The sequence below is a fragment of the Ruditapes philippinarum genome, unplaced genomic scaffold (assembly GCF_026571515.1).
Source record: "Ruditapes philippinarum isolate M1 unplaced genomic scaffold, ASM2657151v2 ctg968_1_1_1_1, whole genome shotgun sequence".
In the NCBI taxonomy this organism is placed as follows: Eukaryota; Metazoa; Mollusca; class Bivalvia; order Venerida; family Veneridae; genus Ruditapes; species Ruditapes philippinarum.
In genome coordinates, this window is record NW_026857555.1 from 2493 (window position 1) to 74581 (window position 72089).

General features: G+C 34.3%; 3 protein-coding genes across 4 annotated transcripts; 2 read left to right on the top strand and 1 right to left on the bottom strand.

Moving 5' to 3' along the window:
- Nucleotides 1–16223: 16223 nt before the first annotated feature.
- LOC132750144 (uncharacterized) lies at nucleotides 16224–25944 on the bottom strand. Of its 2 annotated transcripts, none has more exons than XM_060740085.1 (2): nucleotides 25799–25944; nucleotides 16224–18067 (listed from the first exon to the last, which is right to left on the bottom strand). In XM_060740085.1, exons 1-2 carry the CDS (start codon nucleotides 25853–25855, stop codon nucleotides 17201–17203), a joined length of 924 nt encoding a protein of 307 aa, XP_060596068.1. In that variant the 5' UTR covers nucleotides 25856–25944; the 3' UTR covers nucleotides 16224–17200. The 2 variants fall into 2 exon arrangements, with proteins under 2 accessions (XP_060596068.1, XP_060596067.1); XM_060740084.1 differs by having other exon boundaries at nucleotides 16224–18070.
- LOC132750147 (histone-lysine N-methyltransferase SETMAR-like) lies at nucleotides 21857–23581 on the top strand. Its single transcript, XM_060740094.1, has 2 exons — nucleotides 21857–23205; nucleotides 23439–23581. The coding sequence occupies exons 1-2, from the start codon at nucleotides 22485–22487 to the stop codon at nucleotides 23579–23581; spliced, it is 864 nt and encodes a 287-aa protein (XP_060596077.1). The 5' UTR covers nucleotides 21857–22484.
- Nucleotides 25945–27571: 1627 nt separating the features above from the next.
- On the top strand, nucleotides 27572–28354 carry LOC132750148 (uncharacterized). The gene has a single exon (XM_060740095.1). The coding sequence runs from the start codon at nucleotides 27572–27574 to the stop codon at nucleotides 28352–28354; it is 783 nt and encodes a 260-aa protein (XP_060596078.1).
- Nucleotides 28355–72089: the final 43735 nt, after the last annotated feature.

Sequence of the window (72089 nt, forward strand, 5' to 3'; positions counted from 1 at the left end):
CTTATATTTGCCTACAATGTAATTTACTAACTTACATATTCAAAGCAGCATGCCTCCAGATTCATGCTAATTTTCATGAAAATTTTGAAAATGTAGTTAAAATTAAAATATTGTGAAGTGAACAAAGAAAGTAATTTACACATTGCAAACTGCACTTACAATCCACGAAAATTACCAAAAAGAGGTCAAAATACACATAAATACCTCTTACTGCGTTAGTAACGCAGTAGAATTATAGTGATTGATACTGCAAAATCATTCATTAATCCCACATAACATGTAAATAATTAATTAAATATTGAATCTTTTTACTTTTCTTAAGTTCTTAATAACTTTTTTTATAAAGATTGAATTTTTGAAATATTTTGGCTCATCTGGAGGCATGCAGATTTCAAAATGTTTATTGTTTGTGTTGATATTATTTTAATTTCCTTATTTTTGTGCTGTAAATGAAACATTCTTTTTTCTGCTGTTGCTTTAGTCTTTTTTCCCTGTGATATATTGCTGCACATTTTGGATTTTGGTATTAGCAAATTTGTTTCTTATTCATATAATTATATACTTTCTTTTCAGTTGGATGTAAAGTTTTGGATGAATTTTTTTTAGCAAAAGCTTGACAAAAGTCTCTCTGCAGCTAATTTCCACAGTGAAAATCTTCATATAGTGTCCTTTTGTTCAATGTATAAAACATTCCTTTACCACTGAATCCAATAGTAATCAGGCATTTCTTACAGCAGGATGTTAGATTGGATTACATTTACATGTATATTTGTCTAGATATTGTTTTAGTCTGGACATTGTTTTTACAGCTATCTTATAGATATATATCAATATCATTAACTCATTTAAACTTTACCATTCCCTAAAAAAGAGTTTTCTTTGTTATAATTGAAGTTAGTAAACAAGTGTGTAAATGATTGTCAAGTTGGTTATGTGACATTTTTATCATTGAATTTCCTATCTTCAACAATCTCAGTCTGTTTGAAAATCTTCTAAGACATCTTTGTTTGGAAACATCTTTAATTGTTGTATTTTGTTGAAGATTCCCTACAGCTATAGCTTAATTGTATGCTTCTATAGATACCTGACTTTACCTGCATGTCATTCATGCTGGTTCAAGTCCCTCTGGGGTTAGCAAGTTCTATCACACTGAGCTTAAGGTTGGTGATTAGTGGTATCTTCACTTGTCGGGATAAATCATATACTAGTAGCTGCAGAGCTTAAAACCAGAATATTGTCTTCACAAAGTTTAACCTTTACTCTGTTATTCTCACCTTTATGACCTTGTAAAGACATTCATAGACATGTTTTATGTATATAGATTATTCATATGATTATATTTTCTTTTATACACACATATAAATATAACTTGCACACCATGGGTTATTCACATTTGAACTGTTGTCATTCATGTATTTTGTGTATTTAGTTCTATGCAACAAAAAAAATGTTATTTTTTGTGTAAAATCTTCTAACTCTAAGCCAGCTGCACTTTACCCATGTAACCACTGGAAACCAAGATCAGTAGATCTGCACTTAAACTATTCAGACTGTACATATTTTGAAATTTTCCTTAAAAAATGATTAATTCAAGAAGATATTTAGCATTAAAAACTAAATAGACAAACTGAGTTTTATATTTGGATTAGAAATAATAAAGAAGATACAAGCTTTTTTATTTGATCAATTGTTGTTATATATCTTTTTGAAGTGAGAGAAAATAATCTTTTGCTTGGTCAACACAAGTAAACAGACTTAAAATATATAATGATGTGAATAAACAAACATTTGTTTGTATTGAAATTTCAAGTCTTTTAAAGATGTATGTCTAATTTTGAAAACAAAAACAAAAAACAACAAAAGCTGTATTTTGTTTCATTGAGATATTTATGTACATTGTGTTTATTCAATACACTAATTTTAATAATATTTCAGTAATAAGGAAAATCTAAAAAAAATTGTAGTCTTTTGAAATGATAATGATGAAATGAAGTACAACATTTTAATATACACATTACTTACAGTTTATATACTATACTATACAGTCTTACTTTAAATTATGCTGCTAAAAGATCTTTGAAATTGAAATATTTATATTTTATGTATCAGTTGCTTTGAAGTTTTACATATCTAAATTACTTTGATCGCAAGGAATATTTTCTTTTCTTTTTCATCTAAAAAGCAATACCAGTCAGTTTATTTGTGTTTTTTTTTTCTAGTTGAGGGTGAATTTATTTGCTATAAATGTATAAAAGTGGGGTTTATGTTTTATCAAGTTTCTTGAACGTTTAAGTTATTTTTCTGACATGTAGGATTAATCAGGGTGATGGTCCATGTAACAATTTTAGGTTTTTGGAGAGATTTTCCATGTGTTTATGATACAGTACTAAAATATCAGTGTAGTTGCCCACCCTGTTTTATATGTACATGTATATTATTATTTGTTACCTGTAAACAAAGGGTTTAATGCTCATTAAGTGATGACTTATTTTATTTGGTTTTCTTGTTTGTTTTTAGCTCACCTGTCACAAAGTGACAGGGTGAGCTTTTGTGATCGCTTTTCGTCCGGCGTCCGTCCGTCCGTCGTCCGTCCGTCGTCCGTCCGTCCGTCCGTCCGTAAACTTTTGCTTTGAATGACATCTCCTCATAAACCACTGAGCCAATTTCATCCAAACTTCACAGGAATGTTCCTTTGGTGGTCACCTTTAAAAATTGTTCAAAGAATTTAATTCCATGCAGAACTCTGGTTACCATGGCAACCAAAAGAAAAAACTTTAAATATCTTCTTTTAAAAAACCATAAGAGCTAGAGCTTAGATATTTGGCATGAAACATCTTCTAGTGAGTGTCTACCAAGTTTGTTCAAATAAAAGCCCTGGGGTCAAAATTGGCCCCGCCCCTGGGGGTCATTGATTTTCCCTATATGCATATAGTAAAAACTTAAAAAATCTTCTTTTAAAGAACCGTAAGAGCTAGAGCTTAGATATTTGGCATGAAACATCTTCTAGTGAATGTCTACCAAGTTTGTTCAAATAAAAGCCCTGGGGTCAAAATTGGCCCCGACCCAGGGGGTCATTGATTTTCCCTATATGCATATAGTAAAAACTTAAAAAATCTTCTTTTAAAGAACCCAAAAAGCTAGAGCTAAGATATTAAGCATGAAACATCTTCTAGTGAGTGTCTACCAAGTTTGTTCAAATTAAAGCCCTGGGGTCAAAATTGGCCCCGCCCCGGGGGTCATTGATTTTCCCTATGTGCATATAGTAAAAACTTAAAAAATCTTCTTTTAAAGAACTATAAGAGCTAGAGCTTAGATATTTGGCATGAAACATCTTCTAGTGAATGTCTACCAAGTTTGTTCAAATAAAAGCCCTGGGGTCAAAATTGACCCAGCCCCAGGGGGTCATAGATTTTCCCTATATGCATATAGTAAAAACTTAAAAAAATTTCTTTTAAAGAACCCAAAGAGCTAGAGCTAAGATATTAAGCATGAAACATCTTCTAGTGAGTGTCTACCAAGTTTGTTCAAATTAAAGCCCTGGGGTCAAAATTGGCCCCGCCCCGGGGGTCATTGATTTTCCCTATATGCATATGGTAAAAACTTAAAAAATCTTCTTTTAAAGAACCCAAAGAGCTAGAGCTAAGATATTTAGCATGAAACATCTTCTAATGAGTGTCTACCAAGTTTGTTCAAATAAAAGCTCTGGGGTCAAAATTGGCCCCGCCCCAGGGGGTCATTGATTTTCCCTATATGCATATAGTAAAAACTTAAAAAATCTTCTTTTAAAGAACTCAAAGAGCTAGAGCTAAGATATTTAGCATGAAACATGTTCTAATGGGTGTCTACCAAGTATGTTCAAATAAAGGCCCTGGGGTCAAAACTGGCCCCGCCCGGGGGGGGGGGGGGTCTTTGATTTTCCTTATATGTGTATAGCAAAAACTTAAAAATCTTCTTTGGAAAAACCCAAATAGCTAGAGTTTAGATATTAAGCATGAAACATCTTTAAGTAAATATCTACAAAGTTTGTTAAAATAAACGCCCGGGGGTCAAAACTGGCCCTGCCCCAGGGGTGACATTGTTTTTAACTATATGTGTATAGTAAAAACTTTAAAAATCTTCTTTTAAAAATGCCAATGAGCTAGAACTTAGATGTTTAGCATGAAACATCTTCTTATGGGTGTCTACCAAGTCTGTTCAAATAAACAAATAAAAGCCCTTGGGTAAAAATTGGCCCGGGGGTGGGGGGCCTATATACAGGTGAGCGACCTCAGGGCCATCATGGCCCTCTTGTTTTGTTACTATGATTTGTTTTTATTTTTTTTTGCCAATTTTGTTTTGGTATTGCTCTTTCTTGTAGAAGTGTGGCAAAACATAACATAATATATTTAAAGTCAAATATTTCTGTTAACATCTCATCTGGTAAAAGTGAAAAACAAGTGAGGGAAGAAATTATAAATTAAGTAAATTTCCATCGATGATCTTGAGAAATGGCTATGTCCTCTCAATAAAAGATTGAAAGTGATAATTCAGAAATTTGATCTGAATAAAATTCTTGGAAAAGGTTTTGGTAGTGAATGATGTCACTTACAAACAACTTACAAAGATGAGCTATTTAAGTATAGGTTAATGTTTATTAGTAAGCATTTACAAAATTAATTTGGTGAAAATTCGACTGATTTAATTTTGTAAATGCTTACCAGTGAACATTCGCCAATTTAGTGATTGAAATTATTTTTGTAAACAGTTGATTTATTAAACAGATTAATAGTTTACAGTTTAACATACCAAACACAGCTTTTGCTATTTTCTAAAATATTTTCTGCTAATTGAACAAGAATTTTATGCAACATTGGTTTTTGTAGCTAAATTTAATTTCTTCTGAAGTTTTTGAAACAGATCAATGTGGTTTATCATCTTCTGAAGTTTTTGAAACAGATCAATGTGGTTTATCATCTACTGAAGTTTTTGAAACAGATCAATGTGGTTTATCATCTTCTGAAGTTTTTGAAACAGATCAATGTGGTTTATCAGTATACTGTTAAGTGTGTTATATCTTGTTGGATTAGTTATACCAGTAAAATACTTCAACTTTATATTTTTATCTACATAAGTATGATTGATTCATGTATTTCACTGTTGGCAAACTTGAATCCTTATCAGAGCATAGTCTTTTGTACTGTTGAAGGCCTATATTTAGAAATGATATAAAATAAAGTTACTGTTTTACTTTTGTAACTAAGTATATGAATCAAACAAAAAGTTTCTTTGTTATTTGTAATCTTTGAGCAGCCATTAATAAAAACTGTAAAACTAAATCTTTTGTTTATTCTTAGCTCACCTGTCACAAAGTGACAGGGTGAGCTTTTGTGATCGCTTTTCGTCCGTCTTCCGTCCGTCCGTCCGTAAACTTTTACTTTAAATGACATCTCCTCATAAACCACTAAGCCAATTTCATCCAAACTTCACAGGAATGTTCCTTTGGTGGTCACCTTTAAAAATTGTTCAAAGAATTTAATTCCATGCAAAACTCTGGTTGCCATGGCAACCGAAAGAAAAAATTTAAAATATCTTCTTTTTAAAAACCATAAGAGCTAGAGCTTAGATATTTGGCATGAAACATCTTCTAGTGAGTGTTTTACCAAGTTTGTTCAAATAAAAGCCCTGGGGGTCAAAATTGGCCCCGCCCCGGGGGTCATTGATTTTCCCTATATGCATATAGTAAAAACTTAAAAAATCTTCTTTTAAAGAACCCAAAGAGCTAGAGCTAAGATATTTAGCATGAAACATGTTCTAATGGGTGTCTACCAAGTTTGTTCAAATAAAATCCCTGGGGTGAAAATTGGCCCCGCCCGGGGGTCATTGATTTTTCCTATATGCATATAGTAAAAACTTAAAAATCTTCTTTTAAAGAACTCAAAGAGCTAGAGCTTAGATATTTGGCATGAAACATCTTCTAGTGTGTGTCTACCAAGTTTGTTCAAATAAAAGCCCTGGGGTGAAAATTGGCCCCGCCCCGGGGGGGTCATTGATTTTCCCTATATGCATATAGTATAAACTTAAAAAATCTTCTTTTAAAGAACCCAAAGAGCTAGAGCTAAGATATTTAGCATGAAACATGTTCTAATGGGTGTCTACCACGTTTGTTCAAATAAAAGCCCTGGGGTGAAAATTGGCCCCGCCCCTGGGGGTCATTGATTTTCCCTATATGCATATAGTAAAAACTTAAAAAATCTTCTTTTAAAGAACTCAAAGAGCTATGGCTAAGATATTGAGCATCAAACATGTTCTAATAGGTGTCTACCAAGTTTGTTCAAATACAAGCCCAGGGGTCAAAAATGGCCCCGCCCCGGGGGTCATTGATTTTCTTCATATGTGTTTAGCAAAAACTTTAAATCTTCTTTGAAAAAACCCAAATAGCTAGAGTTTAGATATTAAGCATGAAACATCTTCTAGTAAGTGTCTACAAAGTTTGTTCAAATAAAAGCCCTGGGGTCAAAACTGGCCCGGCCCCAGGGGTGTCATTGTTTTTAACTATATCAGGCTGTCCAGCACCTTCTGACAAAAAATTAGGGCAAATTGTAGGGCAATTTTTAAGAAATTTTAGGGCCAAAATTAGGAATTTTAGGGTAAGTTAAAGAAATTTTAGGGCTAAAATTTGGAATTTTGTAACTAAATTATGGCCCTAAAAGATCATGATATGGGCTAAACTTTGCATATTTGATACAAAAGTAAGTAACTCACAAAATAATGCTCTAGTTCAGTTATAACAAAGGTGTCTACCAGTGTTCCATAGTCACCCGTGAATAAATGGATTCACTGGTCAACTGCCTTTAACTGCCTTCTATGAATAAGAGCTGAAAAACTTAACTACATTAAAACATAACTAGAATGAAAACATTTTTAAAGTTATGAGTATCCCGGAACAACCAATATTCAATTAGTTAAACTGTTATTTGCTAATAGTAAATGGAAGGATAAATTATGCTTTAAATTTATTCTAGCTATAAATGCATAAAAAATTATCAACATTTATTCATTTAAAGGTTGGTACATTTTAAACAAGTCTTGATCTTTCTTAAAAAACAATAAAATCGATATGACCCACTCAGGTCATTCCCAGGAATATTTTAACCTAAATTCAAACAGCAATTCACCACTGAAGAATTTGTTAAAGATAAATCAGGGCTACTAAAATTGTAGAAAATTTCACAACAGAATCAATCTATGCAATGATTATATTTTTTTCCAGATTAAAAAAAAAAACATACACTAAATGTTATAACATACATTTGTATTTACAGTACATTGCATTGGTATGACTAAGGTCAATGTGTACAAAAAAGGCAGCCGAAGGTGTCACTTCTTAGTACGCTAATTGGGGTGCAAAATGGTAAATTTAGAATCCAAACATTACAGCCAGTTTACCTTACCCACTTTATAATATCACAGAATATGAAAATTTGACTAGATCTGCCAGCTGGTATCACTTACAAAAGATCTATTCTACAGTCATTACTTAAAAATAACTTGATTACAAATTATGATTTTATCAAAAAGGTCCCCTACATAAAGTCTGATGAAATTTAATGGTACCTTTAAATACACCTAAGACTGAGGTAAATGGTAACTCTGTATACAATAAAAATATAACTTGCTAGGAAAAATTTTTTATCTCTATTTTAAACAAGTGACTAATTTGATATAGTCAAAGTTGGACAATTTTCATTGTTCCATTTAAAACAAACAGTTTCGTATTGTTTTTCTGATAACATCTGACAATTAATCAAGTATGGCATTTCTGCAGGAGTTGAAGTAAATACAACTTATGCAATTATGGAATTTAGTCACACATGACATCAGCGCCACTGTGTAAAAATTCAGGTTTTGATTAAAAAAGGTTGTTTAGGGATATGTTATAACATAAGAAAAAAATTAGGTATTTCAGTGAAAAAATAGGGCATTTTTAGGAATTCCCTTTGAATTTTTCATTTTTTTAGGAATTTTAGCCAAACTGAAAAAAAATAGGATTTTTTAGGAATTTTAGGGATGCTGGACAGCCTGCTATGTGTATAGTAAAAACTTAAAAAAATCTTCTTTTAAAAAGCCCAATGAGCTAGAGCTTAAATGTTTAGCATGAAACATCTTCTTATGGGTGTCTACCAAGTTTGTGCAAAATAAAAGCCCTTGGGTTAAATTGGCTCTGCAACGTTGGGGGGGTGGGGGGGGGGGGGCTATATACAGGTGAGCGACCTCAGGGCCATCATGGCCCTCTTGTTAACATTATGTAGACATTTGTTACCACACAATTACTTTTGAAAAAGTACATCCATTAGAATCATATTTGACCTGTAAGTATATAATTATGATTTAAAATATAGGTAAAAGTTTTAATTTTGGTTACAATCCACCAATATACAATGGTATATTGCCCCTTGCATGGTTGCCTCAACATATGGTTAATTAACGAGACATTGTTCTCAATATTAACTGTTTTGTTTTGTTGGGTTTCAAGTTGCACCAACATACTTTCCAGCTTTACTGGTGGTGGACGACCTAGGGTGCCCCCTCCATGCGTTATTTTAGGCACAAGCATCTGATGTCTGAATAAAACCACCACATTCTGTTTTAACCAGTGGTCAGCAAGTAAGATATCTTGAACTAATCTATTAAGTACACAGACATGAGCTTATACAATCAGTTACTTGTTCTAATTTAGTCATTGTAAATATTTCTGGAATATGGCTGTATTTTCTTTACTGTTAATAACAAGATTTTGCAGGCATGAGTATCCCTGTTTCAGTTACATGCAGACAGTTGGATAAAACCTGTAACATTTACAGAGTGACAGTGTCATAACAAGCAAGAGTTCAGCACCACTGCTGAAATTAACCAGCAATGGCAAAGGACAATGTATCAGGAATCCATTACTGTAACAACTCTAAACATGGGAAGTTTGTCTTAAATTGGACTTTGTGAGAGAAAAGAACAACAAACAAGTTTAAACAGAACACAAAAATCTATAATTGACTAAAACATCAACAAAATAGTTCCCAATCATTTGACATATCAAAATTTTCAGAGTTGTAATGAACAGTGGAAGTACAATAAGTATATTACCATTTTACATTATTCTTCATACAATTAGTGACTTACACATCTTGACTACCATACAAAGATATTAAACTTCATGTGTTTTTAAGGTATATGCACCTACAATTTTTCCATACTACAATGATAATCTGCTGACACCTTCATAGTATAGTTTTATCATTAAACATGATTTATGAAGATGGCCACGAAACAGTACATAAATCCTATTCTAAGGTAAAAATTTGAGGCTCTCAAATTAAATTAATTGTAATATCAAAATTAATGTGCATATACCTTAGTTTATAGCTTCACAGTTGTTGTCACTGTTCTTAGGTTAAAAAATAATAAAACAAAATTAAATGCATGATTGAAAGCAAAAACAATGAAATAAAATAAGCAAAAAATACTTTTAAAAAATAGCTAAATCTAGAAAGTGAATTATGACAAAATGACTTCAAAATTTCTGTCTGCAAACACATTTTTTAGTAATTAAATATTGAGATCCCCAGGAATGTTGTAACACAGGGAAAAAATCTTGCTTTTGCTAAAAATAAAATCAGTATTTACTTAAATATATTTAACCAAGTGCTGTTGCACCAAGCCCAACTATTTTCGGTGCTTAATCTTTAAAACAAGAATCAATCGCTAAGTCTAGAAAGGGTAAAAAACTGTACTGAAGTTATGGTTAAATTTTGAATTTTGATATTTCAAGGAAACAGAGTGCTGGAAAGTTTATGTGATTTAAAGGGATATTTTTGTAAAAATCTTATTTCTATTTAACATTGTGTTATTCTCTAGGAATTGTATCCGTCCCCAATAATCACATAGGGAAAAATTTTTGAGAGAAAAAAAAAAACAAAACAAAAAAATCAAGCAAAATGTTCCCCAGCTTTAAAAAAATGGATTACTCATTATTCAATCATCGTTATCTCCCCTTTACAGACATATCTTTACATACAACAAACACTTTTAAATCTAAATTGAATAAAACATGTGCTCTCTTGTAAAAACTTCAACGAAAAGAAAAACAACAACAACCAAAACAAGCAAGATATTCTAATTTCTTCAAACAGTTTAAAATCAAAACATGGTAGTTTTTGTCTAATATTGTAAAGGTTGTAAGGGAAAAAGGTAATAATAGCTATGGCTGGAAATTGCTATCACAATAATGGCCCCTCGATGATTACAGCTTATGGACCAAAAAAACATTGATGATTAATGCTATGAATTGTGCAAAAAAATGAATAATAAAGTATGAAGTAAATGAGTAATGAGTTGCATTAATGCCAAGGATGAAAAAAAAGGCATGAACAATAGTTAAGCAGGAGTATTTGCCCATGGATCATTTATGACAAATATAGTAAATTTGCCCCCATGACTGTAAGCAGGATCAATAGCTTATGAAAATGCATTACTGTGCAATCGTATAGGTTTATGTTTTGCCCATGACTGTAAGCCATGGATAATGGCTATGAAATCATTACTGTACATGTAAAGTACTGTTTGGGTATGATTGTAAGCAGAAAACAATGGAGATAAATGATTAAAAAGGTAACGAGTAAGAAAACTTAAAGCATAAATAAATGGATATAAACATAGTTAATCAACATAACAAAACCTGGCTATATGACTGAAGAGAACATGATAGCAATGAAAGAATATTATCATATGATTTTATGACAGTAAAATGGTAGTCATGCTTTTGATTCTGGTCTATGTGTAAACATATTAACATGGGTACAAGATAAACATTACACTAACAGTGGCCAGATTTTGTAAACATTACAACCACTTCAATTAGAGATATCTATCATTACAACTAATGAGACAGTTGTAAACACCTTTACACATGTATTTCAACCAATCATTCCAAGTTATTTACAACCTAAAGAAGTAGAATATTTAACCAATTCATACAAGTGCATTATCCTTTCACTTAAAACAGACACATGTGTTCATTTTAATACAGAGTAAAATGCTGTTGTCAGTTATTGCAAAGCCTGATAACATCTCATTATGTGTCAGTTCATAATAATGTACCAATGTTGAACCATGTTCCCCAATTCCATTATTTTAAATATTGATGTTTTGCTATGATGTGCTTATTCAATTAGAACCTGCACAAATGATTTTAAGATGGTTACCAACTTTTATATACAGTACCACCATAATGTGCCATCATCAAATACTGACTGAAGTTTATTTGTTTCAACCTTTTTCTATAATAACTGACTTACGTAAGCATTTCATACATATATATGTTCGTGTAATTAAATTATCTCTCACTATGTGAATCGATATGCAATGATGTGATGTAGCTGAAACAAAATAAAAACATTTAATGATATGACTAGAGACCTTGACCTACCTGCACCAACTATTGTAGAAAATAGAAAAATGTAATGACAATGATACATGAAACCAATCTCTTAACCATCTTGCTAAATCATATTCAATCAGTTGAACTATAACCACCCTGCTCAGTCTCTGGAACTTTAACCACCTTAAAATCAATTTTCACATATAACCACCTTGCCTCAAACAGTTAAAATAAACCACTTTTTTCAAATGACTTCAACTATAACCACCCGTGTACAATCACGTTAAAAGTATAAACCACTTTGCTCAAAACAATTGAACTATAACCCACCTTTTCCATATCACTTTAAATATTCCACCCTGTGCAAATCAGTTAAAGTATTAACTCCCCTTTTTCAAAACTAGTTGAACTATTACCCACCTTTCCAAATCAAAAATTTTTAAACCTATATCCACCCTGTACAATCAGTTAAAGTATAACAACCTTGCCAAAAACCAGTTTAAAACTATTTAACCAACTTTTTCCCCAAAACACTTTTTACTATAGCCAATGTGTACATTCAGTTGAACAAAAACTAGCTTTGCCCTATCAGTTGAACCTATAACCACCTTTCCCAAAATGACTTCAACTATAGCCCCCCTGACAATCGTTAAATATAACCAACCCTTTCTCTATCAGTTTTAAATTAAACAGTTAAACCCATTAAAACCCCCTTGCCAAAAAAAAATTTTTCATAAACCCCCCTGTACAATCAAATTTGGGCTAAAAAACCGCTTTAAAAATATTTTCAAAACCTTTTCCAAAAAACAAATTTCATATATAAAACCCCTGTACAAAATTTGTTGGGCTATAAAAACCAAACTTTTTCCCCCAAAACAGTGCTTTTGGAAAAAAAGGAAAATGCAAAAGTTCATGCCTGCAAGGGAAAAGTCACAAATTTAATAAGATAGCCCAAAATAATTTTTCACACTTCACAATAAAGTTCCTTGATCAATTTTTGCATCCCTTAAAAATGAAAAATTCCTCACAATAACACAAGTCAGTTCCATATGAAAAGCAGTAACGGCTAGTTGAAGGTTCAACAAAATAGTGGTAGAAAATTTTGTGCTTGGAGATACCCTGAAACCAAAAGGCTTTACATATTTTGAATACATTTGATGAAAATGAAAGACTTTTTTCTCTATTTAAACAAGCTCAAAATTAATAACAGTTTACATTTTGCAAGAAGTAGAATAAAGGCAAGTTGCAACATGATAAAAAAATTTCAAGTAATGGAAATAATGAGGGTATGGAAAATTAAACTTTTAAGACGTTAAACATTTCATTTTTTCATTTTAGAATCATATTATAGAACATTTTAGTTATACAAACTTGCTAAATATAAACAATACAAAGAAAGCTTATCTTAGCTGTTAAATTAACAAATGAGAATGATACATAAGTAATTATAAGCATCCAATATAATGTATGTTAGATGGGTTACTAACTGAATACTCAACTATGAAATAAAATACAATTAAGTGTAGAAAATATTCTTTAACTATGGTAAAATTTGCTTTACAAAAAGGTAAAAATTTTTTATTTTACAACTTCCAATTTTTTTATGGGCCAATTTAAAGTTTTATCAAAAGCATTTTCAAACTGGGGAAAAAAAATGTTTTTTTAAAAAAATTGGCAAATTTTTGGGCCCAAAAAAAAGCAAATGAAAATGTTTTAAACAGGAAAATTTCCCCCAAAAGCAATCAAAATAAATTTAAACCCCAATTTACAAAGGGAAGCAATTTTTTTCTGTATAAAAAATTGGTTTTACATTTACAGAAGCAGTAATAAAAAACAGCATAAATGCAAAATCAAATCCGTATTCTAATTTCATTCACCTTACTAAACAGGGACTTCATTATTATGGAAAATGGTAATCTACAGAAGATATGAAGTTAAACTTTTTAAGATTCTTAGAAAATCATTAGACCAAGTGTTTCTCTGAAACACAAGCGTATAGATTGTGAATTGAATTTAATTTGAAAATCTGTGTAACAATGGACTACTGTTGCAACAGAAAAACATATGCTGCATCCACAACCCAAACTTGTAAATTTAGGATCTAAATGTTTGCCCTCCGGACATAACACAGTAGTAAAAAAAATCAGAGCTAAACAATCAGTAGGAAGTGGGTATGTAAAGGAATTTGTTAAGTATTCCTAGAAACTTTAAGACTTCAATGCCCAGTGTAGATAACTGAATGAAAATAGAATATGGAAATGCGGAATGTATTTGTATGTTTGAATGAACTGGTGACAAATATACCAAGTAAATGCATAAAATAAACCATCTGACAGCCTGTAACAATTAACATCAACAGAAAAATGCAAAAAATTGTTATCTACAATAAGGTATGCAATCTTATAACAAGTATTCATGCCCTATACACCTTAACATAACATTCTTCAACTATCTTATTCATCTGTAATTTATACATCCAAGTTGAAATATGATAATATAAATTGATCATTTTATATCTTGACCAAATGCTTTAATACTTCCTTTCATATAAAATTCTGAGGTGTAGTAAAAATATTTTTTTCCTCATAACCTGCCACAAAATAGCAAAGGAGATAACGACATTCTGTGATCACAACCATTTGGTGATGCTTTGGTGTGACTATTCTAAAATAACTCCTAAATAATCTGATTGTTAATACAGAAGATGTTAGTCATAAAAAATGCATTGTTATAAGTGATCTTCCATGTCTGGCACTGGAGTTTTTAAAAATTCTTTTACTACAAAAATGCAAGTTATAAGTAAGGCAGGCTTTATTTTTCTTTTACTAATTTTAGTTTCAATTACATACAGAAAAATATAGGAAAAAAGTTTAAAAAATTTACTATAAAAAGAAACAAGTTTTAACAACACAGATGAATATAACCAATTAAACTATAAGATAAAAGTGATTTATATTGATCAATTCTTATGTAAAGCCAGTAAGTATACTATAGTAAATGAAACAAATGTGAGCAATGGCAAGCTATGGTTGCCAGGTGACAGCAACAGAAATGAGCCACGTCGCGACAAAACCAACATAATGGGTTTGCGACCAGCATGGATCCAGACCAGCCTGGGCATCCGCGCAGTCTGATCAGGATCCATGCTGTTCGCTATCAATTTCTCTACTTGTAATAGGGTTGGTAAGCGAACAGCATGGATCCTGATCAGACTGCGCGGATGCGCAGGCTGGTCTGGATCCATGCTGGTCGCAAACCCATTATGTTGGTTTTGTCATGGCACGGCTCAAATGAGTTTTACACAATGCCATTGTACATAAATGTGATAGTATCAAAGTCTCTGAACTTGCCTAATATACAACTAACTTAAAAGAGTAAAAAAAACAAAACAATCTAATTACAAAGTCATGAAAATTTAAATCTGAATCAATGTCAATTTATATTTTTTATGAACTATTGTCAAAATAATTCAAATACAAATGCTACTAAATTCTTCAAAATAATGAACCATGTTCAACATAAAATCAGTCAGATATTTCTGTATCAATTACACAATTGCATCTATAGTAAAACTGAGTTATATATATATTCATATAAAAAGAACAATTTAAACGTGAATTGAAACAGTTATAAAACATAACAAAAATCATCAACTGCCACTCTGCTGATTATACTAGTTGTTTACCATCACTTGTCTTACTTCAAATTTAAAATTCTAAATCCTAATTATCATTATCTATGGCCACTCCAATAAAGATCTGTTTTGAGTGTCCTATTTTAACAAGAGCGATCAGTAATCACATGTGTTGCCTCATGATGGCCAATTTTATGTTTAGACAAATTTTGTGACAGACGGACAGACAGACGGACAGTGCACAACTAGACTTGGTACTAAGGCCCCCACGATTACACGTTTAAACAGATTCGTTTCGATTTTCATTCATAAACGTTTACGATATTGTTTACCGTTTAATCGAAATGACCATATTGTCTTACAAAATTTCTTAATCATTGCCTGTAACCATGGATTTTATCAATTCTAGTGGTTTATTCCAAAGTAAACAAACGGAAAATGGGTGTTTACAACCCTCCACACAGCATTACCGTGCAAAATTGCTCGTGACATAATACATTTTTGGTAAAAAATGGGGTTACAATGCAAAAAATGTGTGCTGACTCAATTGTGATGAGCCTTGCACATTCTTTATTTGTACATGTATTAAAAATAGAAAGAAATACATCATTTGGCGACTCAAATACATGGTGTGTATAGTACATAGAGGTACCACCGTTTAAACGGTATCGTTTCGGTTCTTAGCAGTCGTGTAAACGTTTACAAAAAATTGTAAACGTGGGAGCCTTACTTGGTACTGATCACTCCTATAAAGTTTGGATAAAATTGCACCAGTAGTTTATGAGGAGTAGTCCTGACAAGCTTTTGCGTATCTGGCAACACACAGAAAAAACCACTTTTTTATCAAAGGGCCATAACTCGGCCAAAAATCATTCAACCAGAAAACCCGTGCAATATGCGCAAGGACTTGAGCTACAGATCAATCCTGTAAAGTTTCATTGAAATTGCATTAGTGGTATAAGAGAAGTAGTCTGAACAAACTTTAAAATTAAATGACAATATGCACAACTAGACTTGGTACTGATCATTCCTGTAAAGTTTGGATGAAATTGCACCAGTAGTTTATGAGGAGTAGTCCGGACAAGTTTTGTGACGGACGGAAGGACAGACGGACGGACGGACAGACAGACGACGGAGAAGTGATCCCTATATGTCGCCACTACTCCGTAGAGGCGACACAAAAATATAAAATGATCTTTCGGTGGAACTTTTCTTTTGTTGCAGCAAAGAAATAAGAGCACCGAATAAGGTGTTAACGCTCGTCTGTTATGGTGAATGCGTATGGATAACCAATTTTTACAAATATTCTAAGTTAAAAGGGAACATAAGGGACATAACTCATAACATATTGCTTGTCATGATAAGTAAGTATTCTATGTCACCAACATTAAAGTTTTTTGCATGACGATGACAATCATGACATGGTGATCATACATGTAATCACTGGACTTTTTCTTTGAAACAGATGAACTAATAAACAGTACCATCTGTTTTTCATTGTAAGTGGTATTTTGTAAAAGATCGCAAAACAAAATAAGGGTGATGGTGGATCAGAATTGTAAAAATAAACATGTCTTTTTTAGAAAGGAAATTCTTGGTACAATTTATATTTTCACAAAAGACATGCTTTGTTAGCAAGTATTCAGGGCGCTTCTTATTATCATATGCCACAACAAAAAACAATGCTGTTTAATAAAACAAACATAGTAACAATGAAATGTTGTAAAAAAAAAGTTCAATTTCTGTCTGAAAATTTACTACCATTTTCAACAATTGGCCTTTGTTATGCATTTTTCATCCACTTGTGTCAAACCTCTAAAGAGGTTGAAGAGAAAAATTATAAACTTTGCTAAGGTACAATCTGTAAAAATAATTGATTTTTGGTCCATCATATTTAAAATTTAGTTCAGGTTCAAGCTACACCATATATACACTAAATTAAAACATCTACACTTGTTTTGACAATAATCATCATCATTGAGGTACATCATCTTTTACTGTAATTTGTACTGTTGGCTAATGAAAGAACATCTCCATCCTTAAAAATAATCAAATATTTGCTGCCTTCACTTTCTATAACGAAAAGTTTACAAGCTTAAAACATCTCAATAGAAACATCTCAATAGCAAAGTTTTTCATGACTATATATTCTGAAATCACTTTTGCTTGTCTTTATTTGTGCGAATTTTAGCCATTTTGATCAGCTTTTGCTGAATTTCTTTACAAGGTGTTGGCAATGTGGTACCATCTTTAAGCCCTACCATAACCTTCTGGATAAAGTTGTATGTAAACACCAGAGTATCTGGGTATTCCATGTTAAATATCCAGTATGTTGCAAACAGACTTGCAAATGCAATCGTGAACTCCTCAAATTCCTGAACAACTTCTTCTTCTACAACGAGAATAAATTCATCGCTCTTAAAAACGTTACCTTTAGAGATAAGCACAGGAACTATTTTTCCTTTAGGATCAACCTGCTCATCTTCGCCTATTTCTATCACCATATCACACAGGTTCTCCTTCATCATGTAAGGGACGAGACATAACGACGCAACCATATCCCAGTACTGCTCCAAAGACGGACTGTCCTTCTTAACACATTCCGCTTGTTTCAATAAATCTTTTGCACTGGGAATCTTATGACACATATCGGTAATGTCCCGCCAGTGTGAAACACAATATTCTTGTAGGGCGTGATCTAAATCTATATCAGTTATTCTCTCAAACTCGAGCATTATCTGCCTGTCTACAAATAGTTCCGGGTAAGTTTCCTTCACTTCATTAATAGTAGGTAATTCAACAGTGATGTAACTTCGTCTCACATCGTAAGTCCTTTTCATATAAGCATTAACATCTTCAGGTGTATCAGAATTGGGCTGATCTTTCTCGACCTTTGCCTTCTTGGCAGGAATAGCAACATTTGCCTCTTCATCAGCAATAGCTTTCTCTACTTCAGACGATGAGCCTGGCATAACTTCAGCTGACATCATAGCACTCTTATGCTTTCCACTTGATGACATTGGCTGCTGAAATTATATAAGAAAGTTATTCTGAAATCTTGGAAAATGCTTACAACACCTGCAAAAATCAAAAGAATAAATAAATAATTAAAAAGTTTAGTTAGATATTCAAGTCAACCGAAAAGTATTTATTTTAGTGAAATCTATATAACCAATACTTAAAAATTTGCTTTAATTTAAATAATGATAATCATGGCACTATATCTGAACTTGAATGCTATGTGACCTATCTGTTCAACTATATGTTCATAATTCAGTATTCACGGTACTTCAACATAAATATGTATTCACAATTCATAATAAGTCATAAGTGATTTAATCTACTATGAACAGACAGACAACAATTTTTCATTTTAATTCATTAAGTCTTCAATTATATGGAGATATACTTTAAAAAAAATGTGATCTGCCTTTAGTATACAAACTGGTTAATATTATACCGCAAATTACAAAAAAATGCCATCTTGCAATATGTTTAAGTGAACATTAACAATCTGTTCAAGTCTATATATAAACACTAACAGATGACAAAACACTTATAACAAATGACAAAACATATAAATAGAAAAATATGCTGTATCAAAATTTCCAGCAAGGTGTACAAATGTAGGCTAAACAACATCTTTACATCTGTCATGTTTTTTTTTTGTTTTTTTTTACGTTTTGGCTCCTATATAATTTTTGTCCACATTATTTGGAAATGTTTGAAACATGATAATAGATAGCTTAAAAAGCAAAAACATTTAGATTAAATTTTAAATTATTTGGGGGAAAAAAGACAAGAGGGCCATCATGGCCCTGAAGTCGCTCACCTGTATATAGGCCCCTGGAGCGGGGCCAGTTTGAACCCCAGGGCTTTTATTTGAACAAACTTGGAAGACACCAAAGAAGATGTTTCATGATGTTAAGTTTTTACTACACACAAATAATAAAAACAATGATCTCCTGCCCCTTCACCCGCCCCCGGCAGGACCAATTTTAACCCAAGTGCTTTTATTTGAACAAACTGGGTGGACACCCATAAGAAGATGTTTCATGCTAAACATCTAAGCTCTAGCTCAATGGATTTTTTAAAAGAAGATTTTTTAAGATTTTACTATACACATATAGTTAAAAACAATGACACCCCTGGGACGGGGCCAGTTTTGACCCCAGGGCTTTTATTTGAACAAACTTGGAAGACATCCAAAGAAGATGTTTCATGATGTTAAGTTTTTACTACACACATATAATAAAAACAATGATCTCCTGCCCCTGCGCCCCCCCCCCCCCCTCGGCAGGGCCAATTGTAACCCAAGTGCTTTTATTTGAACAAACTGGGTGGACACCCATAAGAAGATGTTTCATGCTAAACATCTAAGCTCTAGCTCATTGGGTTTTTTAAAAGAAGATTTTTTAAGTTTTTACTATACATATAGTTAAAAACAATGACACCCCTGGGACGGGGCCAGTTTTGACCCCAGGGCTTTTATTTGAACAAACTTTGTAGACACTTACTAGAAGATGTTTCATGCTTAATATCTAAACTCTAGCTATTTGGGTTTTTTCAAATAAGATTTTTAAGTTTTTGCTATACACATATAAGGAAAATCAATGACCCCTGGGGCAGGGCCAATTTTGACCCCAGGGCTTTTATTTGAACAAACTTGGTAGACACCCATTAGAACATGTTTCATGCTTAATATCTTAGCTCTAGCTCTTTGAGTTCTTTAAAAGAAATTTTTTTAAGTTTTTGCTATTTGCATATAGGGAAAATCAATGACCCCCTAGGGCGGGGCTAATTTTGACCCCAGGGCTTTTATTTGAACAAACTTGGTCGACACTCATTAGAAGATGTTTCATGCTAAATATCTTAGCTCTAGCTCTTTGGGTTCTTTAAAAGAAGATTTTTTAAGTTTTTACTATATGCATATTGGGAAAATCAATGACCGCCTGGGGCGGGGCCAATTTTGACCCCAGGGCTTTTTTTTTAACAAACTTGGTAGACTCTTACTAGAAAATGTTTCATGCCAAATATCTAAGCTCTAGCTCTTAGGGTTTTTTAAAAGAAGAAATTTAAAGTTTTTTCTTTCGGTTGCCATGGCAACCAGAGTTCTGCATGGAATTAAATTCTTTGAACAATTTTTAAAGGTTACCACCAAAGGAACATTCCTGTGAAGTTTGGATGAAATTGGCTTAGTGGTTTAGGAGATGTCATTTAAAGTAAAAGTTTACGGACGGACAGATGCGGGCCGGACAAAAAGTGATCACAAAAGCTCACCCTAAAGTGACAGGTGAGCTAAAAATTTTACTGATTGATATTATGTCCATTTACCAGACCTTACAAAAAAAGAAAACTCTGCTTTTTCTCTCCTTTTTTTTAATATCTAAGCAATGATTACAGAAAACTCTCCTTAATGAGGAACAAAAGTGTGGTAAGTCTGATGTATATAATTTGCAAAATGAACATTTAAATTGCAACTTGTTATTACGAGACAAAACACAATTAGTAAAAGTTCTCAACTCAGTCAGAAATATTAAAATGTTAAAAGGAAGAAAGTACTGTCAAGGATAAACTCTTCACTTCAATGAACTTTAACATAAGTTGGATTAAAGTGCAAATAAAGACTAAAGATAAATCAACTTGATTAAATGAACATTATTTAGAGATCTACAAAATTTGCCTATAAGAATTTTCAGTTCTTTCTTTTAAATCTACATGACTTTTGTATGTTAAACTTGATTACAAATTCTGACAGAGATACATATTATATTAGTTTCAGATTTCATGAAAAAAAGATTCTTTTCCTTCCCCTTAAAGTACATGTACATAATGTTGAATTATTTTTTTTAATTTGGTTCATGGTTTTGTCAGTAATTTATTCTCTCAACATACTGTTTCCCCATACGATAGTAGAAACAAATGAGCCACGTCACGACAAAACCAACATAGTGCCAATGCGACCAGCATGGATCCAGACCAGCCTGCTCTACCGCACAGTCTGATCAGAATCCATGCTGTTAGCTATTAGTTTCTCCACTTGTAATTAGAGTTGGTAAGCGAACAGCATGGTTCCTGATCAGACTGCGCCTCCTGCACGGATGCGCAGGCTGGTCTGGATCCATGCTGGTCGCAAACCCACTATGTTGGTTTTGTCGTGACGCGGCTCAAATACTGTTTAGTTCAAGTCAGCAGATTTATAGGTATTAAATAAACTTTATGTTCAAGCTTTCATCACAATCAAGCTTAATTTAAACTTGCAGTGATGTTATACTTTTTAAATTAAGATTTGAAATCCCATTATGCTTGTAGAAGATTATAGATGAAACACAAACTCTACCAGTCTTAAAAAAAACAAAACACAGCTCAATACCCTGCTTTGACCTTGACCTTTAAGCATAGAATGTGGGTCTTCTGTGCGACACTTTTAATTAACTACGATTTTTGGGCAATCATCTGGATTTAGACCCCTATGTATTATGTCAGATAATACTAATATATGAGGGTTAATCAATATATTCATGGACACTATTAATAACTTAATAATTAATCAAGATATTATAAAGAGTTTTTGCTATAAATTTAGGAGAAGAATTTAATACAATTACGAATATAATTATTGTGATTTTTAATTTTTTTTCTCATTTTGTATATATTTATCGCCATAGCAACCGGTATCAACGCCGCAGTTTAAAAAAAGTTATAACTTACCATTTTAAAATACTAAAAAATTGTCCTTATTTTGGAGGGCTTCTTTATAATACGAAAATGACGCCAACGTTGTTTCATAACGTTTATAGAACATTTAAAACAAGAGCGATCAGTAATCACATGTGTCGCCTCATAATGGCCAATTTCATGTTGGGACAAATTTGTGACAGACGGACAGACAGACGGACAGTGCACAACTAGACTTGGTACTGATCATTCATGTAAAGTTTGGATAAAATTGCATCAGTAGTTTATGAGGAGTAGTCCGGACAAGCTTTTGCATATCTGGCAACACACAGAAAAAAACACTTTTTTATCAAAGGGCCATAACTCGGCCAAAAATCATTCAACCGGAAAACCCGTGCAATATGCGCAAGGACTTGAGCTACAGATCAATCCTGTAAAGTTTCATTGAAATTGCATAAGTGGTATAAGAGAACTAGTCCGGACAAACTTTAAAAATAAAAATTATTAAAGGGCCATAACTCTGACAAAAATCATTGAACCTGAAAATACTGACAATATGCACAACTAGACTTGGTACTGATCATTCCTGTAAAGTTTGGATGAAATTGCACCAGTAGTTTATGAGGAGTAGTCCGGACAAGTTTTGTGACGGACGAACAGACAGACAGACGGACGACGGAGAAGTGATCCCTATATGTCGCCACTACTCCGTAGAGGCGACACAAAAACAAGCATCGCTTCAATTTATATGGTTTATTAGAGATGTCAATGGAGACAGGGGTGTGTACGCCAGAGAGGAGCGCGACGTTGTTGGAGCAGAGGGCAGTAATTAAGTTCTATGTAAATCTTGGTATGATGCCACAGCAGACTAAAGAAAACATGGAAATTGCATCTGGAACAAAAAATATGTCTCGTTTGTTAGTTTATAAGTGGCACAAACGATTTCGTGAGGGTAGAGAAGAACTTCAGGATGATAAGAGATGTGGCAGACCAACCGAAACTTGTTGCCATACAAACGTTTTGAGAGTGAAATCGGCAGTCAAGGAGGATAGAAGGAGAACAATTCGAGAAATGAGCGATATGCTGTGTTTAAGTTATGGATCTGTTCAGAAGATATTGACTGTAGACCTAGCTATGCTACGACTGAGTGCGAGATGGGTATTGCGTTTAATAACGGAGGACGAGATGGCAACAAGAGTTGCTCACAGTGAGCGGTTCCTGAAATGGTACAGATGGCAAGGACAGCAATTCCGTGATAGAATAATAACGACTGACGAAACTTGGCTATATTATTACGATCCAGAAACGAAACAACAGAGTAGCCAGTGGAAGAACACAGATTCCCCACTGCCAAAGAAAGCTTGTGCCAGTATATCGATGGGCAAACACAATCATGTTTATTGTGTTTTTCAACAGCCAAGGTCTTCTGCTGTGTCATGCTGTACCTTTAGGAGTGACGGTCAATGCAAATTATTATTCGAAGGTAAGAAGAAAAAATAAAAATATATATTTAATATAACATAATCATAATAATATGAATATTATATATGTATAACAAAATAAATAATTATTAAACTAGTAATACAAATCACGCAACATCTGTGCAAACAATTGGTGTTTTTGCTATTTAAGGTTGTCCGCGGGAACCTGCTTACGGGATATGGAAAAAACACCCAAATGTGTATGCAGACTTGGAAAATACAATTCTTCACTAAGATAATGCTCCAAGCAATCTATCAGTGGAGACCCAGACCACCATCACCATTCAGCTAGGTGCTGAGGTCTTGGAACATCCGCCTTACTCTCCGGTTCTTGCCCCTTGCGACTTTGTGTTGTTTCCCAAATTGAAGGCAGAGTAAAAGGGACACAAGTTTACCGGGTTCCATGATTTACAGTCCAGGGCATTGTCTGTGTTGCATTCATTTGATAATTCATTTTATAAGAATATTTTCAGTCAGTGGGTGCGACATTAAAAGTGTGTAGAAGTTGGTGGTGCGTATTTTTAGAAGATGTAACGCCGACGTCAAGACGTAACGTAAGTTGCGTATGAGCTGCAGCGATCAGTTATACATGTATTTTTAAAAACTGTTATTTCTGACAAAATATACTGATTATTTATCTGAAACTTACACATCAAATTGATAAATCATTGAATAAATGTCAAATATTATCATATTTATTTTTCTTCCCCGAAAATATAATTTACGGAGAGTGTCCACGAATATATTGATCAACCCTCGTATAATACTAAAGTAAACGGAAAGAACCTTAGTCCTTATAATTATATATATATACTCCTGGTTTAGACCCTGGGGTCTTGCAGATTTCTGGACAGGAAGTACTCGCATGCTGGTAGAGTCTGGAAACTTTATCCTGCAGTTTTGAATTCTAATACAACTTCTATAAAAATATGGAATGGTCCAAAAATATATAGACTACTCAGGTCAGGGACCATCAACAGGATACTTTTTGCACATTTTTCAATTTAAATTTCATAATTTTAAAGCTAGAGATCTGAAAATTTGACACAATACAGCTAGGTTCTTCTCCTAACTAAAAAAATAGTTTATTTCTGAAAATGTTGATACACCTGAGGTCTGTCAAGGATGGTATCACAAATACCTAAATTGTCCACACTACAGTTGACCATATGTCTGAACAGATACGAACATGACCCTGATTTAATCCAGATATAAGCTTGGGTGAAATCAAAATTTTCAACGTCAACATTTTTTAAATAGACATTAAAATATTACTGCTGTTTATGAAAGTTTAAATAAATTAAATGCTTTATTTTAAAAGAAACATACATTTAATGTTGATAAAAGGCAACTGATTGATCAAAAAAAGGAGTGTGGATCGTCGGATAAATGACGATCCAATCCGGTCCACGATTCATCACTTATGATACACAAATCGAACCACGAAAAATATTAACATTAGTTTTGAAAGCATGTTTAGTTTTCATTAAACAATACTGAACATTAAATATACATAATATATTAACTAAGTTTAAAGGTTGAAAAGGAGTCACGCCGATATAAAATTCCACCAGCAAAATTTACTTCCAATGTTTGGAAATAGTTTGCTATTACAAATGAAAATGAAAAGAAAAGCAGTTTGTTAAACATGCCACGGCGAACAGACTTATAGCAGTGGAACAACAAACTTGTCTAATCACATGAAAAGACAAGTATTTCTAAACACTGGAAGTAAAATTTGCTTCTGCACCACTTTTTTTCAGCCATTGTTGCAGACAGGATGTCACATTAACGTAAATATTAACTTGAGTTTAGCATATTTTTGATTATGAAAAATAAAACCATCTTTGATACATGTCATGTTATTATAAATCTTTATATATATAGCGATTAAAAATATTTATCTATTTTCATGTAAAATCATAGTGCTCAATAAAGATAAAGCAATTCCTTTTTTCGAAACCAATGACTTCCTAGCTCAGCATCATGGTACTTCTTTAATTCCTGTCTTTAATCCTCACATTGTATTTAAGTAAACATCGCATAATTCACACTCAATTTGTTGGTTTTTTTCCCCGACTTTTAGAGTGTGAGAAATAGCGAATGTATAATAAACAAATGAAATTGCGCTCCATTATCTCAGGACTGACGAATATTTGTGCTTGATTTTTTATTTTGATTTGTGATTATCCGAGTACTTAGATACTCCCCCAGCTTAATAAAGAAAAAGGCATTTTCGGGGCTGTCCGGGTTTGATGGTTGTCTGGTTTCGGTGGTCCCCGACCAGCATACATAATCACGAAATCCGGGATAAGCCATTGGCGTTGCTTCAAATAATTTAGCAAGTCAGTTAGTTGCTGGCCACACATCTTGCAACGTCATAGCCAAAACTCAGATAAAATTGTGAAAGGATATGTAAAACGAAAGTAACATTTAAGATGAGCAACTTTATGTCTCTTGCAATATTTGTAAATAACACACATTGCAAAAAATTTTGCGGGAAATCGACTGTCATATTTTTGATAATTGACCACGTTTCCATATGTTTAATTTGGCATTAGAATATGAATTTAAGAAATAAAACGATTCAAATACCGTTATTCCGTTTTGAACGTGTCTTACTACCAAATATTTGCCCTTGTCAAAACGCATGCAAGGAATATTCTATGAAAAACTGTCGATTTTCATGATTTTAGTTCGTAGAAGCATAATGAAGGTGAAGGCCTGTAAAACGGTGATCTGAAAAATCTACTTTATCGTGAGAATTACTCAAGTACAGGGTTGTTCAAAAATTTGCAAAACGCTACAAAAGGACTTTTAACAATGATAATCATCATATTGGTCTTTGATACAATTAATGGGTAATTCTATATTTTTTTTGTCTTTTATCATTTTTTTATAAAAAAAATCGTAAAATGATCATTTGTTTTTTAATAATGAATAGATATATCGAAATCTATTTTTTTTTTCATAAATAAATACACGATGGTCAGAAGATAAAACTATTAGAGCAACGTCGGGTATTACCGACTATCGGTAGTTATGGACAGTAATAATTATAATGTATTATCATGTCCATTATTTAGTACAAAATAGTCATTTAACGTCACTTATGATGTCATCAAGTATCCTGGAAGTCTGCGATGCCATTTTTTTCTGCAGAACCTAAATCACTTTCCAACGAAAGCGATCGAGCCAAAAAAAGGTACCGTATACGTTATTTATTTAAATACATGCCTTACCCGTGCAGTTAAAACGAGTATAATCTATTTATTTCTTGCACGTTACTTTAAAGTGTTAAAATCACAATAAATGCCATTTTATGTGATTGCATGAACGTTTATCTTTGACAAGTAGTGAAAAGATACTGTTTTGATTATGTGTGTCATTATAAGCGGGGTTGTCGATGAATACCGACAAAAATTGACCTTTAAGGCAAATATCGACAGGTTGTGTATGCATCTAAATCATAAAATATGCCTATATAATGGAAATGTCCTTATAATTAGTGTTAATTAAAGCTGTAACTTTGTTTTCCATTGTTATTTAGACAAATAGATAATAAAATAAAAATCAATAAGGGAAATAATCAGATAATACCTTTTTACTTTGATTTGATATCTTTTTTTTTGTATTCAATACATATGTTTTTTACTTATTTCAGAATGTCTGGACAACTGTTTACTAAGAAGCGGCGTCAATATACTCCTACAAAATTGGCAACAACTCTTACCATGGTTAAGACAGGTGCAATGTCTAAAAATAAAGCTTCTAAAAGGTACGGCATACCAAGAACAACGTTGATTGACAAGTTGTCAGGACGAACGGCGGAGGGGGTGGTACGTTCGGGCCCATCGACTGTCCTCACTTCAGCGGAGGAAGACGGCCTTGTACAATACTCAATACTCATGGCATCAATTGGTTACCCTCTGACCCGGAATGAACTTTTGAATGAGGTCAAGCTAGGTCATTATGGATATTGACGGCCGCCAGAATCCTTTTAAGAATAACAAAATATGACAAACTAGATCAACAAGGAAAGGCGGCGTACAATGAACGCAACCCCCATATGACCCAGCAACAAGAACCAGTGGCAAGGAGCCCGGGCGGACCCCAAACAAAAACAGGACAGGGCACGGACACGTTAATCACTAAATGATAAATAATTATTAATTGATTAGGAATTAAAAGAAAACAAATAAATGATTGAATAATAGGCCCACAAAGTCAAAGGGCACAGGGAAGGGGACAGGAGACCGGGGAAAGTGGGGGGGGGGGGGGTAATCAAAGAAATAAAAACTAGAACCAGGAAAAGACTGGCTCTATGCATGCAAGAGGCGATACCCAGAGTTACGTGAACGCCAGGCAATGACTCTTTTTTCTGTTTTCCTCTATGTTCTTGGTCATCAGAGAGCAATCGTTAACAAGGCCATGATTGATAGGTGGTTCGCAGGATTATTCGATTATCTGGCAAAAGAAGTACCCGATCATGAGGTTCTTAAAAATGACCCGCGTCGCATATTCAATGCGGACGAGAGTGGTTTCCCTCTCTGTTTCAAAACGGGAAAGGTTCTTGCCGAAAAAGGTGCTCGTAACGTATATAATGTAACAACCAGCAACAAAACACAACTCACGGTCATGGTTTGTTTTAACGCTTTTGGCGACTATGTTCCGCCATTGATTGTATTTCCAGGCGAACGGCTGCGAGACACTGGTATTTATCAGTTTCCAGATGCTATTTATGGCAACAGCGCGAATGGCTGGATGGACACAGACTTATTTGTTGCATTCCTGCAACACTTCTCTGCTTTTATTGATGCTAAGTGTATCAATAAACCAGTTCTCTTGTTTGTGAACGGACACTCCACGCACATATCTCGTGCTGCAGCAACATTCTGCGCTAACAGCGGGATAATATTATATTGTCTTCTGCCAAACGCGACGCATATTTTGCAACCATGCGATGTCGGTTTCTTCTCACCTATGAAATCGTCGTGGAAAAGGCAGGTTAAACTTTGGCAACTTAACCACATCGGAGAAGCGCTAACGAAAAAGAGAATTTCCCGGGAGTGTTCAAATCCGCGTGGGACTCTGTCACCACTTTTGACAATGCTGCCCATGGTTTTCGACGTTCCGGATTATTTCCGTTGAATCCAAACGGCAAAGATATTTCTAAATTGGAGCCGTCAAAGGTAGCTAATCCTCCCTGCACCGCTGGCGGAGATGCTGCAACCACTGTAACATGTACCACAAGTGAAACTTGCACACCTGCCTCTTCTGCAAATGGCTCAACTACGAATAATTGCAAAACTGCGTTCATTAATAGTTTATCTTCTGTTCACTTACCAAATACGGTTTCTTGTAGGCAAACTTTTGTTTCGCCAGCCTTTCAGTGTCTGACTGTTCCAGAGCCAAAGCAACGGAAAGTAGTAAATCGATTATCAGAAAAAATACCTAAGGCTATTTCTGGATCTGCTGCATTGAAAATGTTCGAGGAAAGAAGCTAAAAAGGCTGCCGAATTGGTTGAAAGTTAAAAAGAAAAGAAGAAAAAGAAAAGAAAAAGCTAGAAAAGGAGAAAATGAAAGAAGAAAAAAAGATTACAAAGAGAAGAAGCCAAACAAAAAAGGAAGGTGGAAAAAAATCTAAACAAAAAACAGAAACGTTCAAGAAGAGACAGTAGTTGTTCATCAGAGAGTGATACAGTACGAGTGCAGTTCATGGATTCTGATGACGCCTTCAAATGACGAATCTAAACTCTGCCCGGATGTAAAACACCAGAAAGCGTTGTTGATGATGATGCTGAATGGATCAAGTGCCTAAAATGCCCACGACAGTGGCACGTGCTTTGTACCGGGGATGCCGTGCTTATTGAAATTCCAGCAAATCAGCTTGCAAACTATCCTTTCTATTGCGAGTTCTGTATTTAAAGGAAAAATTATGACGAAATAAAGTAATGTCACTTACTCGTTCCCACAGATCGTTATTTGTAATGAAATAAACTAATGTTATGCTCATTTTTCAGGTTTAACATATTTTTTTAAAATTTACTTCACCTGTCGATAAATGCCTCCAGTAGTCGGTAACTGCCTCACATAGTCTTTTTACTGATAGAACGTTATTGCATTTAATAAACAAAGTTAGTATACACACATGAATTTGTTTTACATTAAAGGCAAACTGAATCATCTAAAATAAACTTGGGGTCTAAACGGGAAATTCAGTTTATTTATTATCAAATGATGATAAACCTGTCGATGGTACCCGACATTGCTCTAGTTAACTCAGTATTCAATCTGAAACATCTATCAAATTGTACAAAATCATTGAGATTAAAGTGTCCCAAAGTATCTCATTTATCATGGTAATTTTTAGTTTTCATTTAAATTTGCGTATAAAAATGATCGTTTTATTCAATGAACATATATTTGACATTAAAACTAAAGCAGTTTGTCATTCTTTGTTAGCCGATTTAACATTTAATTTCTAAAAAATCATTGTCACAATAATAATGTCATTACCATAACGGATTGTAATTTTATCTGCCGAGTAAAAATTCATTATATCACCGTTTAATTTTTGACGTCATCAGAAAAGTTTAATGGCGCGAAATTTTCAAACGAGGTGGAATGGACGAAGGAGTGGTCCTTTTAACAGGTATTTGATTTAATATAACTATACATCTTCTTTCTGTCATTACCGAGCTATTCACTTTAATCATGAAAAGTAGATGTACTAAATTCTTCTATTTCATTCTGATTAATTTGGTGTTTATACTCTCATCTGTAAATTATTTCAATTGTAAATATAGAAACCAGTATGGCTACCAGTGCTAATCTTTAAAAATGTTACCGAAACTGACTTTTTGTGCTGGTAATACGTCGGACATTTCGGTAATGACAACTGTTTCTGATATTGTTTATTCAACATCATTTAGTTGTGATTGAAATTTTTTAATGATATTGTTGTGAAGATATTTATCTAATAATATTTATAAAATTGGTGAAGATTTTGATTAATATGTAATAAAATGATATACACATTTAATGATAACATAGATGGCTCTATTAACATAATTGTAAATATAATGTACTGCATATTGTAATCATAAAATCTGTTTTTATTGCAGATATAAAAATAAAGCTGAATACCTTAGATAGACAAATTGAAAAACAGGAAGAGCTTTTTATACAATACTGGAGACGAGCAAAACATAAGGATAAATGCCTAAGAAATTTGTGATCTGCATGGCAGTATAAAATATGATAAACAAGATCAACAAGGAAAGGCGGCGTACAATGAACGCAACCCCCATATGACCCAGCAACAAGAACCAGTGGCAAGATGCCCAGGCGGACCCCAAACAAAAACAGGACAGGGCAGAGCACGGACAGGTTAATCACTAAAAGATAAATAATTTGTAACTGATTAGGAATTCAAAGAAAACAAATAAATGATTGAATAATAGGCCCACAAAGTCAAAGGGGAAGGGGACATGAGACCGGGGGAAGGGGGGGGGGTTAATCAAAGAAATAAAAACTAGGGGTAATGGGGTAGATACTTACCGTAGACGAGAAAACAACAAGGGACACAAGCAAGAGTGTCACCAAAACAGTATGATTGAAACAACATAGACATACATCTGAGGAACACAAAGGAGTTTAAACCGGTTAATGGTGCACCAAACCTCGCTCTTAACCCCACCATGTTCCTATAAACGAGACCGTGTAAAGCATAATAATGACTGCTGGGGAGTTTAAACCGGTTAATGGTGCACCAAACCTCGCTCTTAGCCCCACCATGTTCCTATAAACGAGACAGTGTAAATAAAATGAATTCCATATCAAATAAGTGCAGACTTAATTCACTTCCACTTAAAGAGCGTGCAGCACTTTGGAGGAAACGTCAGAAACCAGATCCGGAAAAAGAAAAAAAAACACATCAAAAGTGTCTTCAAAAAGAAAGAGAGCGTTACAAAATGAGGAAAGAGAAAGGTCAATTAAAGGCAATCAATGATATGACAACAAGAGAAAGGAGAAAGACAAAAATCTGGAGACAAAGTGATCCCTCAGAAGCATTTATCACAACAAAATTACAAGAGAATTGCAGACTCGGTTTGATTGAGTCTGTACATGAGGGATAATGAATACGTGCAACATCCCTCACGCCCCCTAGCACCGGCTTGAGCGGTACTCAATTCTCATGAAAAAGACAGAGAAACATGTTTAACTTTTTACAGCTGCCACACAGCACTTGACACCTGCTGTTGTGAAGTAGATTCTATAAAAATCTGGAGACAAAGTGATCCCTCGGAAGCATTAATCACAACAAAATTACAAGAGAATTGCAGACTCGGTTTGATTGAGTCTGTACATGAGGGATAATGAATACGTGCAACCTCCCTCACGCCCCCTAGCACCGGCTTGAGTGGTACTCAATTCTCAACACTTAATAGTACTGGCATCAATGATCCCGAAGGACCAGAAAAAATGTTACAACACTGAAGTGAAGTAAGGGGCAACTTTTTACAGCTGCCACACAGCACTTGACACCTGCTGTTGTGAAGTATAAAAATCTGGTGACAAAGTGATCCCTCGGAAGCATTAATCACAACAAAATTACAAGAGAATTGCAGACTCTGTTTGATTGAGTCTGTACATGAGGGATAATGAATACGTGCAACATCCCTCACGCCCCCTAGCACCGGCTTGAGCGGTACTCAATTCTCATGAAAAAGACAGAGACACATGTTTATATAAGATCAACGAAAATGTCCAATACAAACTAAATCGCATGTTTCATGAAAAGGCCATACCAAATAACAACCTTGATGAACATTTGAAACAAATCGTTTGTGATCCAAATACCAAATCTTGCATGTATAGAGAATGTGAATCTTCTCGCAAATGTAAAGAAATATCGGCATCAAATGCAGATGGCCCACACATGTGGTGGTTTACATGGAAAAATATCCGTATAGAAAGAACACGAAAGATGAAAATGGTGAAATTAAAGTAAAAAACGTATCAACAACAGTTAAAGAAAGGGAACATGGAACCCTAGAAGCACTTCAAAGGGAGCTCATTAATGATTTACAAAGAGCAGTAAGACATGTGTTTAACATTAAACATCAGTTAATTACACTTAAGAAGCTAAGAGTATCACTTGATACAGAGTAACGGACAGCATAATTGTTCATATGGACTTTTCCGAAAATAATGGATGTAAATATGATAAAGAGATCCAAAGTATGCACTTCGGTGTTTCACAGCGACAAATTTCTCTTCACACAGGTGTTGCCTACATAAAAAGAAAACAGTTACAAAAAGAAAAATATCTTGTTGTACTTTTTTGTGGCATACACTACAAGCGATTTGAGCACATTTTGCCTCCAGTAATTCAGTGTATAAAAGATCAAACAAATGCAATTCAATTCTTCTGGTGGCGAGGGTAAACAAACGCAAACACACACACACAATTCAATACATTTTGTTTGTGATGGCCCTACTACACAGTACCAGTCTAAAACAAATTTGTATTTGTTTTCCAAAGAAATATATAAGTATGGGTTCAGTTATACCACATGGAACTTTTAAGAGGCCTGTCACGGAAAAGGGTCACCCGACGGTATCGGTGGCGTAATAAAAAGACAAGCTGACAATTTAGTAATTGTAATCGAAAGAGATATTATGAATGCACATGACCTTATGGATGGATTGAAATCTGTTGGAACAAAAGTGAAGATGTTTGAAGTGGAGGCCAGTGACATAACTTCATACGATAAAGAGATTGACATTACCTTACCAATTGTACCCGAAACAATGAAGATTCATCAGGTAAGACGAAAAACACTTAATAGATATATAACTAGAAATGCGAAATCAAAACATCATGACTATTTTGGTGTCACATCAAATTGTAATTGTAAGTAAGATAATAGTACCACTTTACTTAATTTACTTTACATACTTGACCGGTTATTTTATGTTTGTAGATCTGAATTGTTTATTAACAATAATAGAGCCTTTTCACCCATTTTAGAATATTTTACTAGTTTTAATTATAGTTTGTTGATTAAGTATGGGTAAGAGTTTGTATTAAGACGACCATCAAACTCTTACCCATATAACTGCAAATCGGCTCTTACAACTCGATATCAGATAAAAATGTAGAGTGTCACCTCTTTAATTAAGCATAACATTGTTTTTCCCCAGCAATCACGTACAGACAAAGATGGGGTCCAATTACTTAATCCGGCATGTAAAACAATGAGTTTTCAACAATACCTAGGATTGTTAATGCAATTCATTCCTGTCATATGAAACAAAATAATGTTTTGCTTACTTTTTCTATAAAATATAAACAGTCAGCAATTAATTATTGACATTTTTCTTAGAGTTAAAAGAATATCAAAAAGTTACTGTGTACTCATTTGTCTCTGCGAGCTGAGCTCCACGTGTATTATCTATGTAATAAATTTGAATGTATCCTCACATTGCTACAGTGCTATCAGCCTTTTTAGAAACACCTGACCTGGCTAATAAAAATATGCCAATCACAATTTTCACTATCAGCACTGGTTTCTTCATGAAAAAAGCTGCAACATTAATTACTGTCGAGTAAGAGCCGATTTGCAGTTATGTATTAATGTATATCTTTATAAATCTACATGAATCAAATTATTTTAGACTTTTGCTTGCATTGTTTTTACAGGTGCTGTTAATCCACAAATATCAAATTCTTTCGAGAGTCCTTAGTTGTTTCTGCATGGAAAATTGTAATTGCTATGATCCTGTTACGACATGTTTCAAAGTAGATGAGGTAATGTTTATTAAAAAATATTTAATTATGTATTTACTCGTTTTCTCAAATGAAAGTTCTTTTTTTTTCAAAATATGTATCATATTGAGATGTTTAATCTAGTGTTTTATTCAACAAAATTTAGTAATGAACCTACACGACTATAGTATTCTTTTTATCACATACCAATATGAAGAACGGCTTACAATAAAAAAGTACCGTTCATTGACGCGCCTAAATTGTACCATGTTAACATAAGTGCGCATGGCGTTATGTAACCAGTAACGTGTCAATGTTGATTACGCAAATGATGTCACATAACAATGTTATAACACTAGCGTCATATCGGTTTTATTACATGGCCATATAACACAGTTTATGTGACAAAAAGAAATATATAAAGGTTCTATATATATATAACTTTGAAAACAAGCAACGAATTGTGATAATGATAACCATAAGAGGTTTATTAACATTAGATATATGTATATAACTGTTTTAGTCAACAACGACTATACTTTTATATCATACTTTGTATTAGTTAGAGTTCGATTAATAAATTAAAGGGAAAGACAAGGTTAGAATAAAAACTTGATTTCAGAAAAAGAATACTATAAATAATAAATCTGCAAATTTTCTGCTGCCAAATAATAATATTAAACGAATGATAACAAAATTTAAATCGCTAAATCACCGATTTCTACAAATCAGTAAGCGCGGCCATGTTTGTGTATTGGCCGTATAAAAACAGGTGCGCGTGATGTCATTTCCCCACATCTTTAGATTTATGATAAATCTAGTTGAATCGTAGGGAAATATTAATATAATAAAGTATTGACCAGACAATTTAATTTTCACAGGTGTAGAGGAGATTTTTTTATGGTTCAAAATACGTTACAATTTCCCCCCCCCCCCCCAAAAAAAAATAATAAAAAATAAAGAAACAAAAAAATCAACGTCTCCCGGTCGCACCACCTCAGGCCAGTGATGCCCGTTACTCCAAACAATGCTATGTTCATTAAAGTCTCATCTTAATGTAATTAAACAATATTTCACAGATTTCATAAATAAACATGTTATTATTTAACAAAGTTTCACAATCAAATAATGCAATTAAATAAGCAAACGCACCAACGAATAATTGGCTGTTAATTATTGAACGGCGATAATAATCATTATTATAAAAATCCTACTAAACGTGTTCTAAATAGTAGATGTAATTAAATTTTTGCAGTTTGATGCTGACTTTCAAATTAAAAGGTGTGAACATATGGTATATAATTGAAGTACACATTTCAAAAATATAAGCAACTCTTTTGAAAAGTAAATTGTAAACATGTCTGTCAACGTATGATGCTGCGCATCGTAATCGTAGCCTAATATTAATTTTTTTTTTTTTAATTGCGTTTATTTAAGGTCGCCGCCGGAAAGCCCATATGGGCGACCGTACACTCAAGTCGGGTCATCCTAGAGCATCCCGCCGAGATTTTTCGTCGTTTTTTTTCCAGCTTTATTGGTGGAGGAAGACCCCAGGTGCCCCTCCGGGCATTATTTCAGGCACGAGCGGGCACCTGGGTAGAACCACCGACCTTCCGTAAGCCAGCTGGATGGCTTCCTCACATGAAAGATTTTGACCCGAGTAAGGATCGAACCTACAGTGGTGAGGGACCTGTGATCTCAAGTCAGCGACTTTAACCACTCGGCCACGGAGGCCCCCCCCCCCTAATATTAACTGCAGGCAAAACACTTTTATTGGCTGCTCAAAAATCTAATTTGCATAATTTATTCACACAATTGCTGGTTCTTACTACTTATGTCTAATACTGTGCATTGTCCATTTTAATTGTTCCTAATTTGCACCAAATGTTCCTGTCACACTGTGTACTGACGATTTTTATTGCCCCTTGTATGCCTCTGTGCCGACAGACCTTTTGATCATGCACAATGTTGCCCTGATTGGTTAATCACCCTTGTCAAATATTCTGATGACGAAATAGACATTTATTTTTTTTACGCTTCATCAGTGAACTGAATGACCTTAGGGGAAATTTAGTTCCACACCTGTCAATATACTGTAAATTACAGCATGTCATAAAATAGCAACACATTTTTTTTTCAGTTACCAATAATCATTTTAAATATTAAGTAGATTTATGATTTTTTGTTGTACTGGATTAAATTTACGGTAGTAAAAATGCGTATCTGTGTTGGAAAGGGATTGGGTAAGTAGATAACGTGGAAAAAAGCTATAGGGAACTGGATAAACCCGAGAATATGCTTAATTACAGGGGAATGGGCAACCTGTTGCTGTTGGTACCAGTTTGGACTGGGTGCCTAAATAACCTAACGGACAGTTTTGTTTTCATACGATATTAGTCTGGCTGCCGATTTTCCTGCGCCATTCTCATTTTTAGCGTCAATGGCGGAAAATCGCGTCCTCAGCAGATCTCTGCATATTTGATTTAGTTGATATTTTACGCTGAAAAAAAATTCATGACCGGCGATGTACCCTATTCGAACAGCTTGTCTAGCGAAAATTAAGTACAAAATAAAAGGATATATCGTCAATTTGAAGAAGTTTCTCATAGTACCCAAATTAAATTGATGGTTTATCTTTGAAAATTAAGCAATCATTGCTTAGATCATCAGCAAGCTTGAAAATCGGACAAATGATAATTAATGTCGCGGCGTCTTCAATTAATTAATTAAAACAATTCAGTTCCATATGATGTTTTCATAAATAATTTATAATGTACGCAATAAGATTAATAAGTTCTTCATCAAGATATATTTCAGTTGTACCAGCGTGTACACCTATACCGGAAGTTGGTGTAACACGTCACAATCTCGGTCTCGTCTGTCTCGCGAGAATGACAGAACGCCAATATGGCGGCGCCCATGAACTTATTTCTCAAGTAAAAAATAGTGTCTTAAAACACGAATTTCTCACTTATAGGGTTGATGTCATCAGAAAAACTGTCATGGTACCTCTTTTTAAATGATGAATATTTATATTAGACAGACATCAATCCATCCATTCCTATTCCTTTAACAATAGTGTAAAAATCTGAGGAGAGCCAAGACAATCTGGACATTTACAGGTCATGATCAGTAACATTTTTTGATTGCAATAATAGGTGTGGGACATATGATTGCTATCTTTTGTTTTACAGTCTGTCCGTCACTCTTATATATTTTAAACGACGATGAGTTGATACTGTCGATTTTATATTGTAGAAAAAACATAATATTTTATACACAGTCCATTCGTTATTAATTTCCTCGTTGAAACCTTTGTTGTTCTTTAACATTTCAGACGGATGGAGTTTTGCAAAAGATCGATGTGGTTGATGACTCGCTATTGGGTCGTTTCTGTGTGATAAAATACGATGGTCTCCCTTATCCCGGCACAATCCTTGATGTGGATGATGATGCAGTAGTCAAGGTGATGTGCCGGATCGTTTCTTTTGGCCTCTACTTGAAGATCGGTTGTGGTATGATAAAGCTGATGTGGTGACACTACTTAACCAAGAGCCAGAGTTGGTAACAAAACGTCATCGACAGATTGATGAAGTTATATGGAGAGCAATTTCAAATGAATTGCAACTTGATGATCAAGGCAAAATCATGTCTTGAAAGAAACAGTTAAATGATTTATAGAGTTATTCAGTAATAGTTCTAACATTGCGACAATATAGACCAATTGAATATTATATTTAGATCAGTTTAAAGTAAATATTACTTATAACTCATTGTTATAGTTAAGACTGTTACAAAATAATATTTAGTTCTCTTGTTCGTCGTTTTCATTGTTCAGTATTTAAGATTTTGCGAAGGCACCCGTCAGTATATTAACCTATTTGTTAACTTTATATGTATTGTCATTACCGTCACATGACATGTCATTACCACATCTTCATGTAATATAACAAAAACATTCACAATTTTGATTTCAGTTATAATATGTATAGGCATTTAAGCAATCATAATGATTTAAGTGAGTTTGTCTCCACTCCATCAAGTTATAGATAAAAATAAGTGTCACAAGTTATTTTATTTTGAAAATAAAAATTTGTTTCAGTAATGACAAAACAGAGAGCATTTGCTGTCAAAACATGGTTTTATAACTTATACAACAGATAATAAAGCACTGCTGTGTAGCAAAATGCATAACTGAAGTTTCGTTGCTTTTATTGAACATATGGTAGAACGTCTTAATCTTATTCAAACCGAAAATGAATTGTATTTCAAAAAGGTAAAACATATAAAATTACCCCAATACACCATGAGGTAAAATGTTTTTTATTCAGATAATTATTAAAATGAAATTCATCAGCAAATATATTTTCATCAATCAGGGTCTTTCACACAGTTTAAGACCCTATTTATGTATGTAATCTAGGCTTAATGAGGGTCCATCTCCCCTTTCAGGCACTGAGAGTACTGTCACGGGACTTGTCACCATTCGTGTCCTTAAATGTTATTATCAACCAAAAGGTGACACATAAATTTTGAATTCAGTGATACTTAATATGTATGCAAGTCGATTTTTGTGATGATACAATTTTGATGCACGGGAGGCCAATAAGACCATTATATGCATCATGGAGATAAATAAATGATGAGCTTAAAAAAAAGGTGACACATAAATTTTGAATTCAGTAATTCAATGAATGATACTTAATATGTATGCAAGTCGATTTTTGTGATGATACAATTTTGATGCACGGGAGGCCAATAAGACCATTATATGCATCATGGAGATAAATAAATGATGAGCTTGACTGACCAATAAGATTATGCAACTCGGACTGATACCTGACACATATTTTCCGTATGCACGACCGACATGCAGGAGCATTCTTTCTAGGTTTTTAAAGGCGAATTTGAAAATGAAATTTTAGCCAAACATTGGTTTCTTTTTCAATTTTGTATAATAATAATAATAATAATAATAATAATAATGAGAATATCCCAAACTGGTGTTATATTAAATACATTGTACATTAAAACATGATATAGAACATATCATTTTTATACTTTTTTGCCTTTTTATTGTCTCATATGGGGTTGCCATGTGAAAGGACGGTATTCTTTTTTTTCATGGCATTGGCTTGTCCAACTTTTTGTTAAGTTGGCTCATATGGGACCTGTAGGGTTTTATATGAATTTGTCTGTAGGCATACTTAAGGGCCTTAAAGTGTCCAACCTCAAGACCCTGTGTTAATTTATCATTTATTTAACATCGGACTTTGTAACATAATACGAAAAAAGCCCAAGTTGTACCCATTCATAAGAAAGATGGTATTCTTAACAAAGAAACTACAAATCAGTCAGTATTTACCTGGCTTTTGACAGAGCCATCTATGAACATTTTAATAATATTTGTAATCCACATTGGATAGCAATTTTCACGGATTTCTCAAATAATTAAAATGCCTTCGACTGCTTGCCACATGCTTTATTGTTACTATGGTATATCTGAATGGTCTTTAAATCATATCGAACGTTTTTATATCTAATATGCAGCAATATCCTATTAAAATATTTTTGCTGAATTCACTTGAAAATGCATGTTTTGGATAGCTGTTGTTTGTTTGTTTTTCTTTAAAAATATATACTGTAACTACAATATGAAAAACAAGATCAGCCAGGAAGGACGGCGTTCAATGAAATCAACTACACGGTTTTTTGTTTAGTGTAATTTTTGGTGCAGTTACTACATTCTTTTTATACTGTTGACGCAAAAGGTTCTGTAACTGACCCTACTATACGTAAACTAACCTTTTTAACTTTTATTTTTCTTACTCAAATAGGGTCTTAGAATTTTGAAAGACCCTGCTTCACATATTTATGAAAATGTAAACATTTACAAAAATTAAAACTGTAAGTTATAATAAATTAAATTCAAATTGGATTATCAACGATGGTGCCCATGATGATGTCACAAAGAAGCAATGATTATGACATAATGTAAAGTTTCAATGAAACTGCTTACATTCAATTTTCAAGACCTTGGCTGCTGAAATGTAAAGGTTAACATTTGTTTTTATCTTTATATGATGTTTAATAATAATTGTAATGCTTCGTGGTTATCTGGGCGATTGTTTATCAGAACTCAATAAATCATAACTCTTCAGTGTAAATGAAATGTATTATTCAAACAAAAATCAAGTATTCCATATATTAACCAAAAGAACAACTAAACTCACAGTATATAAACGATTTGTAATACCCCAACCGAATCTTGTGAGAAGATCTCAACATAAGTTCCGTACTAACAGGCGGGATGACCCATAAAACTTTTAAAGACGGCTTGCATTTAATCTGTGACGGTATGTTAACATTTGAATAATATTAAGAAATAATTCTTTGCTTATATAGATAGCTTCTTCAAATTAATGCGCATGTGCTTTTTGCTTCATGTTTTGTTTATGTCAACACACACCGATTGCACAGGCAAATTTATGCCTAAAATTGTTTTACTTCACTATGACTCATATCTGAATCTTAACTTTATTGCCTTACCTGATATTACCGGACCGACACTTGCGTAGATATCTTTGAATATTGATAAAACATAGTATTTATAATAGAGCCGAACATTCTCATTACTGTACCGTCTTGCTAGATCTGTACCCTAATTGTGTTTTCACTGAACCATAACTTACGAGTGACTTTTGATGATTTTTATTGTTTTATCCTATGTTACAAATGTTATCGTGCAGAATATGAAGTTATTCTGTCACAAGAGCATAAAACATCTTTTAGTTCTATATAAGTAACTAATACTGCACATGGATGGAACATCATCATGTTTTCACTTTCCATGGAAATACCAGCATGAAGTAGATGGTAATACGAATTAGAAAGAAAATTATTTCTTGACAGGAATTATCAACGAACAAATCTTATCTTCATTTTCCATTCATTTTTCTTTGGAAAAAGCTAAGCTATAACATAAGTACTATAAACGTTTCAACTATGTAGTTCAACTAAACTAAATCAATGAACATTGATTTTAGTTTTGACGTGAACGTCACGTATCAATCATCCTCGAAAGATCATCACAGATTTTTTTAGCAGATTACTTACTTTAACATGTTGAAAGTTTTACACCTACCGTTGATTTCATTATGCTTTCAAAACACGGTTTATATTCTCATAAATGCCCTGACTTTCTATTTCTGACATGTACGACTAGGAAAAGTTTATCATTGGCAATAGTTATCTTAAGTAAATATACAAATAGATCAAGTTCCTTTCTATAAATTGCCATATACATGTATTTCAGATAGATTTGCATGAATCATTTTGTAGTTGAGGGTCTTGACAGTAATTGAGGGTCTTGACAGTAGCTTTTGTGTAACAAACACTCCCCTGAAAACACATATAAATGTTTAATCTGTGGAATAAGTGTTGACACCAAGATTAATCTTAAACTCTTCGTCATCTGAACTAAAAAACGAATCTTCTGTCGATGTGTAAACATCTTTACCAGGTTTTTTTATTTTTTGACATTTCTTGATTGGAGATTATTCTTCTTGTCTTGAAACGTTTACTGTTTTTGTAATATCGTCCTTTAAATTTTTTTCAATTTCTTCTGGAATAATCAAATGCCTTGGAGTATGATTTGATGTGATGTTATTGTTGTCAAACTGAGAAATTCTTATCTAAAACTGTTCTTATGTCAAATTTTGAATAATAGAATTTCCGATTTTTTTAAGAGAAAGGGCAATGTAGACAAATGAATTCTTTCATTTTGCCTGCCAGTAAACAAATAAATACGTTAATAAGAAACATTTTTTTATTCCATTTAATCTTTAAAAGTACTCACAAGTCAGGGTACAGATAAAATTAGTAAACTCACAAGTAGGGTTCACAATCACCAGCAAAACGGTTCAGTTTACGTAATTGACCTCCTTGGTTAAACTCTTAATTTAATGTTCAAAATACAACAATATGTTTTGCAGATGACTAAATTATAGTTTGTTATTGATTACTTTAGTAGTTTGATATCACAATTCAATGTTTAACTAAATGAACCTTGAAATAAAACGGATTTTTGTTCGTGTTCAGTGTTGATCACCTTAAAGCAGTTTGTGAATTTCGATTATTGCTAACATTTATATTTTGCATTAAGTTTAATGAATTTTCTCTTCTACGATAAAAATATAGATTTACTAACCATAAGTATCGTCCATAAGTATCAATATAAATACCAATATATTAAACAAGTTCAGTGGCAGAAAATGGCTGACACTGACATCTTCTCCTAAGATCCGGTTGGGGTTCAAGTGAAACTGAATGACTTCAAACACACTACTGCATACCACTGATCATAACATCCCTATATATAGATAAAAACTACTCCTATTGGTCCAGATAAACCTTTACATCCTGTAAATCTATACAGTCTTAAAAAGTCAATGTATCCAATCAGAATTCGTCACACTGCGTCGTCTCTATAATTACACTAACACATATTAATTATTTTTAATTAAATGAAAAAATTAAATATTAACATGATTTTTTAAACACAAACAAAAGAAGCTCATTCCTAATGAGAAAAGAGTTGTTTACTAAAATGTATCGTCAGACTTGTTTATTTTCACATTGAATGTTTACATCTGCCAGTTAATTTTTATCATAATACTGTGAAGCATATTCTTTGAATTATTCTAGAAAAAGTTCAAACAATCGCCATAGTGTCACTTCCTCTAAATCACTGTGTTCACTATATCCAATTGAAGCTGTGACCTCCTTAGGTGTTCCATTTACAAATTTTATTGTGCAGTACAATGTCGTCAAGTTGATAGTCCTCTTGAGTATTAACATTATCTGAATTCGATAGTTCAGCCTCGTTTTGAGCATCAGCATATGTATTATTATTGTTTACGTCACAGAGTTCATCTTCAATCATCTTCTTTGTTTACGTCATTGTTCCTATCTTCTGTAATAACGTCACATTTCTCGTCCTGCAAACTGATGTCATAGTTTTCATCTTGTACTAATGTTCCATCATTTTTTACATTATGCGTCTCATCAACACACTTTGCAATTTGCTCGAAATAATTTTGCACTGTTACATCGGGTTCTGGAATGCTAACTTCAGGCTCAATCAAACAGAGCCTGCAACATTTTCAATTCTGCCGTGTTGGGCTTTCTTTGGGGATTCTTATTTTCTCTATTTCAGTGCGTTCATCAAGATCTTCTAGAGCTTTGAAGTTAACACTAAAATCTGGAATTGATTCCATACACAACACACTAAATTAAATTCTGCTGAGATGTAGCAGTGTCCCCTTCAAGTTGAGCTTTCAAAGAAACTCTTGTCAGAGCCTATGTCGCTATAATATGATTCATTCCATTCTTTTATGTCGTATTTTCTGTACAAGCACTCCTACGCTCATCTCTCGAAGCACTTAATTCATGCTTTCGTTCCAGAGAAGACATCCGGATAAATAATCCGTCGCCCTTCTTTTCCTTAAACACATAGTATTTCTGTTCAGGTATGCATTTCTTTTTGATGTGTCTTTTTAGATTACTCTTACTGCTACAATCCTTTCCACAAGTGTCGCAACAATATTTCTTATTAATAAATTCAACAAAATCTTTTAGATAAGCCTGTTTGTTATTACACGTCTACTAATGAAATGATCAGAGCTACTAACACATGGGCTTGTTATATTGTTTTTGCGCTTTTTCCTGATCGCTCCACCTCAAGTAATTGGTCTGATTGATCCGTTACGTTCATTTGCACCTAATGATCCAACGGAACCGATTGAATAGACTGGTCCGTTTGATCCGTTAACCTCTGTCCGTAAATATTTTCCATTGGTCCGTCCGTACGACGTGCGTTTATGTTTAATTTATTTCTATTCATTCTGTACTCTTTATTTGAAGTTTTGCACTTTACAGTACCGTCCATGAACAGGCTCAATCAAACCGAGCCTGCAACATTTTCAATTATGTTGTGTTGGACTTTCTTTAGGGATTCTTACCTTCTCTATTTTATTACTAATTGAACTTATTGTGGCGGCGCCCCACTGTGTTCCTCAGATGTATGTCTTATGTTGTTTCATACTGTTTTGGTGACACTTTTGCTTGTGTCCCTTGTTGTTTTCTCGTCTACGGTAAGTATCTTCCCCATTGCCTCTAGTTTTTATTTCTTTGATTACTCCCACCCCCTCCCCCGGTCTCCTGTCCCCTTTCCCCTTAGTGGGCCTATTTTTTATTTTCTTTGAATCCTAATCAGTTACAAAATTAATTTATCATTTAATGATTTAACCTGTCCGTGCTCTGTCTTTGCCCTGTCCTGTTTTTGTTTGGGGTCCCCCTGGGCTCCTTGCCATTGGTTCTTGTTGCTGGGTCATGTGGGGGTTGCGTTCATTGAACGCCGCCTTTCCTTGTTGATCTTGTTTATCATATTTTATTCTTATTCGATAAGAGTTTGCAAGTTACTTAGTTTATCTTTAATAATTTTAATAATCCATGACCCTGCCAATGGCGTATACTTTTTGTTTCAACACCTGGCACGGTATTTTCCTGATTTCTCATAACAAAATAGATAAATATAGAATCCCTAAAGAAAGCCCAAAGTGCAAGTGCAAGATCACTTTGTTTCCAGATTTTTATACTTCACAACAGCAGGTGTCAAGTGCTGTGTGAAAGCTGTAAAAAGTTCCCCCGAACTTCACTTCAGTGTTGATATATTTTTTAGGGCATTCGGGATCATTGATGCCAGCAGTAGTAAGTGTTGAGAATTGAGTACCGCAAAGGCCGGTGTTAGGGGGCGTGATGTATGTTGCACGTATTCATTATCCCTCATGTACAGGCTCAATCAAATAGAGAAAATAAGAATCCCTAAAGAAAGCCCAACACGCAAAATTGAAAATGTTGCAGACTCGGTTTGATTGAGCCTGTTGATGGACGGTACTGTCAAGTGCAAACTACCGTCCACGCCCGCTTGCACCGGCTTAAGCAGACTTCAACTATTAACATGAACTGGTACAATTTTGAAACATCCGCAGATGTCTTCATATGGCGGTTATCATGGAACCTTCAATGTGACAATAAATGCCATTCAATGAAAAGCGGCATATGGTCCCCCAAGTGTGCCCTAAACGAGAAAATAATGGAGAAAATATGAAAAACAAGATCAACAAGGAAAGGCGGCGTTCAATGAACGCAACCCCCATATGACCCAGCAACAAGAACCAATGGCAAGGAGCCCAGGCGGACCCCAAACATAAAAAGGACAGGGCAACGACACGTTAATCATTAAATGATAAATAATTTGTAACTGATTAGGAATTCAAAGAAAATAATAATAGGCCCACAAAGGGGAAGGGACAATGGGCGGAACTAAACAAAATGGCATTTTGAAAGGGGATCAGGGGTTATGAAATAGAGAAAAACAGAATCCCTAAAGAAAGTCCAACACGGCATAATTGAAAATGTTGCAGTCTCGGTTTGATTGAGCCTGTTCATGGACGGTACTGTTAAGTGCAAATTACCGTCCACGCCCCATAGCACCGGCTTAAGCAGAATTCAACATTAAACACGAAAATGGTGAAATTTTGAATTTAGAAACATCCGTAGATGTTTTCATACGGCGGTTATCATGGAACCTTCAATGTGACACTTCCGTGCCATTCCATGAAAAGCGGCGTATGGTCCCCAAGTAAAAGAATGTTTTGAAGCCTGCATATCACAGATAAGACGTCAAAAGACAAATTTAAAAAGCAGGCCACATATCCTAAGGGTGATTCAATAGTGTTGTTTTCTCGTCTACGGTAAGTATCTTCCCCTTTGCATCTAGTTTTTATTTCTTTGATTACCCCCCCCCCCCCCCCCCCCGGGGTCTCCTCCCCCCTTCCCCTTTTTGGGCCTTTTATTATTTTTTTTGAATCCTAATCAGTTAAAAAATTATTTCCCATTTAATGATTAACCCCTTTCCTTGTTTCTGTCTTTGCCCTGTCCTGTTTTTTTTGGGGTCCGCCTGGGCTCCTTGCCATTGGTTCTTGTTGCTGGGTCATATGGGGGTAGCGTTCATTGAACGCCGCCTTTCCTTGTTGATCTTGTTTATCATATTTCAATAGTATTCGAGTGAGGGACTGGAACCACCCAACAAGAAAATAGCCAAATAGAAAGAACTAAATAACGACAAGCACAACAATAATGTCGTGCTGAACAATCTTTAAGGATCGGAAATATAACATCTCTGATTGAATGTACGGGGCGACTTTTTACAGCCTCCACACGGCACAAACAACGCTGATGTTGCGATAAAAAGAGAAAATAAGAATCCCTAAAGAAATAGAGAAAAACAGAATTCCTAAAGAAAGCCCAACACGGCACAATTGAAAATGTTGCAAGCTCGGTTTGATTAAGCCTGTTCATGGACGGTACTGTCAAGTGCTAACTACCGTCCACGCCCCCTAGCACCGGCTTAAGCAGAATTCAACATTTAACATGAACTGGTACAATTTTGAAACATCCGCAGATGTGTTCATATGGCGGTTATCATGGAACCTTCAATGTGACACGTAAGTGCCATTCCATGAAAAGCACTTATATAGCACCTTATAAGTTATCTAACTTATATAACTTTCTTTTATATTTACTATGCCAAATCTCTGTTCCATTCTTGAAAACAGCAAATCAAAATCATTTTATACGCTTTACGGTAATCCGTACGAGGGCTTCCGCCTGGCCACACAAAGAACAAAGCAAAGTTCTCCTAGATTCATCTTTGGCTCAGTTATTCAAAATGGTCAAATCATCATAGTACCCTATTAAATTGCGCCACACATCACTTCCAGTTCCACTGAATGTTCTACGGCATGGAAAATCACGGGACGAGGACTTTGTAGTATACTGACCACTTCTTACAAAGTTGTGCACATGAGAGGTCCCAACACTTAGTTATTCGTGGTGACGGAACTAGATCCTTGTCCAGTTGTTCTTGACGAACGCTGGAAGGCATATTCATAACAGAAAAACAACATAGATGAAATAAAACAAGCAATTATCATAGTATTGCAAGCAATCCATAAGTCCCCTACCGGTAAGAGCCCAAGCAACATTCTGAAGGGCCATTGGCCATTCACTTAATATGTTCCTATTTTAAGTAAATTTGTTGAAAAAGTTCTTTAAAAGTGATCACAGTAAACAGTTTTTATGTACAGACAAACGGACTGAAGGACACTCTAAAGTTTATTTTTAAACATCCCTGTTATCAAAAAATATAACATTTTTAAAAATCCTATCATGATTGAAGAAGTTGGAGTAAAAATTACCAATTTCTCAAAAAAAAAGTCTAAGTTCAAAAGGGGCATAATTCTGGAAATAGGTCTGGCTAGAGTATTGAACACTCACAAATGTTGAGTGATAATAAGAAACATTTATATGAAGTTTGAAGTAGATACATTTCAGAAAAAGAAGTTATTAAAAAAAAAACTATGTTTTTTTTCATGAAAATTTTAAGTTCAAGGGAGGTAATTCTGATAAATTTGTGCTAGAGTTTTGTAAACCTTGTCACATATGACGTGGTTGATGACAAGCAACTTATATTTTAAAGTTTTGAAGAAAATACCTTAAGAAATAAAGAACTTATAGTTGAAAAAAACTTAAAAACTAGAATCAGAAATCTTGAAATTCAGTCTATTTGTTTTGCCATAGCAACCCAGAATTTTCAAACATAGGAAGACAAGAAAAGGATGTGCATAATTTCCATACTGCCATCTACCCATATGTCAAGTTTCATAAACATATTTTCAGTACTTTTTTGTTATCACTGGATCCAGGTTAATGTTTAAAATTTGCCATATTTTCAGTCTATTTGTTGCCATAGCAACCAGAATTTTCAACATAGGAAAAAAAAAAAAGACGTGCATAATCTCCATACTGCCATCTATCCATATATCAAGTTTCATAAAAATATTTTCAGTACTTTTTGCGTTATCGCGGGATCCAGGTTATGTGTAAAATTTGCCATATTTTCAGTCTATTTGTTGCCATAGCAACCAGAATTTTCAACATAGGAAGAAAAGAAAAAGACGTGCATAATCTCCATACTGCCATCTATCCATATATCAAGTTTCATTAAAATATTTTCAGTACTTTTTGCGTTATCGCGGGATCCAGTTTTGTGGACGGACGGACTGACGGACGGACAGACGGACGGAGGGTAAACCTAAAGTCCCCTCCGGTAAACCGGTAGGGGACTAAAAATGCACACGAACACTAGATACGGCAAATATTCATCGATAGAAAATATAACCGTCTCCAAAACATTTGTGCATATTTTCAGAATTCAACTTCTATAATGCTGAAATAATATGGCCACCAAAACAACTGCTATTCAGAGTACTAGAAATTTTATCCATCTTCTCTTTGGTGTGTTTGTAAAAACGGAAATCCTCTTTACCCCAAATGGGAGACAAGGTTTTTGATTCTGGCCAAAAATGTTCACCGTTGTACCAAAAACAAAAGACCTTGAAGATTTGTTTGTTTGGATTTTTACGGCACGTCAACACATAACTGGCCATATCGTGCTGAATGCTATAATAGGCTTAAAATATGATAAACAAGATCGACAAGGAAAGGCGGCATTCAATGAACGCAGCCCCCACCCTGGGCTCCTTGCCATTGGTTCTTGTTGCTGGGTCATATGGGGGTTGCGTTCATTGAACGCCGCCTTTCCTTGTTGATCTTGTTTTTCATATTTTAAAACGTTATGTTCAACTTTGTAAATGACAATAAAAATGACCCAATTAGATCCTAAAATACAAGTTTATCTCTTTCGAATAATCAATGATGTTTGAAGAATTCACAACGTAGATTGTTCTAGGAATACAATAATCCACATAAGAATTGTATCCCACCGCTGCTACCATTGTAACGCTTTGTGGTTCTCTAGGCAATGGTTTATCAATCAACTCAATCAATAATAACTCTTTAATGTAAATGAAATGTATTATTCCACCAAATATCAAGTATTACAAATTATTTATTTATTATTATTATTTCCATTTTATTTAGTTCCGCCCATTGTTTTCTTGTTTAGGGCACACGCCTTTTATTACTTGGGGACCATACGCCGCTTTTCATGGAATGGCACGGAAGTGTCACATTGAAGGTTCCATGATAACCGCCGTATGAACACATCTGCGGATGTTTCTATATTCAAAATTTTACTATTTCATGTTTAAATGTTGAATTCTGCTTAAGCCGGTGCTAGGGGGGCGTGGACGGTAACTTGCACTTTCCAGTACCGTCCATGAACAGGCTCAATCAAACCGAGCCTGCAACATTTTCAATTTTGCCGTGTTGGGCTTTCTTTAGGGATTCTGTATTTATCTATTTTACAAGGCCTCCAATACACGGTTAATTCTATGTGCTGCATTTTAGAATGTGAAATTTCAAAACCCATCAACATGGACCTCCTGTACATTAGAATAATATTAGAGGATGGTGTCAACACTTATCAGTCATAATAAGAGAAAAGTCCACACTTGCCAAGTGACCTTCAAGAAACCATATTTAGCTTAAACATTTTATTCGTCACATAAGAACATAATTACATACATGACATTTACAAACAATACAAAAACCATATTTGACACACGAACAAATATCTCTTGCTTCACCGTTTTTCTGGTACATTAAACAGTAATGATTCAGAATTACCATTTAATGACACAGCTCTTTGTCAAATTTGTGTGACCAACCCAACAATGAACACTATAACTATTGGTTCCCGTTCTGCTTCAAATTCATCAGCCGTCATAGGGATGACGAACAACAGTATTATGTTTTTGATCCCCACAGTAGGAATGAATGTGGCATGATGTGTGCAGATGGTGTGCCACAATAATAGTACACAAAAATGTTGATGCATGATGCTTAATGATTATGAACTTTCTGGTGTCATTTTGTTTGAAGACATTCCAAATTGGGGATCTGATTTTAAAACCATTTCGAAGTCTAACACTGACCAAAGGTATGAAATAGCAAGTGGCATAATGAAAAGACACAGGATTGTCAAAATGGTTGTGATGAGAATTATAGAAATAAACCTCATTAAAAAATAATGCTGAATGAAAGAGGAAAGATATTTCATCACTTTTGGTCAACTGGAAGTTATGTAAAAGCAAAAAGAATTTATTAGTCATTTTGTTTTACAAGTGCCAGGAAAGAGAACTTACAGTAGAAGAAGTAAAAAAAGTGCATATGGTGGTATTACATTAAAAGACCAAAGAAGTAGACACAAGAAACAGACCAAACAAAATACCTTATGAAATTGTATCAGATATAAAGCAACACATTGAAAGTTTTCCAAGCGTTGAATCGCACTATTGTAGAAAAAGCTCGAATAAAAATATCTTGAAGCAGATTTAAATCTGTCTAAACACTATGATTTGTACAAAGAGAAATGTTGTATGAACAATTTCAAATTGATCCACAATCAATCCATACCTAAAGACACATTTTCAATAAACAATTAAGCATACTCACTCATTAAAAAGCCAATAAAGAACCTGTTTGGCATATGTGCTGCTATTAAAATATCAATGATACTAAAGAAAATTCAATGCCATATATTCAGTTTGAACAAAGAGGCAGATGAATCATTTGCAAAATCAAACGAATCCTTTGTAGCTGTTGTTTTGATTTACAAGAAGTATTTACACTGCCTTCATCTTTTCGAGAGCAAGTTTACTATTCTAGAAAAAATTTACAATCTATGAAATTGTAATGCTTACTGCTATATCTGGAATAAGACTTTTTTCAATTTTGACGTGTTGGGCTTTCTTTAGGGATTCTTATTTTCTCTATTTTGGCAAATCGTGGTTCGAATGAAATTTCTTCTTGTGTGTTTATATTTTTTTGGTCAAATTAATTGCGGCCAATGGTTAAATATGCTCATGCTTTCTATGATAATTCCTCAAACCAAATCGATATTTTGTTGCCATGCTTTGTTATCGTCATAAAATATGAAAAACAAGGACAATAAGGAAGGGTGGCGTTCAATGAACACAACTAGCACACGAACCAGCAACAACGGACACTGGCAAGGAGCCAAACTTTGAAAGGACACACTCAAAATGAAAACAATTCGATACATTTAAGTAATTATAAGAGCAGGCCTGCAAGAACATATCATTATAATATACTACGTCACAGTTTACTAAAATTGTACAGATGGCAAGCAGAAAGTGAGATGACAATGAACATTTTTTAAAAAATATATAAAATAGATATAGATGAAAGTTGACAAATTGAGTTTAATGATGAAAGTTCAGATTGCCCTGTCCTTTTTATGTTTGGGATCCGCCTGGGCTCCTTGCCATTGGTTCTTGTTGCTGGGTCATATGGGGGTTGCGTTCATTGAACGCCGCCTTTCCTTGTTGATCTTGTTTTTCATATTTGATGGTAAGATATGATTTTGATGGTGACACACATCATGTGAAGTTGATTCAAAATTTAAGAAACCAAACTGTTCAAACGTTTTTTAAAATACAGACCGAAATTGTCCTACAAAAAATGATAAATACAAAGACCTAGTTGAATTATGCTTTATGACAAATGTTATGTATGAAGATCTGCTTCATATGTAATGATAATGATTACACTATTGACAGCAAATACGAATTCCCTAATATAGGTATACACTTTAATAAGACCTACAGTTTTATCACTGCATAATAAAATGATGAAGTTCTTTAATGCGAAATGTTTGTGTGTTCACTAAAAATGCTGTTTCTGTTTTTAAAATGTATTAAATTATGATCAAAGTTCATATTTTGATTTTTATAGACTAAAATATGATAAACAAGATCAACAAGGAAAGGCGGCGTTCAATGAACGCAACCCCCACATGACCAAGCAACAAGAACCCAATGGCAAGGAGCACAGGCGGACCCCAAACACAAAAAGGACAGGGCAAAGACACGTTAATCACCAAACGACAAACAATCCGCAACCGACTAGGAACCCAAAGAAAACAACAATAGGCCCACAAAGGGGAAGGAGACCGGGGGGGGGGGGGGGGGGGGTAATCAAAGAAATAAAACTTTTCAGGTGCATTAACCCATTACTCAAGAAATATTGCTGTTATGGGCATCTGGTGTAAATTATGGTTAACAAGATCAACAAGGAAAAGTGGCGTTTCATGAACGCAACCCCCATATCAATTAAAGAAGTGATTTTTAACAGTGTTAGAATGGTTTAATAACAAATATAGACTAGAATATTGCTATAAAGATATTTGACATATTTCAGTTGCATGACATTTTGCGCTGACATTAAACACGCAATAAATCATGTAAATGCTGTTACTCATATTTATTTTAATGCATTGAGATATAAATGAATGTAAAATGATGCCTCTACGGAGATGTGCGACATATAAGATAGATAAAGGATCACTTCTCCGTCGTTTATCTATCTGTCTGTGGACTACTCCTCATGAACTGCTTATGCAATTTCATCAAAAATTTACAGGAATATTCCATACCAAGTCTAGTTGTGCATATCGCCAGCATTTTCTGGTTCAATGATTTTTGTCAGAGTAATGGTCAATTAATGATTTTTATTTTTAAAGTTTGTCCGGACTACCCGTCTTATACCACTAATGCAATTTAAATGAAACTTTAACATCAATAATCTGTAGCTCAAGTCCTTGAGCATATTGCACGAGTTTTCCGGTTGAATGATTTTTATGGCCCATGAATAAAAAAGTTGTGTTTTGTTTGTTCCCAGATACACAAAAGATTGTCCGGACTACTTCACAAAAACCGCTTGTGCAATTACATCCAAACATTACAAGAATGATCAGTACCAAATCTAGTTGTGCATGTCATCAGCTTTTTATCGTTCAAAGAATTTTGTTGGATTTATGGCCCTTTAATTATTTTTATTTTTTAAAGTTTGTCTTGACTACTTCTCTTATACCACTAATGCAATTTCAATAAAACTTGCGTTCATTGAACGCCGCCTTTCCTTGTTGATCTTGTTTATCATATTTTACAGGATTGATTGTTAGGTCAAAACTGAATCATATTACACGGATTTTTCGCTTGAATGATTTTTTTACCCAGTTGTTACTGAAGTTAATAAAATCTGGAAACAAAGTGATCCATCGGAAGCATTACTCACAACAAGGTTACGTAAGAATTGCAGACTCGGTTTGATTGAGTCTGTACATGAGGGATAATGAATAAGTGCAACATCCCTCACGCCCCCCTAGCACGGCTTGAGCGGTACTCAATTCTCAACACTTAATAGTGCTTGCATTAATGATCCCGAAGGACCTTTTATATATGACAACACTGAAGTGAAGTAAGTGAAGCACAACACTCAAGTGAACACTGAAGTGAAGACATGTAATGAATTTGCATCCGGGCAATTAAGAGTAATAATATTACAGTAAAAACTCTGAAAACCGGACCCTCTGAAAACCGGAATCCTCTGAAAAGCGGACCATTTTAAAAGTCCCATATTTTCTCCTTAAGTTATATGTTCAATGAAAAGAGATCCTCTGAATACCGGAACCTCTGAATTCCGAAAACCGGACAATTTCCTATGGTTTCTAATGCTAAACATGCATAAAAAATCCTCTGAAAACCGGACAGCAATTTTAAGTGTCAACTTTCTGTGTATTTTAATGTAGATTAAACATAATCTCAACAGGTGACATGTTAAATTACCAATTAAGGATCACATACTTTTATCTATGCAGGTGTGAAAACACTTGTCAGTTTGTGGTAATTTCTTATTGGCAATTAAATTAAAGCTCTTTCATCATTATTGAGTCTGACCCTGTATAGGCATGATTTTTCAAAATGTTTTAAATTTATTCTTGTTCTTTTTTTTTTAAATATAAAATGTCTAGAATAATTGGGAAACTTTTGTTAAATGATTTCTGTTTTGCCTTGAAAATTTTTACCTTGAAGTTATCTTGGTTTTGATATTAATTAAATGCAAAAAATTGTAATACTAAATTCCATTAATTACATATTTTAAAAGCCAATTAAAAAGATATATTTCAGACAAGGTGTTGTCTTAATTTCTGATTTTCAGAATTATATTTATGGATTTGCATAATAAAATTACTTACGGTATTTATTGCAAAAAGAAATTAAAATATGACTTAGAAATTTCTTAATATGACTTAAAATATGACTTACATTATCCCTCATGTACAGACTCAATCAAACCGAGTCTGCAATTCTTATGTTTATATTTTGTTGTGATTAATGCTTCCGAGGGATCACTTTGTTTCCAGAATTTTAGACATAAAGGGTTGAAAATTTATTACTTGGGGACCATACGCCGCTTTTCATGGAATGGCACGGAAGTGTCACATTGAAGGTTCCATGATAACCGCCGTATGAACACATCTGCGGATGTTTCTAAATTCAAAATTCTACCATTTCATGTTTAAATGTTGAATTCTGCTTAAGCCGGTGCTAGGGGGCGTGGACGGTAACTTGCACTTTCCAGTACCGTCCATGAACAGGCTCAATCAAACCGAGCCTGCAACATTTTCAATATTGCCGTGTTGGGCTTTCTTTAGGGATTCTTTATTTATCTATTTTATGATCACATCCGTGTTATTTGTGCCGTGTGGCGGCTGTAAAAAGTCGCCCCGTACATTTAATCAATGATGTTGTATTTTCGATCCTTGAAGATCGTTCAGCACGACCTTATTGTTGTGCTTGTGGTATTTTAGTTTCAACTTTTCGGCATTTTCTAGTTGGGTGGTTCCAATATTCCTACTTGAATAATGTTGAATCACCCTTAGGATATGTTGCCTGCTTTTTGAATTTGTCTTTTGACGTCTTATCTGTGATACGCAGGCTTCATAACCTTTGATCCCCTTTCAAAATTCTATTTTATTTAGTTCCGCCCATTGTTTTCTCGTTTAGGGCACACGCTTTTTATTACTTGGGGACCATACGCCGCTTTTCATGGAATGGCACGGAAGTGTCACATTGAAGGTTCCATGATAACCGCCGTATGAACACATCTGCGGATGTTTCTAAATTCAAAATTCTACCATTTCATGTTTAAATGTTGAATTCTGCTTAAGCCGGTGCTAGGGGGCGTGGACGGTAACTTGCACTTTCCAGTACCGTCCATGAACAGGCTCAATCAAACCGAGCCTGCAACATTTTCAATATTGCCGTGTTGGGCTTTCTTTAGGGATTCTTTATTTATCTATTTTTTGAAAAGTAAATACAAAATTAATGAACAAAGTCATTGTTCAAACACATCATATTTATCAATATATGTATAAAACCTCTGAAAACCGGAATCCTCTGAAAACCGGACTTTTGGTCAAGTAGGTAGGCATAGAACAGAAAAAAGTTGCTCCGTACTTCACTTCAGGCTCAATCAAACCGAGCCTGCAACATTTTCAATTTTGCCGTGTTGGGATTTCTTTAGGGATTATGTTTTTATCTATTTTCAGTGTTGTTATATTTTCTGGTCCTTCGGGATCATTGATACAAACACTATAAAGTGTTGAGAATTGAGTACCGCTCAAGCCGGTGCTAGGGGGCGTGAGGGATGTTGCACTTTTTCATTATTCCTAATGTACAGACTCAATCAAACCGAGTCTGCAATTCTTATGTTATTTTGTTGTGATTAATGCTTCCGAGGGATCACTTTTTTCCAGAATTTTGTAAAATAGTCCATTGTGAAAGTATGTGTCAAAGGCTGATAAGGTGTCTAATAGACCAACATATGGTTTTGAACTAGTTTCGCAATAATATGACACGTTTTTTTCCAGGACAAATGAAGTTATCAATGAACAAAGATAATTTAGATAGCAATATTGTAATTTATTTGGAAATTGCATTTGTGTATCACATATCCATGATTATATCATTTCCATGTTTACTTTTTCAAACAGTATATAGATTACTGGTAGAAGTGAAAAAGCTAAAATCGCTTGGTATGTCTTCGCGCTTTACCATTAGATTAAAGAACTCTATTAATAGCTTGCATTAAGATATTGATGCCAACACTATAAAGGGTTGAGAATTGAGTACCGCTCAAGCTGGTGCTAGGGGGCGTGAGGGATGTTGCACTTATTCATTATCCCTCATGTACAGACACAATCAAACCGAGTATGCAATTCTTATGTTATTTTGTTGTGATTAATGCTTCCGAGGGATCACTTTGTTTCCAGAATTTTGTACTTCACAACAGCAGGTGTCAAGTGCCGTGTGGCAGCCGTAAAAAGTTGCCCCGTACTTCACTTCAGTGTTGTTATATTTTCTGGTCCTTCGGGATCATTGATGCCAACACTATAAAGTGTTGAGAATTGAGTACCGCTCAAGCCGGTGCTAGGGGAAGTGAGGGGTGTTGCACTTATTCATTATCATTCATGTACAGACTCAATCAAACCGAGTCTGCAATTCTTATGTTATTTTGTTGTGATTATTGCTATCGAGGGATCACTTTGTTTCCAGAATTTTGCATACACCACTGCATATTTTAAACGCCGCTTTTCATGGAATAGAGAAATACAGAATAACATAACATAACAAGAATAAAGATCAACAAGGCAAAGGCAACGTTCACAGGACGCCGCCCCCGGACACACCCAAGCAGGACACCCAGAAGGCACCAAACAAGTACCTGGAGTGGACTAATATCCCTAAAAAAAGTCCAACACGACAAAAATTGAAAATGTTGCAGGCTCGGTTTGATTGAGCCTGTTCATGGACGGTACTGGAAAGTGCAAGTTACCGTCCACGCCCCCTAGCACTGGCTTAAGCAGAATTCAAAACATTAACACGAAATTGGTGAAATTTTTGAATTTTAGAAACATATGCAGATGTGTTCATACGGCGGTTATCATGGAACCTTCAATGTGAGACAGTAAGTGCCATTCCATAATAAGCGGCGTATGGTCCCCAAGTAAAAGAATGCGTGTGCCCTAAACGAGAAAACAACGGGCAGAACTAAATAAAATGGAATTTTGAAAGGGGATCTGAGGTTATGAAGCCTGCATATCACAGATAAGACGTGAAAAGACAGATTTGAAAAGCAGGCAACATATCCTAAGGGTAATTATTCAGTATTCAAGTAGGAAATATGATAAACAAGATCAACAAGGAAAGGCGGCGTTCAATGAACGCATCCTCCATATGACCCAGCAACAAGAACCAATGGCAAGGAGCCCAGGCGGGCCCCAAACAAAAACAGGACAGGGCATACTGGAACCATCCAAGTTGAAAATGGCCAAAAAGTACCACATGACATGTATACACAACAAAAATGTCGTGCTGAACGATCTTCAAGGATCGGAAATATAACATCATTGATTAAATGTACGGGGAGACTTTTTTCAGCCGCTACACGACACAAATAACACGGATGTGACAATAAAATAGAGAAATACAGAATCCCTAAAGAAAGTCCAAAAATATGATCAACAAGGAAAGGCGGCGTTCAATGAACGCAATCCCCATATGACCCAGCAACAAGAACCAACACGACAAAATTGAAAATGTTGCAGGCTCGGTTTGATTGAGCCTGTTCATGGCACTTTTCAGTACCACCCATTTTTAGTACCGTCCATGAACAGGCTCAATAAAAATACAACAATGAAGATTAACAAGGCAAGGGTAACGTTCAAAGGATGCAGCCCCCCCCCCCGCACACCCAAGTAGGGCACCCAAATGGCACCAAACCAAAATCGGTCCACATGTGAATTAATTTTTTTGGATAAGGGTGAACGGGGAAGGGGGGGGTAAAAAGGGGGGAAGTTAGAAAATACCTACCGTCAACGACAATCCAGCAAGGCAGACATAACAATACAGACATGAAAAAGATGGAAACAAATTGATCCCTCGGAAGAATTAATCACAACAAAATTACATGAAAATTGCAAACTCGGTTTACTTGAGTCAGTTCATGAGGGATAATGGAAAAGTGCAACATCCCTCACGCCCCCTAGCACCGGCTTGAGCGTTTATCGATTCTCAGCACTTAATAATGCTGGCATCATGATCCAGAAGGACCAGAAAAGTATAACACTGAAGTTAAGTGAATTCTGCTTAAGCCGGTGCTACGGGGCGTGGACGGTAACTTGTACATTCTGTTACTTTCCATGAGCAGGCTCAATCAAACCGAGCTTGCAACATTTTCAATGTTGTCGTTTTGTACGTTCTTTATGGAGTGACAAAAGATGGAAACAAATTGATCCCTCCGGGAAGAATTAATCAACAACAAAATTACATGAAAAATTGCAAACTCGGTTTTTACTTGACAGTCAGTTCATGAGGGATAATGGAAAAGTGCAACAATCCCCTCACGCCCCCTAGCCCGGGCTTGAGCGTTTATCGATTCTCAAGCACTAATAATGCTTGCATCATGAATCGTGGAAAAATTGAAACATCTTTTGCCACCTAAAAAACCCAAGACTTACTTTTAAGACATCTGAAAAAAAGGATTTTCTAGCCTTTTCATTTCAAAATTTGTTTTGGTGCCAAGTCGGACAAGGGCGGCTAATATATTAATAATTGTTTGACGAATCCATTTACATTAACGTTTTGCATAAGGAACTAAAATAGCACTAATGCGTATTTCTAAAACCTCTGACCTCCGAAAAAAAACATTGTTAAACAATCATATTACTAATATTTCCCAATCTTAAAGTCCAAATTAAGAAAAAGAATCAAACTTCCTATTATGTATTGGATTCCCTAAATTACATAAAAAACCTTAAAAAGCCAGATTTTATTGCTAACCTCTACATCTTGCACTACAAGTAAACCCTTTCTATTTTATTGACGGTCTTGTTTGGGAACTGCCATTAAAACACATGTAATTAGATATTGTTGATAAAGTCTATGGGAAAACACAGGCAAACATCTCTTTTGGTCAATTAAAAATTCTGGTGAAATCTTGATAAATTCAAAATTAAGAACTTTCAAAGCTTCAAAACTGTCAGTACATACGATTTTTCCTTACCACTTTATACAACTTTGCCACATAAATTAATCAATGATAAACTAATTTCCCTTAAATTCAGAAAACTTTTGCACGGGAAAAAGGTTACCTTTCTAGCATGTAATTCTAAACAAAGCTTTTTTTTTTACTAACGGTATTGTTTAAACATTATACTATGTGGACCTGTGACGAAGTTTGTAGAGCACTCTCTTTTCTTTTAGACCCAAACATTTATGTCAGGTTTGGTAATACCCTATTTAAACAGATCATAGGAATTCCTATGGGTACTAATTGTGCACCCCTGGTCGCCGATTTGTTTTTGTACTGCTATGAAAGAGACTTTATGTTGAGTCCCTCTCTGAAGAGAAACAACAAGATGTTATAGTCGCCATTTAATAATACTTCCAGATACCTTGATGATATTTTTAATTTAGATAATCCTTATTTTGATCAAATGGGTGTCTGACATTTATCCGTCGCATTTTGAACTACAACTTAATAAAACGAACTCTTGAAATTTTAGTACATCATTTTTGGATCTTCATATTACTATCAATAACAATTCTATTCACACGAAAATTTATGATAAAGAGATGACTTTTGACTTTTGTATAGTTAATTATCGCACATTTGGGATGGAGACGTACCCCATGCAACATCCTACGGGGTTTATTGTTTCTCAGTTAATTAGATTCGCTAGAGCTTGTAACAACGTAAGGATTTTCCAACGAGCGGAATATTTTTATTACCAGCAAGCTTCTAAAACAGGGCTACCGCTATCATAAATTTACGGAAATAAATTTACTAAATTTTACAATCGTAACTTTGATTTAATTTCTAAATTTTTAATATGATTTTAAAAACTCTTCTGCGACAAAGGGGATTAGCCAGCCTGGTTTTTATGGCGAATGTGGTTTACAAACTTCGTAAGATTTTGGGTCATGGTAATTTTTCTGCTGTTTTTTAACTAAAATCATTAAACGTTTTATAAAAGAGGTTTTGACCCTACTATTTTTTTAAGACGGTACTGAATGTTTAGTGTTCAACCTTTTAACAGTTGGACACTAACGCTTTCCTCTTTTGATTGCATCTGACGGACGCAAGTGGGAGACTCTATGATGGATAGTTTTCGTAAAGCCCTTTGGGACTGAATTGTCTTAATGTTTCGTCTTCTGCCTTGCTTCGTCGGGCCCTTGTAGGTGATTTTCTTGTTGCTCTGTCTTCCTTTAGGACATTGAGTACTTTTGTTATGGTCATTGGGTTTACTTTTATATGTTTTCTACATGATCATTTTTTTAGTGTTTTTACTTATTTAACCTTTTGTAACCATGACAACTGTTAGAATTTCACTTGGCGGGATTCATTTTATTTACACTGTTCTCGTTTATAGGAACATGGTGGGGCTAAGAGCGAGGTTTGGTGCACCATTAACCGGTTTAAACTCGGCCCAGCAGTCATTATTAATGCTGCTGACCGTTTCCAGAGGCGGGCGCCCCCTGTGTCCTCAGATGTATGTCTATGTTGTTTCAAAATACTGTTTTTGGTTTGACACTTTTGCTTGTGTCCCTTGTTGTTTTCTTCGTCTACGGTAAGTTATCTTCCCCATTGCCTCTAAAGTTTTTATTTCTTTGATTAATGCCCCCCTTCCCCCCGGTCTCCTGTCCGGGCCTTCCCCTTTGTGGGCCCTAATTATTATTTTCTTTGAATTCCTGAAATCAGTTACAAATTATTTATCATTTATTGATTAACGTGTCGTTGCCCTGTCCTTTTTATGTTTGGGGTCCACCTGGGCTCCTTGCCCATTGGTTCTTTTGTTGCTGGGTCCATATGGGGGGTTGCGTTTCAATTGAACCGCCGCCTTTCCTTGTTGATCTTGTTTTTTCATATTTTCTTTATTTATCACTGTAATATAACACAATTTACGTGCCCCCCTCCTTTTTTCCCCCCCATGTGTCCCCTTTCCAAATTTTGGGTTGGGGCCCTTTTGGGGGGCCCTACCCTTTGGGTTTTGGGGCGGGTGTGTCAAAAAATAACCCCGTTATGTTTTAAACAATTTAAAAATCAAATTTTGCTTTAGCCCGGGGCTAAGGGGTTGGACGGTAATTTCAATTTCCATAACCGGTTTCCCTGAACAGGTGAATCAAACCCCAGCCCCGCCAAAAATTTTTGATTTTGCCCGGGTTTTGGGGTTTTTTTAGGGGTTTTTTATTTTTTCTATTTTTTCCCTTTTCCAAGGGGATCATTAAATAAATTAAAAAATGAACCTGTGGGGAAGTTTGTAGAGCATTTCGTTTTTTTTTAATAACATTTATGTCACTTTTTTTGGGGAAAAAATAATTTGGCATTCCCCAAAGGGAACTAATTTTTTAACCCCCCGATAGATAAATTTTTTTTTTTAACCCGCTTTGAGGGGGGAATTTTATGTTTAAAAGAGAAAAAAGAATCCCTGAAGAAAAACCCAAAAAGGGTAATTTAAAATTTTTTAAAATGTTTTTATAATTTTTTCCCCCCGGGGTTTTTGGGGTCATTGATACCCCACTATGAAAAATGTTTGAATTGAGTTTTCGGGTCCCCGGGCCCATGCCAGGGGCGTGAGGGAAAATTGCATGTTTTCCCTTATCCCCCCTGTACAAACCCCAGTTCCTAAACCCAGTCTGCAATTCCCCTTTTAATTTTTTTTGTTTTTAAAAACTTTCCCAGGGGGTACTTTTTTTTCCAGATTTTAAAGTAGGAATACCGGAAAATACCCCAAAAGAAAAAGGGGCCAAAAAGAAAAAAAACCCAAAATACCCCTTTTAAAATTATTACAACAATAATTTTCGTGGGGAACGATCTTTAAGGATCGAAAGTATAACATAAATTTTAAATTTAAATTTTCGGGGAGGGCCCTTTTTTCAAACCGCCCCCACGACAAAAAAACCGGAAAGGAAGTGAAATAGGAAAATCTTTCCTACTTCCCCAAACAGGAAAAAATTTTACATGCGTTTAATTTAACCCCTTCCCCCTTTTCTAGATGATATCCTTAACCTGAATAATCCTTATTTCGATCAATTGGTTTCTACAATATATCCCAGTGAACTTAAATTGAATAAAACTAGCTCTTCAGAAGTTATTACATCTTTTTTAGATTTAAACATTTCTATCATTAACAATACTATAGTAACTAAAATTTACGATAAGAGATGATTTTGATTTTAATATGGTTTGCATGATCTAACAGCAGTATGAACACATCTGCAAATGTTTCTAAATTCAAAATTTCACCATTTTAATGTTTAAATGTTAAATTCTGCCCCAGCCAGTGCTAGGGGTCGTTGACGGTACTTTGCACTTTCCAGTACCGTCCATGAACAGGCTCAATCAAACTGAGCCTGCAACATTTTACAATTTTGCCATGTTGGGCTTTCTTAAGGGATTCTGTTTTTCTCTGTTTCATTGTTTACTATCCACATTTAGATGGAGATGTACCTCATGCTATATTTCTCAATTAATTAGATTTGCTAGATGATGATTTTAATGAACGCAATTTATTTATTACTAACAAGCTTCTTAAACAAGCTTATCACTATCATATATAGTTTTACCATCGTTATTCAGATTTAGTTTTAAAATTTAATTGTAGTTAAAAAACTCTTTTAGGACTAGGTATTAGCAAACCTGATTTCTATGCGGATGTGGTTTACAAACTTCATAGGATCATGGGTCATAGTACTGTACCGTCTTAATTAAAACAAGATTGCATTTGTTAAAAATGCTATGCCATCGCATAAATACAACACTAAAATAGTAATGTAGAAACACATTTTTTTTTGTTTTGACCCCAGGGCTTTAATTTGAATAATCTTGCTAAAGGTTCACTACACAATGTTTACTGCAAAATGTCTCACCTCTAGCCTTTGTCAATTCGAGAAGATGATTTTTAAAGTTTTTACTATATACATGTAAGGAAAACCTATGACCCCGGGGCAGGGCTAGTTTTGACACTAGAGGCAAAATTTGAACAACTTTGGTAGAGTACCTATAGATGATATCATATACCAAATATCAAAGCTCTAAGCCTTGTACCTTCAGACAATAAGATTTTTTAATTTTTTACTATATGTACATAGTGAAAATCAATGACCCCCGGGGGTGGGTCCAATTTTGACCCCAGGGCTATAATTTGTTCAATCTTGCTAGAGGTTCACTACACAATGTTTACTGCAAAATGTCTCACCTCTAGCCTTTGTCAATTCGAGAAGATGATTTTTTAAGTTTTTACTATATACATATGAGGAAAACCTATGACCCCCGGGGCAGGGCTAATTTTGACACTAGAGGCAAAATTTGAACAACTTTGGTAGAGTACCTATAGATAATAACACATACCAAATATCAAACCTCTAAGCCTGGTACCTTAAGACAAGAAGGTATTTTTTAAGTTTTTATTATATGTACATATAGTGAAAATCAATGACCCCCGGGGCGGGGCCGATTTGGACCCCAGGGCTATAATTTGAACAATCTTGGTAGAGGTCTACCAGACAATGCCTTATGCAAAATATCTAAGCTCTAGGCCTTTTGGGTCTTTACAAGAAGATTTTTTAAATTTATTCTTATAATTCCTTTTGGTTGCCATGGCAACCAGAATTCTGCATGGAATGAAATTCTTTGAACAACTTTGGAAGGCCTTCACCCAAGGATCAATCCTGCCAAGTTTGGTTGAAATTGGACTAGTGGTTTTTCACAAGAAGATTTTTTAAGTTCACTATATAATCTATATAACACACACACACAAACAAACACACACACACAGGTGAATCGCTATATGCCACCGCATCGCAGATGCTGCGGTGGCATAATTATCAAACGGTTTATTAAAAGAGGTTATAACCCAATTATTGTCCCCGCCTTTTCGAAGAAAAACGGGGGTATAGTTATAGGCTTCGTCCGTCTGTCGGTCCGTCCGTAACAATTTTGTGTCCGTTCCATAACTTTGTCATTTATTCAAAAGAATCTGAAATAACTTGGCACAAATGTTTGTTATAATAAGACGATGTGTCATGCGCAACAACCAGACCCCTACCTCCAGGGTCAAGGTCGCACTTGCTCATTCAAGGTCAACATTGTCTATTTGATGGTATACAACGTGTCCGGTCCATAACTTTCTTATCTTTGAAGGGATTTTGTAAATACTTGCCACAATTTTGTTCACAATAATGAGAAGATGTGTCATGCGCAACAATCGGTCACCTACCTCCAAGGTCAAGGTCACACTTGGGTGTCAAAGATTAACATAGTCTTTTACAGGGTATATTTTGTGTCCGGTCCATAACGTTTTCATTTATCAAATGAATCTGAAATAACTTGGCACAAGTGTTTGTTATAATAAGATGATGTGTCATGCGCAACAACCAGACCCCTACCTCCAGGGTCAAGGTCGCACTTGCTCATTCAAAGTCAACATTGTCTATTTGATGGTATATGTCGTGTCCGGTCCATAACTTTCTTATCTTTGAAGGGATTTTGTAAATACTTGCCACAATTGTTCACAATAATGAGACGATGTGTCATGCGCAACAACCGGTCACCTACCTCCAAGGTCAAGGTCACACTTGGAGGTCAAAGATTAACATAGTCTATTACAGGGTATATTTTGTGTCAGGTCTATAACTTTTTCATTTATCAAAGGAATCTGTAAAACTTGGCACAAATGTTTGTTATAATAAGATGATGTGTCATGCGTCACACTTGGAGGTCAAAAATTAAAATAGTCTATAACAGGGTATATTTTGTGTCAGGTTTATAACTTTTTCATAGATCAAATGATTTTGTAAATACATTTACTGGGCACAAATAGTCACAATGATAAGATGATATGTCATGCGTTACATATGTGTCCCTACCTCCAAGGTCAAGGTCACACGTAGAGGTCAAAGATTTACATAGTCTGTTATAGGGTATATTTTGTGTCCAGTCCATAACCTCGGATTTAAAAAATACTTTGCACAAATAATTACAATAATAAGATGATATGTCAGGCGCAAAACATAGGTCCCTACCTCCAAGGTCACATTAAGAGGTCAAAGATTGACATATTATAGGGTATATTTTGTGTCCAACCATAACTTCTACATAGTTCAAGGGATTTTGAAAATACTTGGCACAAATAGTTATATTATTATGACAATATGTCATGCACATCACCTGCATCCCTACCTCCAAGGTCAAGGTCACACTTAGAGGTCAAAGGTTAACATATAATTTTAAATTCCGTGTTTCATTTTACTAGCATTTCTTTCATAAATATATTGTTGCATTTGCAGATCTAGCATTGATCATAATTTTGGACTGAAAGTCCTGAAATCCATACCTCAATCTTTTGAAATAGCACAATTTTATACTTCATATAAAACTTCCCCGAGGCGGGGGGCGTTGGTAACTCTGTTACAAATTCTTGTTTAAAGGCATACCGCATGCTTGGTGTTCATCCCTTTTACGGTTGGACGGTACGCTTTCCTCTTTAGATTACATCTGACGGACTAAGTGGGAGAGTTGATTAAAGCCCATTGGGACTGAATTGTCTTTTTATTCGTCTTCTGTCTTGCTTCGTCGTGCCCTTGTAGCTTATTTTCTTGTTGCTCTGCCTTCCTTTAAGGCATCGAGTACTTTGGTAATGGTTATTAGGCTGTACCTTTTTCTACATATTTACACAATCTTTTATGTGTTTTATTTACTTCACACAACAAATATTTATTTCGTCTAATGTAACAATGACCATTGTTAGAATTTCACTTGGCGGTGATTAATTTTATTTACACTTGCGTGTCATTCAGGAACATATTGGGGTTAAGAGTGGGATTTGGCGCGCCTATAACCGGTTTTAAACTCCCCAGTGGTTTAACCACCACTGACCGTTCAAAAGCGGCGCTCCTCTGCGTTCCTTCACGTGTTTTTCATGTCTCTATTGTTACTTGTTTTTTTAATGTTTACATGTTTTTTGATGTCTGCCTTGTTGGATTGTCGTTTACACTAGGTATTTTCTGACCACCCCTCCCCTTTTCACCCTTACAACCCTGATCCCTTTAATTCCCATAAAGGCCCGTTTTAGTTTATATTATTTCACACATTACATGTCCCTCTCCTTTCGCTGCCCTTATGTCCACTCCAGGTTTTTGTTTGCCTTCTGGGTGCCCTACTTGGGTGTGTCGGGGGCTACGTCCTGTGAACGTTGCCTTTACCTTGTTGATCTTTATTCTTGTTTTTTTTAATTATGTTTTACGTTGCAGTTTCGTCAGTCATGTTTACTTTTTAATTGATTGAGACCGGTGCCATGCAGTTTTATCAATTCCAAGCTGGGCACCAGCGAAATAAGCAACTGTGTCATTGCCATAGAGCAGTCGCGTTAAGTATAACCGGTTCACGATTCGTAGTTAGTGCAAATAACTACTCAGTGTGCCTACCTACCGATATTTGGATTAAATTTGGAACCGTAAGCGATAGTTCATAGCTTCCTTTCCTGTTACAGTTGTTTGCATGCACTGATAAAGAAATAGATCGATATATGTTCAAAAATGTCTTTGTACAACTGATGTCCGACCTAGACAAAAAACGCATTTTCTCTTAAAAAGTCGATCTTTTTCCGTGTAAACTAGTCTTATGTTGTACATTTTAGATTGCACTTAATTTGGTGAAAAATTGTTGTAAACAAGTTTGCTTCTTTAAAAAGAAGCATGCGAGAGGTCTTTTTGCAGCTGTTAAAGATGTTTAATTTTAAAATGGCGGGAAAAATAATAACTTTATATTGGTCGAATTGTATCTGCAAACAATAGCAACATATCAGCTATTTCCGTCGGTCTTCGGAGAAGCTCAGATAAGTAATAATCGGCGAGGTGTTCCGAAGTTAAAGGAGCACAAAAACTTTGGTACACGTTCACCCGGTCATATTTTAGTGCTTACGAAATCACCTTTTTAACAGAAATCTACTATTAGAATTTGTGCAGCCAACATTATAGGTACCAAAAGTGACCCACTTGCGGAAACTAGTCTGCACGAATCCTTGCTCGACTTGAATGTTTGTGACATATTTAAAGCGCTGAAATGCCTAAACAATGTTCAAAATGGCGCACAAGTGGTTCAGGTATAGAGACTGTTTGTGCAATACAAACAATAGTAGTACACAAATACATAACAGTACATGTTTACTCAATAGCATATATATTTTTTCAATAATGCAACTTTGTGATTGTACACGACCTTTAATGACGCGAAACATTTAGCTGCGCGACCAAACCTTATTTAGAATGAGTAATGATCATATCTTAAAATAACTGACCAGTACAAATGACCTAGACTTCTAAACTAGCTGTAAAAAGTTGCCCCGTACTTCACTTCAGTGTTGTTATATTTTTCTGGTCCTTCGGGATCATTGATGCCAGCACTATTAAGTGTTGAGAATTGAGTACCGCTCAAGCCGGTGCTAGGGGGCGTGAGGGATGTTGCACGTATTCATTATCCCTCATGTACAGACTCAATCAAACCGAGTCTGCAATTCTCTTGTAATTTTGTTGTGATTAATGCTTCCGAGGGATCACTTTGTTTCCAGATTTTTATACTTCACAACAGCAGGTGTCAAGTGCTGTGTGGCAGCTGTAAAAAGTTGCCCCGTACTTCACTTCAGTGTTGTTATATTTTTCTGGTCCTTCGGGATCATTGATGCCAGCACTATTAAGTGTTGAGAATTGAGTACCGCTCAAGCCGGTGCTAGGGGGCGTGAGGGATGTTGCACGTATTCATTATCCCTCATGTACAGACTCAATCAAACCGAGTCTGCAATTCTCTTGTAATTTTGTTGTGATTAATGCTTCCGAGGGATCACTTTGTTTCCAGATTTTTTTTCTAATATTTCCATGGTTTAACAACAAAATGATTGAAAGATATCCAGGTTAAATATGTTGCCAAGATATACCATCCTGAAAACAATATTCCTCGTAGAGGACTAGTTTCAAATTTCACAATATTTTAGCTTTTACAAATTTTACTATTTTATATATCTTGAAAAATATAACTTTACTTCAAAAATCATTCCTTTTTTGGAAAAAACTAATGGTACCATTATATATGAGCAGTCAGAAATTTTAAAAGAAAGTGAAATATTTTATAAAACACTGTATACAAAAACTGATTCTCCTTATGATTTTAATATGGAAGAGTTCTTAGGCAACATAACTGTCCAAAAACTGAGCAGAAATCAAGCAGATTCGCTAGAAGGTCTCTTTACCTTTGAGGAAATTTCAGAAAACTTTAGAATATGTAAAATGACAGAAGCCCAGGGTCTGATGGTTTTACATCATTTTTTTTTAAATTTCTGGAAACAAATTGGACAATTTGTTGTCAGAAGTATTAATTATTCTTTCATTAAAGGTGAATTATCACTTACCCAAATGCAAGGTATAATTACCTGTATCCCGAAAGAAAACAAACCAAAACAGTATTTAAAAAAAAACTGGCGACCAATAACTTTATTGAATTATACTTTAAAACTAGCCTCAGGTACATTAGACAAAAGACTTAAGTCAGTTTTAGATTGTTTGATAGATACAGACCAAACAGGATTTATAAAAGGAAGATTTATCGGAGAGAATATACGATTAGTCTACGACATAATGAATTATTTAGAAGAAAAAAGAATGCCAGGACTATTGGTAATTATTGACTTTGAAAAGGCATTTGATACACTTTCTTTTGATTTTATAAATAAGACTTTTGAATTCTTTAATTTTGGCCCAATGTTTAGAAAAGGGATATCTCTTTTTTATACAAATACTGAAACTGCTGTTCAAATGAATGGATTATCGTCCAACTTTTTTAAAATAGGGCGTGGTTGTCGTCAAGGAGACCCAATAAGTCCTTATATTTTTATCTTATGTGCCGAAATATTAGCCATTAAAATAATAACTAACAAAACTATAAAAGGTATACAACGGAACAGGGTATAAGATTTCACAGTATGCATACCTCTTTATTGTTATATGGATCTGAGCAGTCTTTAACTTGTACGCTTGATGTTTTACATGAATTTTCTATTATTTCTGGATTAAGAGTTAACTTTGAAAAAACACATGTAATATGGATTGGCTCTTTAAAATATAGCATGAGATCAATAAAAAAAACCAGGTGGAAATTAATTTGGGGTAGTACATCATTTAGATAACTTTGTATTAACTTTCACATTGATTTAGAAAAAATGATAACATTGAATTATACTGAAAAAGTTGAACATATCAAAAAATATATCCAGTGTTGGAAAAGAAGAGCTTTAACACCTATTGGTAGAATAACTGTTGTAAAGTCACTGTTTCTTCCTTTATTAACTAACTTGTTTATGTCACTTCCAAATCCTAATTCTCAGATGTTAAAGGAAATAAATAATATGTTTTATGATTTTGTGTGGCAAGGTCCGCCAAAGATTAAATCTTCTGTATTGGTGAAGGAATATGTAAATGGTGGTCTCAAAATGATTGATGTATGTGCTTACATGAAAAGTTTAAAACTTTCATGGTTAAGAAGAATTGTATGATCTCAATGTGATAAATGTTACACTATTTTAGATAACTTTTTAGATATTAAGAAGCTGTTTAATTGTGGAAAGTTATATACAGAATATATATATAATATTTTGAATTCATTTCATTCATTTTGGAAAGATGTTTTAGGTGCTTATGTAGAATTTGTAGACAAAATACCGATTATTTCTATGGAAATGTTGTTAGAAATGCCTCTGTTCTATAACCAATATATTTTGATGGATAGAAAGCCTATTTTCATAAAAACATGGTATGATAAAGGTATAAGGTTTATCAAAGATATTATGAATGTGAATGGTACTTTCCTTGAAAGGAATGAATTGGAAGCAAGATTAGGTATTAAAGTAAACATCATTTACTATGAATTAATTACAAGTGCTGTCAAGAAATACAGAAGTACAAATGTATTTTAAGTTTAAAGTTATATGATAATTATGAAATTGCTTCCTATTCTCCCATTATATGTTGTTATATAAAGCCTATACTACTTTGTGTTAAAGGTACATCAGACATGTACAATATATACATTAAAAATGATGATATTCCAACTTGTCAGACTAAATGGAACACTTGCTTTCAATTAAGTCAATCTGACTGGAATAAAATACATATTTGGGTTTTGACATTACCGTTGATTCTTACTTGCAATGGTTTCAGACAAGACTAACACATAGAATATTAGCTACTAATTATCTTCTTTTGAAAATGAATTTATCAGTTACAAGTATGTGTACTTTTTGTAAGTCAGAACATGAAACATTGTTACACCTATTTTGGGAATGTTCATTTGTCAAAATATTGATTACAAAAATTATTAAAATTGTTAGGAATCTTGATGCTTTATTTGATATTGATTGTCAAACTTTTATATTAGGTAATACAAAAAAGAGCCAGTCAAAGTACAATATCCTATGTCTAGAGATAAAGAGATATGTTTATTTATGTAGGAGAAAAATTATTTTACCAAATATAGATGGATTAGTTAGAAGTTGTAAATTAGCCTCTTCAATTATTGATGCATGTGCAACAAATACAAAAGATAACATAATTAATTGGACACTTGTTCAAAAAATCATTTAATTCTTTTTAAAGTAAAGTAAATTTATAATTAATTAATATACAGCCATTGCTTTTTGTTAAAAAAAGTTTGAGTATAAGAAACAACTACGTAATGTTTTCTCTGTTCAATATATGAGCTACCTTTCCTTTTTTTCTCTTCTTTTATTTCCCTTGTGTGTTTGTGCATGTACAAGTATATATATTAATGTAGAAATGTGAAGTTGTGATAAATACACAATGACAATAATTGTTACTTAATCAACAAATATTTGATACATACATGTATATATATATATATATATATATATATATATATATATATATATATATATATATATATATATATATATATATATATATATATATATATATATATATATATGATAAATAAAATCTTTGTAAGGTATGGAGGGGGATGCCCTCGACCCCCACATACCCATGACGAGGGAAATAAAGTTATCTTAAAAAAAAGAAAATAAATTTTACTATTTTTAGAAATCGTTATTCACGAAACAATAATCAAATTTACACAGTGTAAAGGATTATAAACCGAATGAACCAATGTTCGTAGTGCTAAATGTAACATACATTGATTTAATCATATTTTATTGCTTGAAACATGTACATGTAACATAGAGATTACATTAATACAAAACAGAATACAATAAATACGAATAAGGAAACTTGTATGTTAACAGTTTGAAGCAAATGGGTTGAACCACAAGTTTTACCAACATTAATGAAGGCCCTTCCCAGGCAAGTTTAAATAACAAAATGTTCATTAGAAAGATACAAAACTTGTTTACGTAATTAATGTGTTAGGCGAAGAAACAAGAAAATATATGTTTTTTGCGCATCATCAGAGCAATATTTACAGTTTGCTTCTATATATATCTATATTGATTTAAAAGTATTTAGATGACAATATTATGAGAAAAACAACAACAACAACCAAAAAAATTGATATGAGGTTTAAATATCATGAAATAGAAAAAAAATACACATTCTAAAAACATTCAAACTTCTGTTCACCTTTCCTCTGAAGAAAAAAAAAACAACAAAAAAAAAAACAGGTTTCGCCTCCATTTCCGTTACTGGACCAGCATTAAAAATAGAAACACGGAGTTTTATTTAATAATCATTAAGATATATTAAGTTCTAAAACGATTCGTATTCTTTATATATTTTTGAACATGCCCAAAGATAATGTCATTATCGTCAGGCGACAAGTTATCAATTCCAAACAGTAGTTTCTTTATACTTAAAGGATGATATGGGCGGGTATTAATGAATAATTGATGGCGCTGTTGATGAAATAACGGACATTTGAAAAAATAGTGTTCTGCATCCTCTATGGTATATCCACAGTCACATTTTTGATTATCACGTAAGTGGTTGTAAAATAAGTCGGAGTTTAGGTTACTACATTTATTACGTATTCTTGCATGATGGACCTGTGAAAATCTTTCACCAGAAATGAAGAATGGAG

What these genes read in the sequence shown, in the direction of transcription:
- LOC132750147 (XM_060740094.1), top strand. Translation starts at nt 22,485, where the DNA reads ATGTCAATGGAGACAGGGGTGTGTACGCCAGAGAGGAGCGCGACGTTG. An exon ending in ATGCAAATTATTATTCGAAG is followed by an intron (nt 23,206 to 23,438) that starts GTAAGAAGAAAA and finishes TTCTTCACTAAG; the next exon opens with ATAATGCTCCAAGCAATCTA.
- LOC132750148 (XM_060740095.1), top strand. Translation starts at nt 27,572, where the DNA reads ATGACTCTTTTTTCTGTTTTCCTCTATGTTCTTGGTCATCAGAGAGCA.
- LOC132750144 (XM_060740084.1), bottom strand. Translation starts at nt 25,855, where the DNA reads ATGCGTTTTGACAAGGGCAAATATTTGGTAGTAAGACACGTTCAAAAC. An exon ending in ACGTTCAAAACGGAATAACG is followed by an intron (nt 18,071 to 25,798) that starts GTATTTGAATCG and finishes ATATAATTTCAG; the next exon opens with CAGCCAATGTCATCAAGTGG.